This window comes from Pinus tabuliformis, chromosome 7 (assembly GCF_031772625.1).
Source record: "Pinus tabuliformis cultivar Carrire ecotype Pingquan chromosome 7, CPIR1, whole genome shotgun sequence".
Taxonomy (NCBI): domain Eukaryota; kingdom Viridiplantae; phylum Streptophyta; class Pinopsida; order Pinales; family Pinaceae; genus Pinus; species Pinus tabuliformis.
This window is the reverse complement of record NC_142293.1, coordinates 1,756,242,503-1,756,314,591: the sequence shown is the minus strand read 5'-3', so window position 1 is coordinate 1,756,314,591 and position 72,089 is coordinate 1,756,242,503. Positions and strand designations below refer to the sequence as shown.

The 72,089-nt window shown below is 39.1% G+C and overlaps 1 protein-coding gene across 2 annotated transcripts; it reads right to left on the bottom strand.

Moving 5' to 3' along the window:
- Positions 1 to 12,431: 12,431 nt before the first annotated feature.
- LOC149255383 (transmembrane ascorbate ferrireductase 2-like) lies at positions 12,432 to 43,871 on the bottom strand. Of its 2 annotated transcripts, none has more exons than XM_089457218.1 (4): positions 43,474 to 43,871; positions 14,624 to 14,669; positions 14,229 to 14,428; positions 12,432 to 12,812 (listed from the first exon to the last, which is right to left on the bottom strand). In XM_089457218.1, exons 1-4 carry the CDS (start codon positions 43,696 to 43,698, stop codon positions 12,513 to 12,515), a joined length of 771 nt encoding a protein of 256 aa, XP_089313344.1. In that variant the 5' UTR covers positions 43,699 to 43,871; the 3' UTR covers positions 12,432 to 12,512. The 2 variants fall into 2 exon arrangements, with proteins under 2 accessions (XP_089313344.1, XP_089313345.1); XM_089457219.1 differs by having other exon boundaries at positions 43,479 to 43,869.
- Between the last annotated feature and the right edge of the window lie 28,218 nt (positions 43,872 to 72,089).

The following is a 72,089-nucleotide window of genomic DNA, read 5'->3' as shown; positions in this document are numbered from 1 at the left end:
CAAACCACGTGCGGTGTTGTGCATCTGTTAGCGTCATGTTAGCTTCTTGGATCGTACTCTTCAATCTCTGATCCAGATCCCAAGGGGTTTCTCCTGGCAGCATCACGATCTCCTTGAATCCTATAATCGACTGCATTTCTGATTTCGACCGACTAAACTCCTTCTTTAGCGCATCTCGGATCTCTACTATTCCAACATTGGGGTGATCGCTACAGTGCTTAATATACCAAGTTAGCGCGCGATATTGTAGTGCACTCACCAAGGTAGCCTTCTTAATATTATTGTCCGTAACTCTGTGCGCTTCCCATACTGCTCTTACTACGAACCAAAACTGTTCTGGATCTTCACTTCCTTCTCCTTTGAATACGGGCAACTCGATTGTGTTCACCATGCTAAACTTTTGATTTGCGAGCAGGTGTACTAAGGTCACCTATGAACTCGTACCGATATCGATCCAATCAATCCTCAATTTCTTCCTTCGTAGAGTCCCAACCTCCCAACATCAACCATCCCTCAGGTAGATCCTGGTCCCGGCAATGGTACCATTTGTTGGCTTATTAGGCCCTGACCCAAGTTCAAAATAGTTATTAGCCAAACAAATCCCACGACTACCGGCCCTTTTAGTAGCAACCCACGAAGCGCAGACTAAGGTCTCACCCAAGGTAGCAGGGGAGGGTGCTGGAACCAGGTTTCTGCAACCTTGGGATGTCTTGATGTGGTCTGGAGGGGTTGCGAACCGTTCTGTGGCCTCACGCCACTTTGGACTAGTATCAGGCTTCCACATAGATCCGCTCAGGTGTATGGTTTTATTAATGAAATTATTATAGATCTGATCTTATTATACAGTCTTTAAGCAAACATTTAACCATAACCCAGTGTGCGCAATCATAAAAAGATGTAAATTCAAATAACAGATGCGTAAACTAGAAGACACCAGATTGACAATATTTCTGAAACAACTTATCTTTATTAATATCTTCTTTCCAATACAACCTTCTTTCTGCCCCGCGCACATAGCTGCAGGGGTCCGCGCACACAGTTGCGGACTCTACCAGGCCTCTGCGCACACAGCTGCAAAGCCTCTATCTATCTACTAACACTCTCGACTCGAACTTACAGACGCAGAACTCTGATTACTTTCACCAACCCATAATACATCAGATCGAAATCTAGAACAAAAAACTGCCTTCTACCCTTAGAGCCTCGCTCTATTTATACATTCCCATGGTCCGCGGACCATGGGCAGACCGACTTACTTTTTATTATTCTATATTATTCTTAGGTGGACAACCCCCTTGACTCGACCTATTACATTTCGCGCCTGTGCATGTCGGGGATTTACAATATTATTTCCCTAACTTCTAGGCTTTAAGTCCCAAAACCGTTACGCGGGGCCTCCGCTACCCAACAGCTGTGGTCTCACCCGAGGTAGCAGGGGAGGGTGGTAGAACTAGGTTTCCTCACCGTTGGAATGTCTTGATGTGGTTTGGAGGGGTCGCGAACCGTTCTGTGGCCTCGCGCCACTCTGGACTAGTATCAGGCTTCCACGTAGATCCGCTTAGGTGTACGGTTTCATTAATGAAATTATTATAGATCTGATCTTCTTATACAGTAGTAAAAGCCTATTTGAGTAAGAAGCTCTAGTTCTATCTTCTTCCTACTGCTTAATCTTCCTACTCTGGGAGAAAAAATCTTTAAACAAACATTTAACCATAACCCAGTGTGCCAATCATAAAAAGATGTAAAGTCAAATAGCAGATGCATAAACTATAAGACACCAGATTCACGATATTTCCGAAACAACTTATCTTTATTAATATCTTCTTTCCAATACAACCTTCTTTCTGCCCCGCGAACACAGCTGCAGGGGTCTGCGCACACAACTACGAACTCTACCAGGCCTCTACGCACACAGCTGCAGAGCCTCTATCTATCTACTAACATTCTCGATTCCAACTTACAGACGCAGAACTAGAACAAAAAACTGCCTTCTACCCTTAGAGCCTCGCTCTATTTATACATTCCCATGGTCCGTGGACCGTGGGCAGACCGACTTACTTTTTATTATTCTATATTATTCTTGGGTGAAAAACCCCCTTGACTTGACCTATTACATTTTGCACTCCGTGCATGTTGGGGATTTACAATATTATTTCCCTAACTTCTAGGCTTTAAGCCCCAAAACCGTTACGTGGGGCCTCCGCTACCCAACACTCCCTAGTGGAGACTATGCTAAAAAGTTCCTCAATCAAGATTAAGCTATGCTTTGTGCAGTCTCAATGATCAAGCCCTCTCCCTGTCACCTAGAACTGCGCAATGCGTAGTTACTGGTCCTCTCTCCTAGATTATCACTTGTCCTGGGCTGAGTTCATGGATAGTAATGCATCATCTTAAACTAGGAAGTTTTTGGATTGATTTCGTCCTGTCATGATTGAATTGCAAGAACATGTACACTATCAAGTCATGGTGAGATGATGGAGGAGAATAAGGAGAGAAGCATGCCTAGAGACTCACTTGTAGCTGAACAGACGAGTGAACCTATTAAGAGCAAGCAAATGGACACAAGTTTGCAACCACCTCCCAAGATTGAAAATCATTGAAGGCCCCGCATCATCAAGCTATGAGAACGAGAAAAGAAAGCAGATCCAAGAACACATCTATCACTCAACAAAAATAGTGACATGACATTGCCACACCATCAAGTCAGTCCATGTCAGTAGTGTTGTGTCAAGTCATGTCATGAGTTTTCATATGCCACATCACTATTGTGGGCCATGTATATTGTAAATCAAATGTATTGTAAAGTGAAAGTCCAATGGACACACAAGAATATGAAGAGTCATGTAAGTTGAAAAGTCATAGGAAGTTGAACAGTCATGAGGGTAGTCAAAGATTCACAAGGGGAAGGAATCACCCTCGGTTATATATACCCCCTCGTTGTATGAGCAAAGGACTTTTCACCTTGGCTCCTCTCGCAAGGCATAGATAGACTAACTAGTTCTTTGAGGAGAAAGGAGTGGCTCCAATGTCCCACTACTAGGGCTAGTGATGTACAATGTAAATATGTGTCTTGGAACTTTTTCTTAATAACATAAGCCTTTTAAGGCCAACATGTTCTTCATGCATGACTTATGAATGTTTGTAAGACTATTATGTGAACATTTGTATTTCATGTTTTCTTTCACATGTACTAAGATAGTTGAACTATTTCGGTTATTTTAGTGCTTATCTTATTGAGAATGTGTTGTAATGGTTGTTATTGTTGTCTCATCCTTGTGGACTATTTCATGGGATACTAGACAAAACTTTCTTTACTTATCGATTATAACGACTGTCACATCCGCTATGAACTATTTTGTTGGATGTTAGATGGATCTTCCCTTGTTCATTAATTGTAACGACTGTCGCATCCACTAGATGTTGGACACGTCCTTATGGTTCATGTGTGTCTCTTCCTGCGTGGTCCTATTACCTCTCACTTAGAAGCTCACTTTTCTCCCCCCTTTTGCAGTAAGAGAACCTAGAAACAGTTGTGTTGCACACTCACTAGGCACACTCACCTTGCTTTTTGAGGATACCATTGCATCACTCTCTTGTGCTGACAGCTAGAGCCAATGCAAATCTTTAAGGATTTGGAAATTGAGCCTTTATACCAGATGGGAATTCTACACCAAATGATGTAAAATCTAATTAGGACTTCATATCAGGGAGATCCCCTTGGTTGACGGATTTCCAACACCGTCAACAAGTCTTCCAGCTAGGATATGAACCAAGTTATCATACTTATTTTATCTTGATTTTTCGTCCATTTCGAGATGATCCACACTTCTTTTTCAACGATCAATATTGTCAGATGTTGTCACACCATACGTCACTACTTGCAATACTATTTAAATCATGCCACATTCGGTTATTGTATAACCTTCATGGTTATCATAATTCTTTGTAGTCATATAAACCAATTTTACTGCTCCTTCAAAGCCACATAGACAAGTATGCGATCTACAGGCAATTCGATCTTCACAAATAGGTCGACTTTTACACAATTGTTGTATATGTCAATTATATAATCATCGTTATCATTGTCATCAAAATATCATGGTTAATGTTATACACATCACATTTTCACTGTTCATACGTCGGGACAATAGGATCAAGTTTCTAAATTGCATAACAAGTCATTGTAATGCAATGTCATAGAGTCATAATGATCAATAAAAATTGCTAACAAGCCATAGGGTGAGCCACTGATGCGATGAAACATCGTTATCATTGTCATCAAAATATCATGGTTATGTTATACACATCACATTTTCACTGTTCATACGTTAGGACAATAAGATCAAGTTTATAAATTTCATAGCGAGTCATTGTAATGCGATGTAAAAGAGTCATAATGATCAACAGAAATTGCTAACAAGTCATAGACAAGCCACTGATGCGATGACATTGTAATGTTGCATACTCCAAAGAATTTTATACTAGGCATTGAACCACCATCGAGCGACTGCAATGTTACATATATAGTGATGCCAAAAATCGAACCACAACCATATAGAATTAAGCATGTCTTTGTAAATTTGAGTCCATTGTATATAATCATGTTATTGGAATGCGATATCAACTTTGAGGAATACAAGCCATGGTAATGTAATATCCTCATTGTCACCATTACATACAAGTGCAAGATCCACAGAGATAATCTAAACCACAAAATATAAAATGTATGCAGATAGTATAGAGCGAGATCATGTCTCAAACAGATGCGATGCGATGTGGTGTCTCTACAATGTATCATGCCATTGTGATGGCAAGAGCGATGCATAAGAGTTTCGTCGATCTACTATAATTTCACCCATAAATCAAGCCTCAATCTTTATCAAGTAAATTAGGATCATATTTGATTTTGGTATTTCAACTTCAGAGAGGTATCATATATTTAACCATTATTTATAGCAAATTCGAGCTACTGTCCAGATGATCCATTCAAGTCATAGTGAACGTGGGCCTTCAAAGAATAGGATGTAAGCCATAAATATGATTCACACCATATCAAAGAGTTGAACACAGAATATATACATATCACACTTGGAAATAGTACTAGCCTCACAAAAAAAATGATAGATATGATCCATTGTAAAATATGAAATCAAACCAATGAAACGATTTCACATTGATCCAAGCTACTTTGCAACAAAGATTAATCTTTTCATTGTCACAGGATATATGTGAAAATTTACAACTATTGCATCAACTGGAAATTATTCTTCTAGTTGTCAATTCAATTGTGCAATTTATTTTCTACGACAAACAACAAATAAAATCACAACTGCAATTTTCATAAAAATGTTGCAGAAAATAAAATGACAAAAATTTAGAAATATGCTAGCACACACACATAAAAATGACAATCATTTTTGGATGATTGTCCCCGAAAAAACCCATTGTGGGAAAACCGGTGCAACAACTGAGGGTTTTATTATTATGCAACAGTGGGAAATTATGAGTACAACCAGATGTCAAAATATTGGCAATCATCTACAAGATATATTGGCCACAAAAATTAGTGAGACAAAGTTTGTCTCACTCAACACTAGTCCAGCTCCACAACTGGCACAAATAGGCCACACAAAAGCCCATGCATCAACTTCTGTGTCACCCCTACGCAGGCACTTGAACGATCTTCCTGGAAGCTGCAAATGACCAAGACATCTTCCCAACTCAGCCTCTAAGAATGCCTCACTCGCCCCTCCAGAAATTATCCCAACCTCCAGCAACTGAATCGACCCTCTGTCTGGCCAAATCAAACTTTGCCTCTGAAGCTTCTGCGCAAGCCCTGCGCAACTCCCTGAGAAAGCTTGGCCCTCCTATAACTGACTCTCTAGAACTGGAAGACTTCCTTCAAACTCACTGACTCTGCCCCTCACTATCTTTGCATCCCCTTTCTAGCTCAAATTCTTCTAGCTTAATGTTGCTCTCTGGAAAATCAAACTGCTAAGGGAAACTCGCTCACCAAGTGTGTGTTCTCCGTCTACCATCAACTTCTTCTTATAACCTCCAATTAAGACTTCAACAACCATGATTAAAACTTGATCGATGGTTGAGATCATCTCCAAGTCGATCCGTGTGAGTTTCTAGAGAATTCTCACCTTTCTCAATTAGTTACTATTAATTAACCAATTTTCCTAAGTTAAATGATGGTCAATTAATTTAATTGATTTGTCTCTAGGTGGAATTTCCATAAATGATTTTTGGGTTTTGGAGAACTCTTGTGTTTTAGCCTCTCCACAAAGCTTGAGACCAGAACTAACACTCCCTCTTAGCAAGAAAGGTGTTTTAGATAGAGGAGGAATGACCTGTTGTAGAGTTTTATGAACCCAATGTTTCGGACTACCAAGTGAGTCCATCATCAGGGGAGAATGCATCAATAGATATTCTTAAAATCATAATCATGTATCCAAGAGCTATAATTAGGGTATATATATAAGTTATTAAACAAAAGAAAGGTGTTCTCTAGCACTGCACTTCTACAACACCCTGTATCTCCATCATCTCCCATACAAGTTGTTGATGCCTGACAACTGTAGCTTCCTACCACTATCCACTAACCATTGTGATAACTCTGATTCATCTGCCACTGATTATAGCTAAACCAAGTTGCATTTGTGTTGTTGCTGACACTACACTATACATCCTGTATTGCTTCCAACTCTACATATGTAGTGCAACCCAACTAACACTCCCTCTTACTGTTGTTGTTTCTACTACAACTATTGCAACTGAGAAGCATCCAAAATCCTAAATCATCTGTCTTTGTTCTGCAACTATCACCTGAGTCTCTGACTGCTATTGGCCTTTGCACTGTGTACTAGGAAATTTGCGTTGTTGTTGACTTTGCACTGTGCCTCATTCACTGTTATAAACACTACTTTGGGTTTCTCGGCATCTGACTATAACTAGTTTGAAACTGTCACCTTAGAACTAACTACATTATCTGACACTGCTCCTCCTGCTATTGAATACTGTGGGCCCCTATAGCAAGGGCAATGATCCATATGAGGAGTAATCTGCAGCTGTTGTTGCTCCTCCTATGGACTCTACCCAAACCTTCGCAACACTGAACTTTGATCTACTCATATTGTTTTTATTATTGCTTTGTTGTTGTCTTTGCACTATTGTTGCAACTACTACAATAATGAGTCTGATCTCCCCAAATACTGAAGCGCTAGCTTCCATAGGATTGATCCCTCTAAAGCTAGAACCCCTCTGAGTCTCGATCTCCCTATGGGAAATATCTTTTCTCCCTCCTGGCAACTCACAGTATCCTCCTACACTGGAAACTGGACTGCATAGCTCTGTGTTGGGAATCTTCTAGCTAGAACTACACCTACATCCTACCACTAGGCAATTCACACTGCCCATGTCACTGCAACTTTTCATGAAGCTGTCTCACGTGTATTGATTGCAACTAGTTCTACAATTTTCATCTCACTGCATCCTACTGACATTAAATCTGCTACCATGATACTTTGGGCCTTCCGTAGCAAACGTGATGGTCCTGCTGCAAAAATCTAGAACTGCTCTCCTTGTTACATTTGCTCTGGACCGTACCCAAATCTCTGCAACTCTAGGAATAAAGCTCTACATCGCCCCACCTCTCCCAGAAGTATAGTTGGATACAAGGCAAAGTGTACCTGCAATTTGGAGGAAGGATGATCTATCTCCGCAGATGTTGTCGCCTGATCCTGCTTCTCCTTCTTGTCCTTCTTCCTCTTAGGACACTGGGTATTGTAGTGGCCAAACTTGCCACACCTGAAGCACTTGATCTTAGACAGATCCTTCTTCTTCTTCTCTCCATGCGAGCCTTTTCCTTGACAAAGACCTTTTTCTTTCCATTTCGATGCAAGGGCCACATTTTCTTCCTCCCTCACACCCTTCGACCCCTTGTTGCTATTGGCCCTAATTGAGCTCCTTACTGGATTCCATCTCATCTCCTCTTGAGACCTCATCTCCTCTTGTGTGAGATCTACCCACATCTGATGCCACCCAAGTAGCCGATCTCATCCCATAATACCTTGGACGAAGTTCTCCCATTCCTCAATGACAGTGTTGAGGGTCAAATGCACAATTTCTATAGTTGGAAGCGACTCTCTTATGGTTGCAAGCTCATCCCTGATATCCTGAATTCTAGTGAGAAATGGGTTGATGCCTTCACCCTTCTGCATATGAACATTCCTCAACTTTTTCTTTAGGAACATCTTCTGCTGCTCGGAAGGGTCTGATATAGTGAAGCAATAGTGTCCCACATTTCTTTGGTCGTATTCTTGGCTGCAACGTGTGAGACTATATGATCTCGAACTCCATCAAGAAAAATCGCTTTGCTTTGGCCATCTCCTAGTTGTAATTCACTAGTTGATCAACATTTGTAGGTACGGCTACAACTCTTTCTACATACATCTTCAGACCATATTCATCTAGCAGGAATGTCATCCTGGCCTTCCAGATACAATAGTTCGATGCACCCTCTAATCTGTCCTGATCTCGGAGTCCTATTGAAGCCATCATTGCAAAAACTCGACCTGGGACGAAAATCTCCCTCTTTCACCTACTCGACTACTAGCACTATTACTCACACTCCTTCCTGGAGTGAGAAAATCTATCTACTGCTACTGCCTGCTACAACTAGAAATTTTGGATTTCTGAAACTAGAAACCCTCTGAGAGAAACTCCCTCTGTGTGTGCAATTTCTCTTCCACCCGATGTTGACTCTGCTATTACAGACTGTTGTAAAACCTTATTGCGCCCTGACAAGAATCTACTTCTACGAAATTACTATGTTGCTCACCTCTGCTCGCTGGAATCACTTTCCCGGACAAATCAAACTTTCCTGCGACCTGTAGCTAGAAAATCGAACCCTGTTCAGCAATTCACATTACCTAGATAGACACTCCGCAGCCCCTGGGAAATTCTTGTTGCTACTCCCTCTGAGCCACGAAATTCTCCCTCTTCATCTCTAACCCTCATGTCCATCAAAATTGCACTGGTACCATGTGAAAAATTACAACTATTGCAACAACTGGAAATTATTCTTCTAACTGTAAATTTAATTATGCAGCTTATTTGCTACGACAAACAACGGATAAAATCGCAATTACAATTTTTACCATAAAAACATTGTGGAAAATAAAATGTTTGAAACTGAGAAACATGCTAGCACACACATAAAAATGACACAATTATTTTTAGACAATTATCCCCGGAAAAACCCAATGTGGGAAAACCAATGCAGCAGCTAAGGGTTTTATTATTATGCAACAGTGACAAATTATGAGTGCAATTGGATGTCAAAATACTAGCCATTCTCCACACGATAAACTGGCCACAAAAATTAGTGAGACAAATTTTGTCTCATCCGACACTGATCCAGCTCCACAACTGGCACAAACAGGCCACACAAAATCCCCTGCATAGGCCCTTGAACGCTCTTTCTGGAAGCTGCAACTGACCAAGCCGTCTACCCAACTCAGTCTTTAAGAATGATTCACTAGACCCTTCAGAAATTATCCTATCCTCCAACAGCTGAATCAGCCCTCTGTCTAGCCAAATCAAACTTTTCCTCTGAAGCTTCGACGCAGACCTTAAGCAGCCCCACTAAGAAAACTCGTCCCTCCTGTCGCTGACTCTCTAGAACTGAAATAATTCCTCCAAACTCACTGACTCTGCCCCTCACTGTCTCTGTGTTCCCTCTCTGGCTCGAATTCTTCCGGCTAAATATTGTTCCCTGGAAATCAAACTGCCAAGAGAAACTCACTCACCAAGTGTTTGTTCTCCATCTACCCATCGACCTCTTCTTATAATCTCCAGTTGAGAATTCAACAACCATGATTAAAACTTAATCGACGGTTGAGATCATATCCAAGTCAATCCATGTGAGTTTCTAGAGAATTCTCACCTTTATCAATTAATTACTATTAATTAACCAATTTTCCTATGTTAGACATAGGAAAATTTAAATGATGGTCAATTAATTTAATTGGGTTGTCTCTAGGTGGAATTTCCAGAAATTATTTATGGGTTTTGGAGAACTCTTGTGTTTTAGCCTCTTCACAAAGTTTGAGACCATAACACCATCCAATGCTACAAGAACTAACAATATATCAGGCCACAGATAGGATATCGAGCCTCTATAATGAGCGAGCCACAAAGATCCACAAGAATATAATATGAACCATTGTATGTATACAAACGAACCATAGAGAATTATAACAAGTGCAGGCCATGACAACAAATGCAAGCCTCTTTTTTATTATTGCGAGCCACAACATATATACATTGAGCCTCTTGCCATAGAATAAATCTGAGTTGAGTCATAGAAAGCATGATACTTCAAATCTAAATTGCCAACAGAGTGATCTTCAAGCCTCATGGTTCAAACCTTAGCTCTGATTCCATGTTGAGAAATCAGGAGGCTTATGAATTAGATTATATTTCTCTTTCTATGATAATTGCTTGTGAAATTTGTTGACTGCTTATTAATTTAATTATGTTCTTATTCATCAAACAATTATCAAAATGTACAAAACATGAAGATCACAAGAAAGGAACACAAAATATAGGCTCCAAGCCAGGCAAAATACCTCCAAGGGGAAAACCCAAAAAAAAATCTCTTCTCATAGAATCTGATCAAAGTGAGACATCCAAGACCCATGACCATAGAAAGATTTCATCTCTTTAAATTCCAAGTCAAGACCTCCTTCTGCACAACAAATCCATCAACGGCAAGAGACTAGCAATATGTACAACATCATAAATGAACATTCAACAAAAGATGCATGAAGGCAAAATTTCCACAAATTTGATCTTGAAAGAAACCCTTCTTCACTTGTCAACTTCATACTTCGATCTACGTCCTTTCTATGATATTTCAAAACTTCTTGTGTGAAATTGTGTGTCCAAATAAGCTCACTTCACCTTTTATTTATACATGTCCAGAGAGGTTTGAATAAACATGTCTTCTGGGGCAAGGCCGACTTGGCATCTAAAGGTAATTCTGACCAAAATACAATTTGAAAATATATTTTTCATTTTTCTTTACAATAGGTCCAAATAGGACTTTGACTCAACTCCTAGAAGCATGAAGAACATGCTTATCTAATAAAATAATAATTTTGATTTGAGCATGAAAACCATGCTTAAAAAAAATATCTTTTTCTTTTTCTTTTTACATAAAATACATAACGATACAAATTATGAAGACCGGACCTAGTTACATTTTTCAATTGTTAGAGCATCGGGAAAATACCATTCAAAATAACAAAGGATCACCCGACAACAATAGCATTGTCAATTGTACACATGGATAGCTAGCAGGAAATCAGGGAAAAAACTTGTCAAAGGATAATTGATGCATGTGGGGTGAACATATTAGTAAAAGGGTATGCTATCCATACACATGGACGACTGGTGGGAAGTCAAGGATGAGGGCATTGGGAAATCAAGAATTGGGTGGTAATGGAACATACAATAATAGAAGCTCCATTGGTCATCCATGTGGATGTCTGGCAGAGAATCAACAAAACGAGGCATTGGATAAATTCACACATTTGGGAGAGGTTTGACATCCGCCAACCCTACATGTGGATGATCAATGACACATTGAAGGATCAAAAGTTAAAATACTTGAGCAAGAAACACAAATGGGTCCATGAGCCAAAATGTCCACTAGGCTAATAGATGAACAACTAGTAGAACAACAAATTGATGGGCCATGCTACATTTGCATTAAAATGTTGAGAATTGGGAAAAGGAAAAAATATGGAACAAGCATGTGGAGGTAGCTTAATAGCTCATTAGGAGCTTCCTAGTTAATTTAAAAAGAAAACCAAAATAAAAAATAAAATAAAAGAATGGTACCAAAGAAAACTTAAAATCACATAGGTTTATTTATTGAGGCTTCAATAAATACCTCATGAATTTGCAATCAAGATTTAAATTCATGAATTATTAAAAATTATTAACATTATCCAAAAGGCTTTTGGTTTTATGAAATAGATGAAACATGTAAAAACATTTCATAGTTTTGGTCCTCCTCATAACCTATAAATAAACCTCTTTTAATCCAAAATCTTTTTTTTTGGGGTCATATATTTATCTCCTCTCAACATTTGGTTTTTTGGTCTATGATTGCATTTTTATTTACCCTAAATTGCTCTGTCATCGTGACATCCACCTCACTACGTACAATTTGAACTTTGCAATAGACATGTCTTCACAAAAGATGAGATATTATATAAGATAATAACTTAATTTTTATCATCGTATGAAAAACGTTTTGTTTGTGGCTTACTTTTCCTATCATATAGAAAGCAAATACTACCGAGTTGTAAAACATGAGAAAAAAATAGTTATCATTTTGATTCATTGCTACTCTATTGAAAATATGAATTAGAATTCAGCCTCAAATATGACTGTTTGAAGATCCAGATTATACGAAGGCTTGCCACCAAGCACCATTATAATGTTCTGTAAACATCGTCTTTATTCGTAATTGGAGTTATGGTACATAGAAATACACAACCACTGAGCAGAACCAACACAAGTCCTAAAATATTCACCACCAAAGCCTCAAGTGAGTATCTTGTTATTACTTTACTTGCTTGAAGAAATGTCAGTCTCTCTAGGAATCCAGTTTCTGCTGCTGCCACAGCCAATCCGTAATTGTAAAGCCCTAGAAATGCATACCATGGAAATACCTTTGGCCTGTTGATTCTTCCAATACCCGGGTACCAAAATGAGGCAAGCCCAACAAGCCACTGCAAAAGGAAACAATAACATATTTATTTGAGTAATAGCAAAGACAAATGAATCCACTGGGCGGACAGAAATGTAATATTAGGAGAAAGCTAGGGACTACAATAACAACCCACTCCAAAAAGGAAACAATAACATATTAATTTGAGGAACAGCAAAGAACAATGAATTCACTGGAGAGACAGAACTTATGTAATAAGTAATAGAGAGCCAGGGACTTTACAGAAAGTGTGCTTCCATCTGATAAAGAATATAACCCATGTCGCACCTTCTAAATTGGCTTTTGAAGAATTTCTTTTAGGTGTGGTCATACAAATATTAAAGTGGATAGGCGGCAATGTTATCGGAACCGAACTGGTGATGGAACCAGAAAATCCTCTAAACCGGGAACTGGTCGGAACCAGTAAAAAAAATTCCGATCAAAAAACCAGTGGAGCTAAAACATATAAATATTCAAATTTTAAAGAAAAACATATATATTCATGTGCATCGAACCAGAAAACCCTCTAAACGAGGACCCAGTGAGAACCACACTGAAATCAGTAAAATAATTGGACCAAAAAATCAGTAGACCAAAGCACATGATATTCAAATTCTAAAGAAAATCATATATATTCATGTGCATCCATATGAATCCAAACCATTATACACAAATAAGCAAAAGTTCTCATTTATATAGCATGTAAGGGCACACAACCAAAATTGCACGAAGTGTCTGAACCGAAAATAAATCAACAAACAGGCTCTAGATGGCCTCTAACATCCAAAAAAAATCAATATCATCAATATCATTGCCTATATTAGGTTTTTCGTCATCAATATCACCCTCTAAGCATTAAAATAAGATAGGAAAAATGTAGCATTTCTAGACAAGATTTTGTTTAAGTGATAAGTATACTTTCATGATAGAGGATTTTGACAACCAATGCCACTAACATCAAAGTACATAAGGCTTAACGCTCTTGATTAAATACTATTTTCATACCATTGTATGTGACAAAATCCAATGGAAACATTGTAATCCCCAATCCTGAAATCTTGAAAAAACTGTTAAGTCCACTGGATTTTGAGTGAGATCTACAATTCTACTTTCTCCATATGAAAAATCTCTGCTCAAAAAATCTTGTTTTTGCTGGTTCAGATAAAAAAGGCCAGTTCGGTACCGAACTGGTCATTTTCGATTCCATAACTCAAACTGGACCAGTTTGACCCCCAAACCGGTCAGACTGGGTGGTTCCACCAGTCCCGATAAAACTGATAGGAGGGGGATATAAATATTACACTGGTATAGCTAAGAGGTCTTGCGAACCAATATAGAAATGATGCTGATGCACACAAACACATCTTTATTATAATGACCTGATAAACGATAGAAATATCTTAGAGAACAGACATTAGATTCAGGGGTGACAACAAACCTGTATACCAAAGAACAAGACACAAGCGAGGCCCAACCATGAATGGAGACTATAAAAGCCACGAAAACCCTTGTCACTGTGAAATTTAAAAGCAGCCCATATTCCAGTTATTCCAAGGACAAAAGCTATAGCTTGCAGCACAAGGTGCAGAGCATTCATGTGTTTTCTCGTTCCAAATGCTGTCTTGTACACCAACATAGCTGCACTTGTACATGGAAAAACAATAGACAGTTATTTGAACTAGCATGCATTCAACAAACCCATTTTATTCTACTAAGGATATATAAACAAGTAATAACAGCCGTAATCAGTATATTTCTAAATTAATAAAACGTGCCGATTTCAATTAGTTTTTTCCTGAATTTGAACTTGAAAGACTTTTCCAAACTACCTACCTTCACCGCTGAGCAATATGAAGCCAGTTAGCATCAGCGGGTGTGCCTGAAGAAATTTAATGGTCTGTTAGCTTAGGGTTTTTCCTAAAAAATTGAATAGTCAGCTACAATCTTACATTCACCACGAAAACACTAGTATATGGAACAAGTTTATCAGTCAATTTCATGCTATGGAAACAACAAATAATAGGAAGCACATTAAACTGATTCGTAGGTCTCATAGAAATTGCATCCTATAGATCCCAACCAAAGATTTATTGTTCTACTACCCATGCACTGCAGGACATTGCATTTGTCCTCCAAATCCTTCCTTGAGAATTGCTAAGATAAGAAAAAATTCAAGACCACTGTAATTGCAGAATCATAATTTTGACGTTATAAGGCAGATTTTGAGAAGTATACCAACTGTCCAACTAATAAACTAGCCAGAACATATGATGTGTCTCTTGCATATATAGACTGCACGATTAAGATTCTGGAAAAGATATGGGAAAACTATTTTGAATCTACTTATTACTTCAAAAATTTAATGTCTTATCCATGTGACGGTATATCAACCATTTGGAGCTTAAATATTCTGTAGGTGTGCCTAAATTAATAACAATATTACAAATCTGTAATCTGAACTGAGTATGATGTACACTGTTAAAACAAAAAATATCGTATCATGAATAGATAACTGACGAACAGAAAAAGGATTCTTATTGCATGCTAAACCATTGGTAGAAAACCAAGCCAAATAGAGACAAACTCACTTAAAGGAGAAAACTACCTGAGTGCCCCATTAAAGACGTACCTCCCTTAATAACTTACACGGCTATTCCTGGAAAGAAAATTTTCAAGTATACAAGGTACATGGCTTTATTTACAATCTTTAAATGAATTTTCCTTGCAATCTTTTGATGATTTTTTTGAATTTTAGATCCTAGAGAAAGCGTTAGGGTGGACTAAATTAGGATCTGAGAACATCCTAAAGTGGGGCACATCAGCTTCCCTGTAAATGAATATCATCATGTTGCAGGTGCCCATGGAGTTCTGAAAATTTTCAAACCAATAAGCAAAAAAGTTTCTTTGAAAAGATGTTAAGAGTTGGCTGAACATCTTTGTATTTGAATGGAACGTGTCAGAAAGTCAAAGCTTCCCTAGTGAAACTTATTTATATCACAACCAATGGCATACTAAAGAAACCAGTCTTACAAGAAAGAACTCCCAATTCTTTTGTTCTTTCAGGTGCTCCTATCAGAACTTCCTATACATATTCACAGCAGCATAATATGTCAGAACTTTTCCAGTCATTTGTATTTTGAACAGTAGAATTCCAACTCTATAATTACAAATAAACATAATCTGCCTCAAAGAGTAATACATATAGAGTATGGAAGTCAAAGGATCTTAGCTCGAGAGGTTTGGTGAACAATTAGTTTCCCCAGCTGCATGGGTTCAAGTCTTTTGTAGACAGGTTGTAACTGGCCCATTTGTGGCATTTATGAAATAGTTGTATCGGGTGTAATAGTGGCAGATGATCTTTCGAAGTTACTGATTCTCCAGAAATTCTCGTTCTGGTTTAAAAATACATAGCGCATGGAAATTAAGTTATCCTTACCAAAACCCAGGAAGCCTTGCTTGATTGTAAAAGGGTGCCACATTCCAACAAGAAGCCTGAAATATATTATGCCTTTAAACATTTTGTAGCCTATAGACGTTTCAAGAATCTGACATTTATTGTAAATTCATAAATTTCACGTCAACCTTGAAAGTTTCCCGATTCAATTTCCTCTGAACTTTGAGCCTTGGGAGTAAAGCTCAAATACTAAATTACAGCAGCATATACTTTTCTGCTCTTCCATCCAAATCACAAAGCAGCCCAACAAAATAAATACCAACCAAGTGTACTTCAATGCAGCAATGTTTCAACCTTGGGACACAAATATGAAACTGACTTATTATAGTAGATTATTGTAGCAGTAAATCTGCCCCTTTAACTTTTAGATCTGTGTTGAATCACTTAACAAATTCTATTCAATGTTATGTCAGACCAGCATTCATAACCAATGCTAAAATGTACTCAACTATAAAGATAACATAAGCTGAAATTCAAATCCGCAATTACATAAAGTGTGGACAGTTGTAACACTTCATATACATACATAAGATGAAGTACAAGCACACATAATAGTTTAATACAAGTTGGTACAAGTCAAGCTCTCCAAACCCTGGCTAGGACACCCAGCAAAAGAGCAAACCCTAGCCACCAACTCCTCCTAGCTAGGAAGCCCTTCCAACTAAAGCTGGCCACTCCACCAAAGACCAACAACAAGCAAGTATAACAGACTAGCAAGACCTCATTGGTTCCTTCCCTTGCCTAAAACAAGTGTACAAGATAGTCTCCCTCTATCTTCTCCACATCAAGCACTCCAAGTAGTACTAGGGTTTTCGAATACCAGAAAACCTTAGTCTTCTCTCACAAGAACCACTAGATCATGTTCTCCTTTTCCTCCTTGAGGGTTTGTCCCAAACCCTAGCTTCCCTTGTCTTCTTAGCGAAAAACCCTAATCCTAGTCTTCCCTTGAATTGCCTAGAGAACCTTAGCACTCAAGAAAAAAAGAGCAAATACAAACGAAGAAGTACAAAGTTATCAGTTCATTCTAGCTCTCACATTTCTAACAGAAGTATGTGATTACATGAGTATACAACAACAAATGAACTCAACGGATTCTCTCCTCCCTATATTTATATGAAAAGTGAGGGAAGCCAACAAAAACAAGTGGGCCTAGTTCCCTACAAGAAACCTAACTAAGTGATAGATAGGTCCACATGTGAAGCACTCCAACTCTAAGTCACATTTGTCAAGCTCCAAGGCATTCATATCCAACAAGCAAGGGTCTAAGGCTAAGATCTCCTCAAGAGGGGCCAAATGCTCCTCCAAAGGCCCTCCAATGCTCCAATCCTTCATCATAAGCCACCTGTACCTCTAGGCCAACCCACCTACATGATCACTCCTTAACCCTATCATCCTCAAGTCAATTACAAGCCTCCATGCAATAAAACAGGTGTCCCAATGCCATCTATAGCTCAATGTCCTCCTCAAAGACGCCCAATGTTCCTTCTTCTAGCCTAGTTGTCCTCTGGAGAAAGCAACCAACATCTACATATGCACAACATGAAGAATGTCATCATGCCATCTAGATCTCCAACATTCCAAAAAAATGTACCACATACGCATTAAGTGAAGGCATGTCAATCTAAAGCACACTATCTCCAATGTGTCTATCTATCATGATGCAATCAAGGATAATCAACACATCATGCATGAACACATCACTTTCAAAGTAACCCGAAAAGATAACAATCCCCTTTTACAAGGCAAGTGTTTTCACAAACATGAGACTGCTCCCTTTGCAACTCAACCAAAGGTACCATCTACAAATCAGAACCTATTGCAATCCCAGAATTAGCCACAAGCTCCTAGAAAGGAACCATCTTCAAAACATCACACTTTTCTATCAAGGCATTGTTGCCTCCAAATCTAGCAGGCCTTGTGAGACCTCACAAAACAAGGGCTAGATTAAGATACAACAATGGGATGGAGGCCACTGTCACCTCAACACTCCACCTCCTTCTCTTTAGTGGAATTTCACTACAAGAGAGGCTTCCCAATATAGGTAACCTAATAGATATTCTAAGACAATAGTTCAAAGGTGACAACTTTAATAGGCTTAGATAGGGCACTTAGACTAAGAACAAGGCTCAATCAAATGTGGTCAGGAATAGGGTGCCCTCAAAGGAGCCTACAAGGAAGGCTTATAGCCTAGGTTTGGATGATATACATAAATGGTACACTTAGGTATATAAGACCAAGAAAAGGCTTGTAAGATAGATATGATCAACAAAAAGGGAGCCACAAGCCTTCAAGAGCCCTAAGTTGAAGCTTTGGTGCTAGATTACGGTTACCTAGGGTAGAATAGCCTAGGGTATGTGATATCAGTCATAGGGAGGCTATCACAGCCATAACAAATGCAAGATTTGGGTGTTATAAGAACAACCTCAAAACAAGCTAATGCTTGAACCCTAATTGAATTCAACCATATGCCCTAGCCCTAGGGCGAGCCTTGAACCACCAAAATTAGTTAAGAGAGAGAAAAGAATAAAGTTTATTAGTTTTGACCATCTATGTGGAAGCCAATGCTTAATAACTACTTGGGTAATGGAGTCTAAGGGAAAATTACTATGGAAATTTCAACACTTAAAAGGAGTAAGGGACGAGACCCTAAGTTTCAGCTTGTAAAACCCTAGCTATCATTAAATATAGCGATAAAGGCAAGAGAAAAGCTCTCTAGGAGCTTCTCAAGGGATATTCAAGATTCTCAATTAAAGCATGAAACATTTCACTAAAAATTTCATATAAAGATGCAGGGAATATAGAAACGCTAGCAAAATACATTGCATACAATAGCCATAAAAGATATTCAACAATAAAAGTACTCACAAGATATCAATGAAAAATTCTTCATTATCCCAAAAGGAAGTCTCCAAAACAAGGAGTAGTCTCCAATAGAAAAATATCCACAAAGATCACATCTCCACAAGAATAGTGAGGTACAAGAGCTAGGCCAAAATCTTCTAAGAGGCTGAAATAGTCCACAAGTGATGATGAAATGAAGTGTGAGTTGACCTTTTATTTATATGAGGTCTACCTCACCTAATTTTAGCTAAGAAGCCCCTAAAACAAGTTTGATAATGAATAAACACAAGTAAACCTTGGGTTACAAGCCAACCCACTAGCTCAACATGAAATTATGCCAAAATAGACCCACATGTGTCAGTTGTAAGCCTCTAATATGATGGCATCATGCCCTTTATGGGCTTTGTTGCCGCAAAATCTAGCAGACATTGGAGAGGGAAACCCTACAAGACATAAACTAGACCAAGAGACAATAATGGGGTAGTGGCCCACTGTCACCACAACCAAAACCCCCTACTCTTTATGAACTTTCACTGATGGGAGGAGTCACAGTAGGAGAAAGATCACTTATGACAGATGTTCTAAGGTTAATGTGTTAAATGATCTCCCTAGGAGCTCTTCAAGAAAGACAATATAGGTTCAAGGCTATACAAGAAGGCAATTCACTTTCTATGATGAGACCCAGAAAAGAGGGCACGAGACCTAGGGTTTAATAAATTTGACAAGTGTTGGAGTATCCAATGGTTGAGGCAAAGAGAAAAGGTTTCTTAAAGTGTACACTAGCTAGGCCAAGGCTCATGAAACCTTCAAGGAAGCCCTTAAGTTGAAGCAAGGAAAACTAGGGTTTCCTTCTTAGGCAAACAACTAGAGCAAGAAATTTTATGGATGAAATTGAAATAGATGCCCACCAAAAGGATAGATTTTGTGGCAAATACTATCCCCTTGATGTTTAGGCTCTCCAATCACCAAAACTCCACTTGCCTAGGGATTCACACCAAGCCCTAGTTTCCTAGCTTGGCCTTGAAAGGGCAGAATTAGAAACGGAAAAGTATGGATAAAAATAGAGGATGATCACCAACCAACTAGACCAGTCCCTTGTCCCTTGGGAATATGGAGTCTAGGATGTGATAGATTAGCCAATAATGTTCCTAAGGAAGGCAAAATTTGATGCCTTAGAAACAAGATTTGAGCATTTACCTATGCAATGGAAAAATAGATTTTCATGGAAAATCTTCAAGTAGTTCACCAGGAAATCGCCGGGGTTAGCCAGTCTTGTGCCGGATCAACCAAAATTCTGCCGGGTGAAGTGAGGTAAAAATCACTCAGATTTTCCGCCAGTGTTTTCTCTGTAAAGGATTGCTAGATGAGCATCCTAGATTTGTATTCAAATATTTCTCCTACATAATAATAAACCCTCAGAACTGTTGCACTGGTTTTCCTGCATTGGGTTTTTTTGGGGACTATTGTGTCCAAAAATAAGTGTGTCCTATGTATCTTGTTCTTTGCTCTAATTTCTGTTTCATGAGATCAAATATTTAATTAGTGTAAGCTGCAGAAGTAATTTGCTTCAGTATTTAGAAGAATAACTTGATAATGTATGTTAAAAATCAAGTAGGTGAAGTAGATTCAGATTTGCTACAGTAGGGGTTCCTTATGTGTAGGAATTTTCACAGAAAGATAGATGAGTTTGGGCATCTTCTTAAGATTGTTTTGGTGTGAGTTACCTTGGAGACTAGGCTGTAGAATTTGGAGGTGAAGACAGGTTGTTTTCAACACAAGCATATGGTATTTCTCTATCTAAATAGGGTCGTAGGGTTATGTGATAATTGCAAAGGGTTGTTTCTTTTTCAAAGAGGGCCGAAAGGCCTAGGAGGTGTCCTAACACCAAGCCGCATTTAAAAAAGGGATAGCGCAGTCATTTTGGAGGAGAACACAGATCTGTTGGATAGTTTGCAGCAATGTCTTAGGGTTGACATGTGCTCTAATCAAGACTGTTCAACTCAGAGAAAAGTGCACAATTGCCAAGGACAAGAAGAGAAAAAAAGGTATGGTTTGTCTCTTCATGTTGATAATGTTTTGCTAGAGCATATAGAGTCCTAGTTTGGACAGAAGTGGAAATTCATCCTAAGGCTGTAAGGAGGACAACAAGTGGTGGTCTTAGTAGCCCTAGGTCAGTTGACAAGGAATTTGGCAGCTGCAAGAAAGGTGAAGAATGGTAAGCTCAGGACTGATCCTTGAAGGACGAAGGAAGGAGGTCAAGGGAGAAAATTACATTAGCCCAAGTTCATTAATGGAGAATGACTTTTGACAGCGATAGGTAGCAGCCCTCCAGACCCTACGTGTGTCTTCATCGGGAAACACAGGAAGGCACTAGTGGGGAGAAGTCCCTAAGAAGTTGTGTCCTTGAAGGACTAAGGAGCAGCTAGTGGGAAAGAAGTCCCAAAGAAGTTGAGGAGCAGCAATGGGTAGTTGAGAGTTGGTCACAAACGAAGTTGTGAACAACTCAATAGGAGTCTCGATGTGTTGATGCGTTGAAGGACTAACGATCAGGTAGAGAGCAGTTGGAGTCGTGTTCGGTGACCTAATGGAGTTGGTTCATTTACAGAGGCAGGTTGGAGTTGTTCGAGATCAGAGCCGAAGGACCAGGCATATGTGTTCAGGACACATGGACTAAAAGGGTTGTGGAGTGCTACATCAGCAAGTAGGTCTAGAGTTGTCTTATTCACGGTAGATGGGTTATCGAAGGACCGACATCAAACCCTAGTTGTATATACTTGTACCAGTGGATGTAGGAGGGCCATTATCATTGGTACGGTAGCCCTAGACCATTGTATTACAGTTTGCTAATGTAACAAAGTTGGGTAGTTAAAAATGGTAAAAAGTTGTCTATATTTGTGCACGTGTTGATTTACTGCTATTTATTGTTCTGTTGTGCAAAGTAGTTTGTTGTGATACTTGAATTGGTAGCTTTAATGATTGTAAGATTCTAACCTAGACTCTGGTATCATGGAAAAAACAACATGGTATCATAGCTACTTTGAAGGGCCAATGAATCAGAGTGTGCACAACAAAGCGGCTCAGAGGGCACTGAGATTGCCTAGATCATGGATCAGAGGGTTCAGTTGAATACATGGAGGTGTGGCCTTCACTGGCTTGGTAGCAGGATTGGCTGGGAGTTCTAGTGGATTGGTGGTGAGCCTGGTGAACAACAGTTTGTTGTAGGGTAGATTGTTGATCGCGAGCTTCCTATGATTTGCCATGGATCGTTGGGACAACTCAAGGATTGTTTGGCATGGACAAGATTAGTTTGATCGAGATTGCTTCATATGATGGACTGCATATTGGCAAACTAGTTTCTTCATTAGATCATGATGTTACATATTCGAGATTGGAGGGATGTGCATGAGTTTTGTTCGATCCAGGAGGATGAGTGCTTACAAGACTAAGTTGCGGTGAGATGATGGCCCGTGTTTGATCGCAACTCGGATTGACCTTGTACGACATGAGATCAGTAGCAAGTTGAGCAAGTGGAGATCGTGTAGACTCAAATGGAGTCTATCTTTAGAGGGAGCAGCCCTATGGAAGTGTTGAGGTCTTCAAGTTCAAATGAGATGAGGCAGAGGCACTACTGAGATAGCAGCGTTCATTTTACAAAATATGCTACAGTGATGGATAACAAATGGTCTAGTGTTGTCGGTAATGTTGATGGAGACTTCCTAGTGTTGGAAGTACCTCCCTCGCTAAGAGGGGGTGTTGAGCTTTGTAGCTTGGGAGGTACTCCAAATCCTAGATCAGAGGGTTTTGGAGGAATTGGCATCACAAGGACACTTGTGGGCTAAGAACCCAAGCATGTGGACTTTGCACCCAAGCTTGTGGGTGTGAATCCGTGCATGGAATTGATGACTTGGAACATGGAGATGAAAGAGGAACCTAAAAGGAGCTAGGGGCTACTTCAAGCACCATGTGATCCCTTGTCAAAGTGAAGATATGAATTTTTTAATATTTTGTGTGGGTGAATGTGTCTCACAATCAAGTTGGCCTTAGTTTAAGATGCCCTTCTTGATAGCCCTTCTTGATAGGTTGGATGTCACCCTAGAGAAAGGTATATAAAGGAATGAGGAGAGGCCTCATTCCTCACAACCCAAGTGCAAATCTCATAAATGAGGACATCTGAAGGAGCCGCATCTCAAGGAGACTAGGCCGAGGGCTTAAAGGAGACTAGTTTGGGTTTGTTTTGCCTCTATTGCAGGGCCAAGTAAAAGCACAGGCTAGAAGCAAGCTTAAGTGATAGGATTGTGCATGTTTTAGGGCTAATCTTCTTAGAGGAGCAGGGTCGAAGTCTGTTGGTGTGCTAAAGGTGGGACCGAGCCCTAGATCAATGTTGGTTTGCAGTGTCCTATGTTGGCTTAAGTAGCAGCAAGAAAGGGTTGTCATGTTAGCAAGGGACAACGAGTACTTTGGGAATGATTGAGGGTTGGTTGAGGGCTACTATGTTGCCCTAACCAGATTGAAACTTCAGACTGAAGCATGCACAAGACTGTGAGCAACAACAGTGAAGATGTGTCTTCAAATCATAACTATATCCTCCTAAGTTGAAGGGCTTGCAAGGTGGTTGGGTGTCCTAGTAGTGGACAGCAATTGATCACATCCAAGCGCAAAACCACATCAAGAATCATATCTGAAATAGTGTAGGTTTGAGGCAGCCAAGACGATTGAAAGATAGATGAGTTTGGGCATCTTCTTGACACTGTTTTGGTGTGAATTACCATTGAGACTAGGCCACAGACTTTGGAGGTGAAGACGGGATGTTATGTGCACAAGTATATCGTGTTTCTCTATCTAAATATCGTCGCAAGGTTCTGTGATAACTACAGAGGATTGTTTCTCTTTTGGAGAGGGTCAAAAGGCCTAGGAGGTGTCCTAAAACTAGGCCGCAATTAAAGAAGGGGCAATGCAGTCATTTTGGAGGAGAACGCAGATCAGTTGGAGAGTTTGCAGGAGTGTTTTAGGGTTGACATGTGCCCTAATTAGGATTGTTCAACTCAGAGAAAAGTGCATAGTTTCCAAGGAAAAGTTGAGTAGAAAAGGTATGGTTTGTCTCTTCTTATTGATGATGTTTTGCTAGAGGATGTAGAGTCCTAGTTTTGACAAAAGTGGAAGGTCATCCTAAGGCTATAAGGAGGGAAACAAGTGGATGGTCTTAGTAGCCCTAGGTCAATTGACAAGAAGGACTTTGGCAGTTACAAGGAGGGTAAAGACTGGTAAGCTCAAGACTGATCCTTGAAGGACGAATGAAGAAGGTCAAGGGAAAAGATTACATTAGCCCAAGTTCATTGTTGAAGAAGGACTTTTGACAGTGATAGGTGGTAGCCCTCCATGCCCTAAGTTGTGTCCTCATCGGGCAACACAAGAAGGCACTAACAAGAAGAAGTCCCTAAGAAGTTGTGTCCTTGAAAGACTGAGCAGCAAGTGGGAAAGAAGTCCCAAAGGAGTTGACGAATAGCAGTGGGCGGTTGAGATTTGGTCACAAACAAAGTTCTGAACAACTTGTTAGGAGTCTCGATGTGTTGATGCATTGAAGGACTAACGATCAACTAGAGAGAAGTTGGAGTCATGTTCAGTGAACTAATGGAGTTGGTTCATTGATAGAGGCAGGTTGGAGTTGCTGCAGTTCGGAGCCGAAGGATCGGGCAGATGTGTTCAGGACACGTCAACTAAAAGGGTTGTGGAGCACCACATCAGCAAGTAGGTTGAGAGTTGTCTTGTTCAGGGTAGATTGATTTTCAAAGGACCTGTTACCACTCAAACTAGCAGGGGGGGCAGGAGGGGTTCCTATGGAGCAACTACTAGGTCAAGTGGCAACAATGGAGCAATAACCCACTATCACCTTAACTAAAGCTCTCTACTCTTTATGGACTTTCATAGATGGGAGGAATCTCAGTATTAGGGAAGTCACTAGGAGAGATATATCAATGGTGTGAAGGTAGTAACTCCAAGGGCCTCTTCAAAGGAGAGACTCTAATGATGGGAATGGCTCGCTTTAGAAGTGAGATGGATGGTTCTCCAAGAAGGGCTAGAAGGAGACCTAGACCTAGGGTTGAGGAGTATCTTTTGATAAGAAGTGTCCTATACCAAAGAATCCTAAAAGAATAGGGTTTCCAAGTAATCCTTGTGAAATTGGAGTGGTAGTGACAAGGTTGTGGGACCACAAAGAAGCCCTAGTGGACCCAGACGAGGTTAAGGGTTTGGGTTGAAACTTCAAACAAAAGATCTTGACCAAGTGAGGGAAAAGAAAAAGGATCAAAGAGATAATATTTGACTTGAATTTTTAATGCAATGATCCTTCATGAAGCCACTAACCAAAGGAAACCTAGGAAGAAATGGTTTTCAAGCTAGGACTTGGCAAAACTTGGGATTCAACCGTCGAAATGGCTTCAAAATTGGAGGACCTTTCAATAACACACCAGTGCAGTTCTAGAACAATTTTCATCAATTTTTTATGGTTACAATTAATTTCGTGTGATGCCCTATGAAGCTTACTAGGGTTAAGGCTTAGAAAAGAGAAAAGGAGGCGAAAAAGATCTTCGTTTTGGTAATCATCTAGGACTAGACCAGTGCCTAGTTTATTTTGGGAGAATGGAATCAAGGATGAGATTGATTTAGTGTTTTTTCTCTATAAAGGAGCCTAATTGCAGCTTCGCATCCCTAGAAGCAACTACCTAGCTACAACAAGGATTTATACTTCGATTTAACAAATTAATGGAGTTTCAAGATTGAACCTTCAATGATTACCCCTAGGAACATTCACTTTTCATGCCCAATGAATAATGCATGCAATAGATCAAGACTACTAGGTGATTCAATATTTTCACATAAATTTAGAGCACAAGCAGCATCATGATGCAATATTCCATACATTAAACATAAATTGAAAATTTCGCATGAAAGAGAAACTTACATGGCACAAAAATTATATCCATCCATTATATTTGCAAGAGAGAAGCTCCAAAATAGAATAGCATCAATCCAAACATCAAAATGCATCCAAGAATCTCCAATTTGTTCTCCAATAAGGCTAGCAAAATTCTCAAGAAGTGATACAAGTCCAAAACCAAGTGATGATCAAATGAAATGATCATCACATCAATATATATCCTCCCTAAGGGGTTCGATTTGCCTAATAAGGCCTAATAATACCCCAACTAATAAAATAATGTGCAAAAATAACATTCGTTGGTGACAAGCCCACCAAGATAGCTCCATAATACAAAATAAGCCTCCCAAGAGGGAAAAATAATAGATACAATAGGTCGAAGGGTCTTTGAGGAGGCCTAGTGGATTCCAATGTGTGGCAAGATGAATGAATGAGCTCTAAACATAGTGATAAAGGGGGTGGCCCCTTGATATCCAAGCAAATGACCTATGGTGTCCCCAAGTGGCTATGGGGGCACAAAACATCCTCGTGGGTCTCCAAATGGATCGAACAAGCCTATATCTCATCTGTAAGGGCAGAAAGAACAATGCAAGCCCTCCCATTGTCTCCCATGACGAGACACATCCTCATCTGAGCCCTGGATCAACTGTCAAGTGTGTGGTAATGGAGTGGAGCTGGTTGGGCAAGGTGGTCCAAGTGCATCATCATCGTCCAATAAATGGAACACGAGCAAGCAATAAGTGGAACTAAAGGATCCCATGAAGTGGGAATCTTCTTTTTGCGATGGTGAAGACCTGTATCTCTCAACGCTCAACCTACAAATGCCAATATGACCCTCTAAAGGGCTTGGGCCCCGTATAGGGAGACCAAACCCTAGACGAAAACCCACCTACAATCTTGTTTAAGATCCAATGTGTCCCCTCACCTTCTAGTAGAATCAAACATTAGTGCAATTGAGTAAATGAGCTTACAAATCATAGAACCAAGTGGACATTTCATACAGGCGTGCCCTTCCGTAATGGGCTTCAAAACATGCAAGTGTCTCCAAGTTCAAGAAGAAGGTTAACCAAGGACCTTATTAGGTGGTTTTAACCTCTAAGGAGGTGACATGTTCATCGTACATCCATCAAATGGCAGGTGGTATGTGAAATAATGATGGAATGGAGTGGGGCATTAGGAGAAAGCTCTAATCCACATGCCACAGTACAAGGGTAGCTAAAATAAGGAAGCCCACATTTGGGTATATGAATGTAGGAGGCACCAATCGTGGTACATGAGTTACCATGGTCGTTGTTTTTCCACCCTTCTTCATATGCCTTTTTCCTGTTATAGATATGCTTGGGGCTCCAAGGAATAAGAGTGTGATATGTAAAATATAGCAGTGAATACCTCCTTAAGGTGGGGCAGTTCATCATCCACCAGGGGTTGGGACAATCATGGGTTCCTTAATGATGTAAGGGGCCGATATGAGTGGCCCTAGGAACCAAGGTTATGGCCATAGTGATAGGGATAGAGCTCATGTTTGGCATTTGCCCACGTGCTAAATTTGTATGTACTCGCCATCTTTTGCATTTTGTGGTATGTTTCCCATTGAGAGTGGCCAATTATGTTTTTTCCTTTCTTTTTAGTTGCAACAACCTCTGAGGCATCGTTCCAAGCTCGACCCAAGGTATGGACAAGGGGAGGGGCATCAGGGGAATTTTGAGGTCTAAAATGTGCCTCCTAAGAAAAATGTACAACCAAAATAAACTTTATAAGAACCAATAGGATTCAAGATGATCATGTCAACCATGGGGTAATGATTCACCATTTTTGGAGTAAAAAGGTAAAAATATTAAAAAATAATAAAATAATAAAACTACATTTTCAACTCGTTTTTTAAACTTATCTCCCTACGATTTTACTCAAATTTCGAGCAGGAGTACTCATTGGATGAAAAATTTAATTCTTCATCCAAAGAGTATCCATGTTGCATACTTTCGATGGACCCTGCTACACAAAAAATGAGAAATGCATGAAAAAACGTGATTGCAATTACGTTTTTTCATGCATTTCTCATTTTTCGTGTAGCAGGGTCCATCTAAAGTATGCAACATGGGTACTCCTTGGATGAAGAATCAAATTATACATCTAACGAGTGTTGTCGCTCGAAATTTGAGTAAACCCATAGGGAGATAATATGAAAATACGAGTTGAAAAAATAGTTTTTTCTTTTTCCCCTCTAAAATTTGATGATGTAATCTAATCTTATTTTATTATTTCCACTATTATTTTATAATTTCCTTGGGAGGCCCATTTTAGACCGCAAAACTCCTCTAATGGGAAGCTAACTCCTTGTGGACCCAATGGACAAATGTGGACTTGAATGGGAAATATGGTGAAAGGGATTACAATAAGTGGAAGGGAGAGATGTATATGGTGTTAGGAAACAGGGACACGCAACCAAAATCGGGGTTTCCCATGTACTGCCACCCCTAAAGCTAGTAGCCAATTAAGGAGATCCCACGGGACTAGGATACAAGGTTAACCATCAAATTGGACAGAGGAGACAAGAGTGCAAACCCAAGCCCACTCTTTCTGCCAAATCTTCCCACTTATACATGCCCAAAAGTGTCCATAATATGTAAACAAAAATACCCAACTACACAACAAAAGCTAGACCTTCGGGGTTGGAAGGCCCACCTTCAAACATATGATCATAATAGGTGGGCGATAAAGCATACAGTTGGCTCAAGCGGCAAAGATAATGGTACATCGAGCTATCTGGTGGCTTCAAGGTGTTGCTAGCTATTGGCTAAGGACCATCTAGAAGAAAAAATTTCCCCTTGGGAATCACCCACAAGTGGTGGGTAACAGGACTGACACCAAGCCCTAGTTGTATGTATCAGTGGATGTATGAGGGCCATTATCCCTGGTATAGGAGCCCTAGATTTGTTGTATTACAATTTGTTAATATATCAAAGTTGAGCAATTCAAAATTGTAAAAAATTGTCTATATTTGTGCACGTGTTGATTTACTGTTATTTATAGTTTCCCTGTAGAAAGTAATTTGTTGTGATACCTGGATTGGTAGCATCAGTGATTGTAAGATTCTAACCTGGACTCCAGTATCATGGAAAAACAACTTAGTGATCAATAACACATCACTGTTGTTCGATCCTAATGAAACATTGCAGTGACTCATATATGGCAATATCTCGTATACTGTGTCTTGAAGGTGTCTCTTGTGCTTATAAATTTAGAATTAATAATTCTGAAAAAGGAAGCTCTGTAAAGAAGGCTTGGAGGACTTTATAGTCAAGACCTAAGACTCTAGGTTGAAAGAACAGATGGATTAGGCAGTCACCCCACTAATAAAGCCAACATGGAGCCTTGAGAGAAGACAATGTTTAGCTTGACAATATTCGATGGACAAAAGATTGAGTTTTATAAGCTCCATGAATGAATTAGATTACCCTTACACTAAGAAGCAGTCTTGGAGTAGATAAACAAAAGAGAGGTTGAAGCACCGTGTTGAAGATAAAACACTTGTTGAAGAAATATTAACACAAACCATATCTTTGCAAAGAAAGAAGCATGGAGGTAAGTATTGTTGTCGCTCGGATTTTACAGGCACTGCGACAACTGCTCAGGGCAGGGGCTGTCACTCTGATCCCCGCCCACTCCATTCTAGTTGTATCCCAACAACAGGCTATGGGGGGTAGTACCAATGGAAATCAAGTGGAGGAAAACAAGTTGGGAACCAACTTGTTCGGGAGACACAATTGAGTGGCCTAGCTACTCGGTAGAATTTAGCAATATTAAGGATTTGATCAAGATTTAATATTGAAACCAATGCCTGATGGAGTCAAAACTTCTTGCTTATTAGAAATTATAGCCGAGTAACCGGATGGTCAACTGCCACTTATAGGATGAACTAACCTACATGAAAATGCAACTCCTAAGAACTAGGTGTGATGCAAGGATCTTGGTTCATTTTAGATTAAATGCCTAATCTAAGTTGAACCTTTCCCTTAACTATTTTGAGAAACAGTCTTCAAAGTATGTTGTGAGATGGAAGCCAATGGGAAGCAAGCAGTGGCCTAATTAACAATATCTCCCCCTGTGTTCCAACCACCCAGTGCCTTCAGCGCTGCAGAGACTGTGGCTCTAACGACTGCAAGGTCACTGTGTTAACCACTAAGAAGGGTTGAATCCCTCAAGCTGAGCTTGCCACTTGAAAATCAAATTTTTTGAGGCCAAAAACCTGTAAAACACCAAGTATTCAGTCCAGAAAATTCAGAGATGGATTTAGGGAAAACCAGGGCTAAAGAGGGCCAATGTTAGGCCTAGTAGGGCTAGCTTTGAGGGAAGAAAAGGCTAGGAGGCCAAAGGAAGGGCAAAGGAAGGAAGAGGAGGCGAAGAAAGGCCAACGCAAGAGGGAGAAAGCCCTAAAGGGCTGGACGACTAGGGTTAGGAACCTGAAAAGCCTGCCTCGGTCTCTAAAACCTTTGTCTCCTAGGGTAAAACCTTCTAGGCTGGCTTTTCTTCGTGCATTTTCGACATTGGAAATCACTTCCACATTGTCCTTTGATAGCATTCTTCTTTTTTCTTTTGCATCCAAAATGATAGTTTTCTGCATAGATATCGGAAACACCTGCATTGGAGCCGAGTTGTTTCTTCACTGATTTGGTTGTCTTCTTTCGGAGGTGTTCTTTCTGTAGAGTAAATACAATTTGTTCATGGAGTCCTGCAAGAGAAAGATTTTCAATATCTATATTTTCAGCGTCAAATCTGGCCCTGACAAGGTCTGGGATCCTACTAGGCATTTCAGACAAACATTTTCTCAAATAAGCTATATTTTGTGGGTCTTTTGCCTTATAACGAAGATCATGCATTGTGCAGAAGAACTCAGGAAGTTCTTTTATATCACAAAATTTTTGGCTCATGAACATATCTGCATAATGATGTCCATCAACCTTAATTTCTCCATAAAACTCATGGAGAACTACCTTGACAAGTTCAGTGACTGGCTTATCATTATTCATAATATTGAGCTTGTCATATTCATGCATTCTAGACCACCATAATTCTAAGTTACCTTGGAAACCCCAAGTTATCCTTAAAGCTAATTCTGACCATGAGACTCTATTTCTGTGAATAGACTTTTGAGTGCTTGCCCATGCACTCCAAGTATGGATTGCCATGAGGATTTCATTTTTAGATTTGCAATTCAGATTTTTCATTGGAGCTTGATCTATGTTAGCTCGACTAAGAGTAGGGAACTCATCAATGTTTGAAGGATCATATGGAGTTTTGCCAAGAGAACCATACTTGGCATTACACCACTTTTCCCATGCAGATTCAAAAGGTTGGTTTGGTCTATCGCTATCTGCACTTCTGGGTCTTTTGTTGGATCCTTCTCCCTCTTCTTTTACCATTTTTTTTTTCTAATTTGTTCTATGGTGGCATATCAAAGACTGGGATTTGTGATTGGACTGGAGCCAATTTTTCTCTAGCAAATGAAATAACATTTTCAAATTGAAAAATTTCCAGATTATGTACAGAGAACTGTTTGAGCAACAATGGAGTATTTTTCTTTTCAGGGCTCTTTCCTTCTAGATGGAATGCATGGCTATAAATTTCTGCTACAGTAAGTGCTTCTTCTAACTCAGGATTTTCTTTCTCTAGACTTAGCTTTAAATCTACTACTACTTCCATAATTTTCTCTAACTTCATATTTACATATTTTAACTTATCAAAATGCTCAGAAGCTTTTTGACTCAAATCATCTAAACTAGAATGGAGTCCTAACACATGGGACTGTACTTTCAACACTTCTTGTGATAGGTCATCTAAATTTTGTGCTACACATGTTAGCTGATAATTGTTGTAGTTTTGAAGCCTTATAATCTCTTGGGGCTTCTCATCTATCACTTTCCTATAATGTAGGAAATCCACATCAGCTACAACATTCCCATCTTTGAATTTTTGTACAAAATTGCCAGGAGCAAGCCTCCTTTCTAGGAGTAGAAGCTTTTCTAAATCTTCCCCTGCCTTTTCTCTAGGCAATGTGTATCTCATGAACTTAATATCTCTCGGAGAGGCAATCTGTAAACATTCTTGACATTCTGTATGTTGGCCCAAATGTTCCTCTTTCAAGGTGGACTGAGGTCTGTGAAAGACTTGAAAATTTTTATCAAAACTTGGACTTCTAGAGGCAATACATAATTTGCATTGAGAGGATGATTCATACTTGTGTTTTGCCAGATGCCTACTGAGGTCTGAAGTATCATGGCTTCTGAGAGAGTGACTTCTAACAGGGATTTTGGGTAATGTAGTTTCATTCCTTAGTCTAATGACTGGTCCTCTACTCGACTCAGAAATAGACAATCTTTTAGGTTCTGGAGTCGGAAAATACCTTTGAGACAATGGATGGTATTCTGCAGTCCACTCATCAAGGATTTTTAATTGAGAAAACCCTATTGTGATAGGAGTGACATTACCAGGTCCAACCACCACTCCTTCTGTTGTGGCTCTCTGAGTAAGCTGAGGATTGAGTGTTGGCAGAGTTGTCGAGACAAATTGTAAACAAATAGTGGAATGTAACTAGGCAATATCAGACTGCTCAGTCATATTAAAGCCAAAAAAATGGATGTAAGCTTGAAGTAGTTCATTAATATGGGGATCGGTTAACGAAACTTGGTATCGTGGGACGATGGATGACCAAACTAGACCATTGTGCAAAGGGGCCTCAAAACCACCTAGCAAGGCATCAGTAAATTGATTATGGCGTGAATCAATCACACAAGCTAAGCAAGACACATTCAAACCAGGTCTGACAAGAGGGTTAATGCCAAATTGTATTAGTCCAAGATGCACATACTTATAACCTTGTTCTAGTCCCCATTGGACATCTTCTGGTTTATGAGAGGTATCTGATACATAGGTTGGGTTAGATTGATAGGTACATTTACAGAGGCATATCTAATGAGATTGGTTGCACAAAACTTAAACATTGGAAGGTCATAAATCTTATTAGGAGATATATGAGGAAGCTGCCAATTAGGAGTAGGGGTAAATTCCTGAACTACTACCCTAGTATCATACAAGGGCTCATATTTGTTTAATATCCTTCCAATCCAATTGGTTTTCTTTGAAGCTTTCATATCAGCAAAGAAATCAAAACTACTTGAGGCCATTTCTTACTGCAATTCACTACTCAGTATTGTGCAAGCAGGTAAGGAAAATAAATATGTGAAGGTAAAATACTATGCACCTGAGGAATGGGACTCCCTCGGAGCTACAACACCTTCCTTTGGCTTCAATTATCCAGAGACACAGTCCACCAACAATCTTTGCTGCAACAGGATTTCGTATAACGTCTTCACACTACTAACCACATCTCGCTTGCTATATTGATAGTTAATATGGCTCAGAATGCTTACTCAAATAATAAAGACAACTCACAGAATGAAAAGGCACAACTTTTATTGACTGATAAAAAATATTACAATAGATACATTATAAATACAGAGATTGATTGTAAGAGCATTTATCAACCAGACTAAAAACGAGAAAGCTGAAGCTAACACTGTTCAGAGGTCGAAGGCTTTCTGGCTCGTTACAGACTCTACCTGTATATATGATGGAGAGGAGGGAATGGAACCCTCACCACCCAGGTTCAATTTCCATAACTGACATGATGGATGTTGACAATCAGTAAATGCATATTAATCATATGTAATATATAGTGTTGTACCTGTGAAAATATATATATATATATATATATATATAAAAGCTAAATAAATCTCAAAAAAGACTCAAATTCAAACATCTATTAGATTGGAATAAGGTACTCAGTTAAGCTTTATTATAATGCTCTCATCAAATGTCAATGAATACTATGCATGTTGCAATTTGTTGCAAGAATCAAGCTACAGGGATGTACTATTCTCACAATGCTCAAGTGTCTAGATCTATTGCACAACCTAGATCTTCCATTTCCTTCTATAATTCTATGTACTGTTGTAAAACCATTTGTACTGAATCAATATTTTGTGGAGCCCTAGTCTAGGTTACATCTTGTGACCTGCTTATTCTACTCAGAAACCAAAAAGTAGATAAGGCTTGGTCTCATAATGTTTCCTGTTTGTCTCAAAGATAAACTATTGTCTCAGCCTTGGATCCAATGTCAAATTTAGTAAACACTAGAGTCGCCCCTTTTGATCCATATACAAGAGTAGAAGAGTATAGAAACTTGTTTGATCCACCACATATGGTTGATCATAAGAGAAGGGCCTTAAGATTAAAAGTTACGAAGTATTGCTTAACTCAAAGCGGTCTTGGTTGGAAAAACCCAAAAGGAGTAATTCTTAGAAGTGTGATAACTCAAGAGACAAAAAAGTTAATTGTGGAGTTTCACACAGGATTTTATGGAGGATATTTTGACCCTAGAACACCTATTGGCCCATGATTTTTATTGACACATTGTTGAGAAATGTAACTAGTTTCGGTCTTCATAATTGTTGTACTCATTTCAATATGTATCCTATGTAGCAAACAAGAAAAGAAAAGAAAAAGTTATTATTATTAAAGCATGGGTTTCATGCTCATGATTGATGGTATTCTAGGTAAAAGCATGGTCTTCATGCTTTTAGGGTTTGTTATGTCTTAGGACTTATTGTCATGAGTCAAAAGAGTCAACATCATGTTTATAAGACCCTTTTGGGCAATATGTAATTGTTAAAAGAATTATTTTTTAGTCTAGAAAGCCTTGGAGCTCCAAAGATACAAGTTGGCCCTAGAAACATCAAGTCGGCCTAAAAGAAGGAATTTGACCCCTTGAGAAGGTTATATAAAGAAGCGGTTCGACCTCATTTGGGGCACACTTACTCCACAAGTTCAATATCACAAGAAGAAGTTCGATCTGTAGCTGGGAGAAGCAAAAAATGAGAGTGAAGGCCTAGGAGAAGAAAGAAGGATGAAAATATCTTGTTTTGGGCTCTATCTCTCTCACATGTGCGAAATTCTAGGGTTTGGGGGCTGCAGGAAGAGGCTGAAATTGCAGGACTGTTGTAGTAGGACAAAGTGCAACATCTTGTAGCTGGAAGGAAGGATACTCTATCTAGACCTCGTTGACCTTAGGAGGAGCTGTCTTGCTCCAGGAAGGTCTCAAGAGGAGGTTGATCTAGGGTTTCCTTGGAAGCAACAAGACCGAAATTGCGGGGTCGAAGTTGCAGGTTGAGTAGCAATGTCGAAGCTGGCAAGTCGAAGTTGCAGTGTGTAACAGTTTGGTGCAGAATCAAGGAAGGACTTGAAGAAGGGCAAACTTGGTACTAAGAGAAGGACTCGGTCTAGGGTTCAGATCTTTGTATCTCATTTGAAGCAGATTCTAAGAAGAAAAGAGTTTTGGGGTTTGCCCCTTAGAGGGGTTTTGCCCTAGCTGAGAGCCTAATATTTGTGTCCTCTATTGTTGCTATTATTGTTCTTGATATTGTTTGATGAAAAGATCTAAATAAATCACATAAAGAAGATAAATAAGATTCACATTTGTCTTTTGCAAATTGTATGTGGCAAATATTGAATAAAACACTATTGCAACTTCACAAAAATTAAATCACAGGAACTGAGAAAATATTGCACACACAAAATAATGAACATCGATATTTTTGGACAAATGTCCCTAGAAAAACCTTAGTGTGGGGAACCAGTTCTACATGAGTATTTTATTATTCTTCAGCAATTCTATAATTGAAAATTATTACAACTATTTGTCGTAAATTAGCAAACCTCCGAAAAATTATTTCTTTCACTTTTGCCAGTCGATCTAACCTCCTGGAAGCAACTCAGCCTCTCAAAACCAATTCAGCCCTCCTTTGGAACCCTGAATTGATCCACACATGCGGCCCTGGCTAACTCAGCCTCCAATGGCAACTCGCACTGATTGGGAAATAAACTTGGCCTCCTTTGGAAACTGGACTTTCATTGGAAAGCTCAGCTTCTCCTATGCAAATCAATCTCTCTGGAAAATTTTCTCTTGTTCCAGCAACTCGGTTTCATTGATTCAATTTGCATTGCCAAGGAAACTCGGCCTCTACAGATAAAATCGATCTCCCTTTGTCACTAAGAATTTGGAAATCATTGTGAAGAAATCTCTCTCTGGCAACTCGATCTTCAACCATTGTTGATCTCAATTGTTGGTGTCCTCACGCTATCACTACGCCTTTGCTCTCACTGCAAATCTGCTTGTTCGAATGTGTTCTCCAAATGCCCATTGATCTCCTCTTATAATCTCTCGTTGAGCAATCAACGACCACAATCTAATTCCAATCAATGGCTAAGATCATCTTGACTTCTAAAAATGACTTTTCTAGAAGTCACTAGAGGAAAATCGATTTGTTTCAATTAATCTTGATTAATTAACCACTTTTTCTAAGTTAGACTTGGGAAAATAATTAAACTGGCTAATTAATTCTAATTAAGACAATTTTTCATAGAAACTTTTTCTGGATAATGGAAATAATTATTTCATTTGTGTCTCTAGCCTCATAGACACCACCTGAGACTAGAACACCTGTCTGAGCTACACAAACTAACACTAACAATATGGAAACAATTACTAAGGTGACAGTGGTGGTTGATCCCATTGTTGCCCTTAACCTAGAGTTCTTAGGGACGCTTTGCACTAAGGTGCTAGATTTTGCAGTAAATAGGCCTACATATTATCATTTTCTAGCAATCCATAATAGCATTTATAGGTGAGTTTTTGCATGTTATAAAAACAATCTCATCATCTCCATTCACCTTATGAACCCTCTTATTACCTATTGCAACAAAATCTAGCATGCCTAGTGCAAAGCCTCACTAGGCAAATCCAAACCTCAAAGCAACAAGAAATCAGCTATGATTGTCACCTTAGCAGCCGTTATTCGACTATTTAGTGATGATTGCACCACAAGGGAGGCTTCCTTAAGAGGATCGCCTATAGGATATTCAAATGGAATGGCTCAAAGTGGTGAATGAGGTCTGATAATGGGATGGGATAACGGTAAAGCTTGAATGGCTTGGACAATATTCACCAAATTCAAGCACTCTATCTCAAACCACTAAAGTGAATTAAAAGGGTTGTTATAAGTTAGGGTTTTGCGTATTTTCAATGATAGGGTATGTGATATCATATAACAACCAAAGGAAAATGGCTTATGACAAATCAATGAAGGAATAAGACTTTCAATTAGATATGAAGGATCTAATATTTTTTAATAGAGTTTTATGGCTGAAACATGTATAAAACAACAAAGAAATGATGATGTCACTCCTAGAAATATAGTTTAACATGCAATAAATGTTATATTTTTCTTTTGGATGGTTATTTAATGTGATTCCTACTTAAAGAGTAATGACACATCAAAAAAAATAAAAAATTAGCAATACTTAATATAAACCCTAACCCTAACCCTAACCCTAAATATCTAGAATTTAAAGGAGAAAAAGAAGAATTTATTAAAGAATAGGGTTTAATCAACACCACCTAGACTAGTGTCATGTTCCAAATGGATAAATGGAACCTTCTAGGGCAAATGCAATTAGAACGACTTTGTTGAAGTGGGCGGGATGATTAGGGCATCCACTTATAAACCCCAATGGTTTCCTTGTGAGGGGAGATTTTAAATTTAAGAAATACACACTCAGACTTATCTTAAAGAATTCAAGGAAAACAACTTTACATATCATAAAAGAGAAAAATTTATGGATAAATTTAGCATTTTCAACCATGGCACATGTGAAAACCATACTTCACAAATATAACATGCAAAATATAGCAAATATGCAATAAACTTATAAAATTCTCACAAGAATCACTCCAATCAACCCCAAAAAACCATATTCAAGCAAAATTCCATCTCCAAGAGCAATTTGCACCACAAAAATCACATTTTGGCCAAGCAGAAGAGACAAGGATTAATGTGCAGTCTCAAAGAGAGGAGAGTGTGATGAGTAAATAATCATGATAAAATGAAATAATGCCTCTTCTATTTATATGAGGTTTAACATGCCTTATTTCCATAACTTTACAAGCAAATACCTAAAACAAGTTTGCTTAATCATTCAACAAGTCTAAAGTCACAAACGACCTTAGTATAGCTCAAAAACATAACATAAATGCCAAAAATAGCCCACACGTGGGAAATAATGATCTCCACTCTCACGTCATCCTTAATAAATGTTAAAGGTGCCTCAAGCAAGTGAAAATGGATCATGAGTACTCCTCACTCCAAGAAAAGCTTAAAACGCATGGGCATGTCTCCATAAAATACCTCCTCAACAATGACATCATCTAAAATGTGTCCTACATCACCTATCTAGGGTTAGGAGGAGTGATGTGGCATCATAATAAGCAAGCGTTCGGGTCCAAGGGTGATGTGCGAGCCCTCCCAAGTCATCTCAATGATAACCAACCATCATTTGGGCTCTGAAACAGGAAATGTCCATCAAACAATGTCAATGCTAGCCTGGGGGCATCCTGGGTCCATCTGGGCACATCATGAAGTAGTCCAATGCCTAACCTCATTGGCTCAATGTTTCAGCATCTGGAGGTACATGTGGGGGGCCAAGTGCCATGTGGAATCATCTCATAGCCCAACACTCATCTTTGGAGGGGCAATGTTGCATCATGAATGTCAAAACTACTCTCAGAATTGGGTACAATGACCTCTAGAGTGGTGTTGAAGAGAGTTTAGCACATCCCTCAAGGGATCTCTGCTATTGTGATAATACCACCTAACATAAACCTCTCAAGATCAAGTGATATCAACAATTATTAGGGTCAAAAACGATTAAAGCATCATAGTGGACCATATTTGATTCTACAAGCACAATAATACTTCACATCGAACTCAACTTCAAATATCTAACTAGATCACGGCCTATAAATAAGTTATCTCACTTTTGTTAGGGATGAATAGGTCAACAACCCTATTGGGTGTCTCCAGCCCCTAAGGGGGGTGACATGTCCTAGGTTAGTCCATCAATCGATATGTTTGTGTGATAATAGTGATAATTGAGTGGGGAAGAATTCAAGGTAGTTGCCATAGTCATGAGATTGGATAATGGGGGCCCAACATTTGGAATGTATATATGTAAGGAGGGAGAAATTGTGGAGGCATGAGTTACCCTTTTCCCTAGCTTCCTTTTTCCACCCCTTTGGTGTGCCTTTTACTTTATTGATTTATCTTTATTTGGGTGCATAACTTAGGAACCCAAGCTTGCTTTTATATATTTCAAATACCCCTTGAAGATGAAGATATTTCTCACTCATCAAGGTTGAGACTTTCAAGAGTTCCTTTCTTTGAAATGAAGCATTAAATGCTTGAGAAATTAGGTGATGGTTGATGAGGGGGTAGAGCTCATACTAAGCTTTTGCCCACCCACTAAATATATTCATGGCCATATTTTCAATTTACATTTTATTTCATTGTGTCTTTATATGCTTTTATTTTTCTTTTAGCTACATCAACCTTTGAGGCCAAGTTTCCACGCCCTGACTCAAGGATGTGGATGAAGGTTGCCAATTCCAATGACCCATGACTACCAACCCAAAGAATGCACATGGATAATAGGGAGAGATGGAAAGTGGTAAGTATGGATTACCTTGGACATGCTATATCAATCAATGCTTTCCTAATAGTGCCCATCATAAACCCTAAGGCCTTAGAGGAGGTCCCACTAGACTAGATTCAAAGACTTAGCTTCCAAGTGAAAAGTGGGAACAAGAATACAATTGAGATTGATCAATCATTCAGTTTGCCCTGTGATCCATATCAATATGTCCATAACATGATATGAAAGCACATGATTGCAAGAATGGTTAAAGTACCCACTGATAGTTGACCCACCTTCCTTCAAAAAGAAATGCCAGATGGGAACGAGAATAGACCAAAGCAATAGGTGGAGAACTATAGCATCATGTTATGTGCTGATTATCATAGGGTTGATGGCTGGCTGGCTGTCCAAAGAAGAAGAAAAAAATTCTCCTAGGAGTTACCCACTTTTTGGTGAGTAACAGTACTCTTCAGAGTCCATTTGCCCAAGTTGGATAGGCACTAGTCTCAGTCCACCATCCATTTTGTTTCTGAAGTTAATCATATAACTTACTTAGAGATACCCTCATTGTGTTGGAGGAGAGGCGTCTTAAAGTGAGAAGAGGTGTTATTGTGGTGGGAATGATAGCCCTCTTGAATTACCTTTAAGATTGCACCCATTATTAGGACCTTATAACTTAAGTGCAACTTTGATTGATAACAAACTCCAAGTATGTTTTTGAAAAGAAAGCATCTTGAAGTTTTGATTCTTTCAAATGTCCAACATCTTTATTCAAAGTAACGTCTATATTGATAAGGTGAGTAATCAACATAATGATTTTTGTGATTGGGATGATGGTAAGGTCTCCTAGTAATTTTTTTTTCTCAATCTTAAAGATTTATTATTAACTTTACATTGAGAACTGATACATCTGTTCAATACATCACTTGATTTTGTCAACTGATAAAATTTTGTGAAGGATGACATTTTGATTTTTAATTTTAATTGACTTGTATATATTTCTTTGTCAATAACCTGCAGTTTGAATTTTGGAATTGTATTTCTTTTCATTTTAATCATTTAATTTTATTAAGCAAGGTTTGTTTATGTCTTTCCAAATATAAAATCTATTTATCCTTTCCTAACTGAACTGGACAAATTTATTGTTCAAAAATTGATTTGGCAACTAAACAGAAGGAAATTAGCAATAGGTCACAAGGCTGGAACTTGCCATGATCCCACTTGTGACATATGTTGTGGTAGTTAAAATATACCATAGGCATTTCTCAGATAAGGAAGAGGCCCATGTTGTCCAAAAGAAATTAATAAATATGAAGGATACAAGATTTGAACGATTGACCGTGAAGAAGACTATCATATGTTGACAGTCAAGAAGGCAATCATATAACACCTGAAAGACACAACTATACACGACCTTTTTGTAATGATTATTACGTATAAATAGTAATAAACACGAACTTTGTAATGATTATGAAGTATAAATATATTAATTAAGTATATTATTTTGTACCGATATTTTATTTAGTGAATAAAACCACTTTCTTATTGGCTATAATACTTTGAACCATTCTCATGACCTTTCTACACTAGTAATATAGACTTATAACCTAAAGACGAGAAATATCAACAGATTGTCATATGTTTAGGTAGCTAGTCAACTGATTATGGGAAACTGGTGCTAACTAGAAATGGGGTTACTGAATTTAAGGTTGAAGAAGCCAGGACCATAACTAAATTGGGAGACTGTAGGATGTCAAAATTTAGCATTTGTGTCAAGGTGTACTAATGCTTCACTGTTGGATTGCAAATGATTCCTGTCATTATTGATTCTCCTGGCCAGGTCCTCTCTTGGAATCTACATGACCGGCATGTATACTGCGGCAATCTCAACATAAACACCCTAATATGTCCCAAATTAGACTATATATGTCTTGCCAATGAACAGTTAGCAGCTTTTACGATGCTGGAGTCACTCTGTTATTCTTCCTTTTCCTGCCGGGCATTCCAGTGGAGTATTCAGATAATTCTAATGGAGAGAAATAATGTACCTCTATTTGCGATGTGCCGGGATACTAAATTGTTTAGTACTTCTTCGTTGTCTGTTGCACGAGTATTGTGAGTCCTGGGGCCTCCACGTTATCGTCTGCCTTAAGTGGGTCTTCTCTGTTTTGGGGGCATTGAATGAGAGGAAGCCAGTCCCGTTCAATGGGGATTTTGAAGGACTTATAGAGCCACAATGCAAGAGCTTTGCCCTCCCCTTCCCTAAAAAGTGAAGCTCCGGAATAAACTATGGATGCTAGAAGCCTAGCTGAAGTGAAGAGTGCTTTGGTGTGTCTATCAAACAAATTTTGCCTGCATTAAAACCTTCTTAAGAAACTCTGAGTAATGTAACCTCCGGTGCATTTCTTCAACATCATACAAATAACTTTTCACTGGGGTCGGCCTTATGGGTTAGCCTGCAAATATTTCCAAATGCCCATGTTGGTTAAAACCTGCATTGGCCAAAGAAAAAGGTTGGAAGGATTGACATTGTGGCTGGAAGACCACAAATGCTTCATGCTTTCCTTCACCCCACCAATTTAACAACCATCATGGCTTCCACTAAAGCCTCCCTTGCAGATGGCAAACTGGCCCACTTTTGGGCAAAGTCACTCCATGATGGAAGAGGAATCTAACCCTTGTGGGTGCTGTAGCAGCACCCTGTTTTTACAAACCCAGGTCGCCTCTCTTGTCAACCATATGAAATGTTTTATTCACAAGTTTCACAACTGTTTCTAGAACCATCTTCTCATCAACTCTTGGAAAGTTTACACTAGCCACTTACGAATTTTCAACCATTACAATTCACAGAATCACTCTGATCACGATTTCCTTCGTAGCAGTCATTTTGACCAACAGCTTTGAACATATGTTGTACCAAGAGAAGACAGGTGCAGCATTCTAGGTCTGGTAGACACATAGTCTAACTAATAGATGAAATGGTCTTTTTTCCAGGTTTTTTTCGGATCAATTTTTCTCAAAATCTGGTAAAATGGCCCTTTTCCAGGCATTTTTTTCGGATCAATTTTACTCAAAATCTGGTAAAAAAATTTAAGAATCATAAATTTAAGTTGTTTAATCTGCAAATTTCAAGTACCTCGAAGTTTTTTGATGTTGAATCCATTAATACATTCAGAATTACATTTTAAACAACAAGAAATTGTGATCTTGCTGAAAAATGCATTCCGGAGAAGAAAGTCCTTTCTGCTATTAGTTAGACTGCCCTGACTAGAGGGTGGAATCATGGAATCCAATGAATATGGATACAAGCATGGACCTAGTTTCAGACCAGGTGCATTGAGTATTTGTTGTATAAAGAGAACCAGGTGCATTCTACAGCCCTGGTAGATGTATTCACTTATCGAATGCAATAAATATGGACAATAACAGAGAGCTGGGTTTTGTTGCACGTCCAGAAGTCAGGTAGATCCTACAGACAAGTACGTGTGTGCAAAGTATCGAATGCAATGAATATGCGCACTAACACAGACCTGAATTTATGAAAAGGTGCATTGAATATTTGTTTCTCCAAGAGAAGCTAGCTGCATTCTACAGCCCCGCTGGGTGTGAGCACTGAATGCACTGAATATGGAAATTAACAGAAACCAAGTAAATCCAGGTCTGATCTGCACAACAGTTGGGCATAAGGTACAGCATGTCTAATATGCACAGTTTGACATAAGTTTCCAGTAAGACAGAAGGACATCTGAGAAAGTTCCAAAAGACTCAGAAGTAAAGAACGTCCAAGAAATGTTTTAAAACATCCCAAAACAAGATTATAACCCAGCAATGGCGAGGCAGAACAATACAAAAGGGAGGGTAATAAATTACATTACATTGCGAATGAGGTCCAGGTCGTGAGAGCCAAGTGCCATTCCTCCTCGAAAGTGCATTATCCATACCAGAACCAACATTAACACCACCATTCCTGCAACCCGCATCAACAACATTAGGGAAAACGGTATTGCTCCTCCTGCCATTGCTGCTACTGAAATACCAATTCGAGGGTAAGTCTGGGACAGATAGGTTCTCCATTTTCACGGAAAGAGAGGCCATGATGGTAATGCCTGGGCCAACACGACAGAAAGGATAAAACAACTTGCACAATCACTCATTCCGAGTTCATCAAGAATCTTCCATCGCGAAGTGCAGTGGGCACAAATATAGGATTGGAATTCTAAAATAAGAAAGTACACGCTCTGCGGGTTGACCATGGCAGCCAGAACCATGATTGTCGTGCTTCACGAATCACGAGTGGCTTCCCAGCAACGGTTAAATCATAATTTATGCAACGTACAGTACGATGATGATTTCTTTTTCTATTTTTTATTTTAATGTTTTTTAAGACGGGGCTGACATCTTACGGAAATTCCTATTTCCACCGCTATAGTCTTATTAATGCTCGGCTACATGCGCCGGATATAAGAGTTTATAACACGCGCTGGAGGTAACACGTTTTTTTTTTTTTATTATCTAGTCATCATTGGCTATCTCCGGCGCATTAATGAGGCTATAGAGGTGGAAATAAGAGTTTCCAACCTCTTACATACTTTTTAAGAATTTGAACATTGATTCCGCTAATTGGAATAAATTTAATGTTCATTTTTATTTCTTTTTACTTTTACTTATAAAAAAAATATGAAAAATGTATTATAATATAGCTGTTAAATTAGTAGTGGGATCATTATTATGGAAATAGAGAATTGTTGGTTTATAAGAGTGGGATTTCATTTTGGTTATTGATTATTTCTTATGTTAAAAAAAATTAAACTTTTACATAAGTAAACGCAGTTTTAGAACATATTCCAAACTCCATATACATATATATAATAATAATACTATTAATATTAAATTTAAATAACAATATAAATAATTAAATATTTAACTTTCTATAAAAATGATATATAAAATATATTAATAATAATAAAATAAAATTATAAACAAACTTTTTTATATTATTTAATTATTGGTGAATTTTTAAATTTGTTATAAAAAATTAATTAAAATTTGATAAAATAAATGGAACATATATCTATATATATTTTTAATAAAATTATAGTTACCCATGCAAATAATAGATTTCCTCAATATTAAGTGTCCAAAAGAAATGGCTATTAGTTTACATGCAAAGATGACCTTCATTCCACATCACCTACTATGTGTTGCTCTGCAAAAGTCTTAATATGTGCACTCATGACAAGGGACATCAATGAATTGATCAAGCTCAAGGAGGCAAGAAGTTGGCCTTCAATGTGCATCAATCCAATAATGAGAGCGGTGTCAGTGCAAATTGTGAGAAGTGTTACAGCAAAATATAACACCTAGGGAAAAGCCTCACTATGTGACTTAGACAATATGCAACATGTGAGAGTGTAACTATTGTCACCTCAGTAGCTACTCCTTCCTTTTTAGTGAAGGACACAATCCAACTTAAGTGAGGCTTCCTTGGTAGGGCTTAGGGATCAAGTAATCTAAGGATTTAATGCTAAGTGCCCCCTAAGGATCCTATAGCATAGATCCATAGAATAAAGGTATGACAATTTAGTGTTTGAGGTGGATGAATGAATAAATTCTAGATTTTGTTTCAAGGGAGTTATTGTTGGAATCCTTGAGCAATACAAAGAGGGGGGGTGATTCAGTATTGTGTCTTATGACCGATTTTACCAATTTTCTCTTTTCTTATCACAAACCCTTATTCATTCATTCATTAGCAACATAACACATAAGAAGATCTATGCATAACCATGAACCTTAAGCAACAGATCTAAGCACATAACCATGAGAACATCAAGCAAATGAGCAACCATCAATAACATCACACATAAGAGACACTAGATGTAAGGTTAAAACCCAAAGGGAGAAAACCATCGTCGAATGTTCTACTTCGCTCTTCTTCTATTATTATGAAATTGTTCTTTTACATAGTCACTGGCCACCACTAGTGTGCAAGCCACAACTTGTCAATCACATGAGCCGCTACTCGCCCCAGGCTACTCCCTATATGAACTTTGCAGGCCACCAACTATAGGAAGCCACCACTCCCTCGACTTTGCAAGCCACCTTCTATTGGAAGCCACCACTCCTAATAAGTTTCGCCCAACCACCACTAGACTATCCAGCCACCAGTCCCAAGTTCTCAGGCCACTACCTAAATATGCAAGCCACCACTTTTCCACTGAAGGCCCCAACCTTCAAGCTCATCTCATGGACCTCATTTCATATATTTTCAAACTATGGCCCTGTTGTGGCCATCAACAACCCCCCTCTTTGTTTAGTATTAGCAATAACACTAAGCAAATGGGGACCCTTAATAAAAAATCCAAAAAACATTTTTATAAAAAAAAAAATTGTATTTACCTCCTTAAAACTATATTGCATCGCGAGAAGAGAATAAAGCATTTCCTTATGAGCATAATAAACTGCAAAGAAGCGACGCGAAATTCATCGCATCACATACATTATGAAGCGCTCTTAAATGAAAATCTTAAGAAATCTCTGACGGCCGATGTGCGACGTCGCATATCGCAACGTCGCATAAGTAGCACACAATGATTGAATGACTAAACGCGATGCTGCGATTTGCGATAAATGCGATCTGCGATCTACGATTTGCGATAAATGCGATCTGCGCTAAGCTGATCATGAAGCTCTGCGATGACACATCGTGATAACGCGATCCGCGATGCTATGATGCGAGTCGCAGAAATCACCCATCGCAAATTTTCCTCGGCGCAGTATTCAAGGAAAGCTATCCGTAAACCAAAAATTGGGCGCGTGCCTTAAAAGAAATTAATGAATGTACGCCAAAGTATTCAAGAAGGACAGTTTTGTGTTTTTCGAAGAGTCAGTTCGCTATGGGTGTCATAATTTCATACATTTCTAGAGCTTAGAGCTTTCGTGTCAATATTTATTATCATTACTCTTTTCCTTTGTGTAAACTGCAGAAATAAAAAACAGGTAACAACATGAAGCAATGTGCAGGAAACATCTAAGGAAAGAGGAGAAAGTGTCAATGCTTGGAGAACGGAGAAGAAATGCCTTCATAAACAGATGCCGCATGCAACAGAACCACAGATTCCAGAGTATCATTGAACAGATGCTGATATCAATAGGCCATTCAACACTCAGAGTCAAAAGCTCATAAAAGCAACATGTTTATGAAAGATCCTGAAGCTTATGCCCGGTAGAGGAAAAAGGCGCTAAAGAAGGAAAACGCACCAGAAAAGCCCGGAACAAAGAACGGAGGCAGTTTTCGATGCATCGCTAAGAAAATTGTTCAGTAAGAAAAGTCCCTAACTTGCTTAGTCATTCGCAAGGCCGGAAATAGAAAAAGCAGAAGCAGTTTGAGAGAAATTTGGGTTATTACCAAGTATACACGCAGTAAATCCACCCAGCCAAAGGAAGATTCTCAAAAATATATTCTAGTTTACTAGAAAGTGGTGCCAGCGCTTGCCATTTCTATTTTCGTAGCTCAAAAAAAAGCAAAAGACGACCAGCCGACTCTTCCCAGGCGAATGTTGAATGCTCGCAACATTAAGGAACAAATGCAGAAATAATTAGGAATTAGATTCAGTTTTTAGAAATAGTTTTGCTTTAGAAGAAGGGCGGTCATTTAAACTGTATCCTAAATTTATGTAAATTAAGTTAATTAGTTAGCAGTATTTAAACCCTTCTCATGCATTTGGAGAAGGGTCCAGAAATTTGTCAAAAAACTTGTCCTCAGAACATGCACTTTTGCACCCTCGGAGGGGGTTTTGATGAATGGATGGATCAAGGTTTATTAATGTTTGCATTTGATATCTGCTACTGATGTTGCACTTCTGTACTCTTAGTAGATGTTAGAGCAAGGAGAGGTAAATCATCGTTGCTTGAAGCTTATGAGTAGGACCAGTCATAAATGGTACTTTTATCTCTTGACCATTTCTGCTTATATTCTTAAAGTGATATAAAGTTTTTAGTTGTTTATATGTTATTGCATGAATGTGTGAGTTACCATTTGGCACTTTTGTACGGTGGAGCCATTTATTTATGTCTGATATATGAATAACTTATTATGCGATATGCTATTCACAACTGTTTTGCCTAACTTTTTATGCAAAGTGGTTTATCTTAATTGATTTCCATTCTTATGATAGCTGAATGATCTTTATTACCAGTTGTTGTATGAAATCTTTTTAGATCTCATAATAGAAGAAATACACCTCGGGTTAGCATAGATTAGATGTGCTGTTTTTCATTAGATTACAATAGCATAGAGTTAGTTTAAAAGTTTGAATTAGATTAGCTTTAAGCATTCTTAGATCAGCAACATCCAACTCTGCACACACACACACCCTTAGATTGGGAAACTGGTCCCATTATCCCCAGTCGGACCCGCTATACCAAACGGATAAGGAGCTGCCAACCAAGGTCTGGACCGGGTGGGTATCCCCCTTGTTGTCGACCCGATTTTCGGGGCTTCAACAGGCCCATGCATACAATGAACGCATTAATAACTGAATCAAACACATGCAATACAATTTTCTCCAACACAATCAATCTCTGTAATACAAATGCAACCAATACATCAACCCACACAATCAATATGCTCATCAAACTCAAACCCTGCAAAGCACACAATGATAATCTGAACATCACACTCATCCATCACTAACACATAGTAGCAGTCTGTTGTGCCCTACAACAACCCCCCATTTCATATCATGTTTATTTACAAAATCATCATATGAAATGGGTCCCTTTAGAAGTTAGTTGGTATCAATATTTCATTATTTGAAAAAGGTCCGCAAACCAAATGAAGACATTATATAAAACCTTTTAAAAACCCATTTTTGGTCAAATAAAACAATCTTTTATCATTGCGATAAAGCGATCGCAAGATCGCATATCGCAATGGCATAGAAAACACAAATAAGTGGCACATTGGTCTCCGCCGATGCGATATCGCTATCGGCTATCGGCAATACTCTATGCACATTTTAAAGCGCCCCATGCCATTAGCCCCGATGCGATGCGCAATCGGCGATCGGCTATCGGCGGTAATCTTTACGCAGTCTTAAAACACCCCAACCCTTTCACCCCGATGCGATGGAATATCGCAATCGGCAATCGGCAGTATCCTATGCACAATAATAAGGCGCCCAGGTCATACCCCCGATGCGATGCGATATCGCAATCGGCAATCGGCGATACACTATTTATGCACATTGTTATGCCCATTCACCCCGATGCGATGCGATTTCGCTATCGGCGATCGGGATTTCAAAATTGTCAACATAAGGATTTAAGTGTTCCCGACGCCCGATTACGATATAGCGCGGATTTCAAAAAAGCCGTTAAATGGAGGGATATTATGATTCATTCATATTTAAAGCTTGATCTTTTAAGCAATCATTCACCTGTGCTCAACCGCCAAAACATCCACAGCACGCTTAAACGGGCCATTCGGCCGAATAATGGTATAATGAGCATTTAAGGGGTGGCAGGTCTTAAACGACCATTTAATGTAATTGTAGCATCTTCCCATCGATTGTATCCGCAACCATTTTTAAGAGTTAATCTCTCAGCACGCTTTGATCAGTATATCTTTCCCATATTGGATTTTCATTAGCATATCTCTGTGTTACGTTTATTTTCGCCGCTGTGCAGAATTCATCCATAGGAGAAAGCTCAAGCAAGATGGGGAATAAATCCAAGAAGACCACAGGCGCTTCCGCTACACCAGCCGCAGGACAAGCTGTCGTGGACAAAAAGAAAGGCTTGATATCTGATACTACGTGTACGGGTCTCGTCAGAGTTACTTGGCAAGGCACCTACAACCTGATTGAAGTCGAAGAACCAGCAAGGACAATAGTAGAAGCTACTGTGGATTCAACTCGGAAGTCTGAGAGTACTCTCAAGGATTTAGCCGACTCTTTCCTTCACAGGATAGCGGCCAGGGAGCAAATTCTCCCATACACAGACGTAGTGCGGTGGGCGATTGAAGAAATCCCAATCTTGGATAGAACTTTCAGCACTAGAGACGGAAGAATTTTCGGGTCATTCAGGGCGGATGATCTAAGGCAAATGTACCATTTGCCCGAGCCAGAGAAGATATATAATAAGGCGTTCCTGGAGAAATTCGCAAATGAAAATGAAGTTGAATCCGAACCCATCCGGGATTGGAGACAAAATCCGGCCAAGCACAAACACGAATCTTCCGGTAAGTACTCGGTTGATTCTCTAGCTTCTCCTTATTGCTATGCTGGAATAATGATGTGTAGATTATGGGGATTGCATGAATCTGCTAATTTTACCGTAGAAATGGTCCCTCTAATGGAAGTAGCATGCAACAGTATAATTATGGATTGGGCCACTATCCTTTCTGACAAATTAGCACAAGCTGTGCTTGAGTTTAGAAGCAAGACCCGTATTTCTGAAAGGGTGATTCCCCCATTCTACTACAGTGCCTATATTCTAGATACCCTGTGTTTTAACTCTGAATTCCCTGTACTCGGCTGGAGGTGGACTGCACAAGACCCCACGCCTATTCATATATATCATCAGAAATTGTGGAAATCTTCTTATAAACATCATCTATACCAAGTCTGTAATGGCTTTATGTTGCCTATTTATTATTCCATTTTCGATAGACCTGCTCCCAAGATTTCCTATCAAGCCGGAATTGATTTAACTGGAATAGGTAGATGGTTTGGAGAGGAGAGATTTACCTACATAAGAGTTTTCGGTAGTCAAGCCAGACCGCATGTCCTCCCTTTGTACATACCGGATAAACTGCTAGCGAGGGAAATTTCTTACCAAATCATTGCAGAGAGTGTTACACAAACGCTCAAGAAAAATAAGAAGCAAGGCTGGCCCTCTTTTCCTTTGAAGTGTGGTGTATATACCCTGCATGACCTCAAACATGCAGAAAAGGAAGCCACAAAAATTCAATCCTTGACTCTGGCGACTCTCCCAAATAGGCATTTCGATCCAAATAAAGTTGCCTATAATGCATTAGAACAGGCCAAACTGACAAGATTTGATCATAAGGAAGATATCTTTGACGACCTGTTCTCTTCAGCTGAGTCAATAAATCAGGTTAAATCATTCGCCATAGCGAAATATAATGATGAAGGGTTGACTGAATTTAATAAACTTAGAGAACAAAGGTTGCAAACTCTGCCTCTGGATTTACTAGCAACAACCCCAGCGACATCATCAAGCGAGCCTGGTCGGCAACAGTCAAAGGAACCTCTGGTCATAACAAAGGATCATAAGAAGGAACAGGAGGAAAGACAGGGGAAAGAGAAAGAGGAACAACAAATGAAAGAGCAGGAGGAGCAACAGAAGAAAGAGCAGGAAGAAGTGCGGAAGGAGTCCCAAGCCGAAAAACAAAAACAAACCACCATTGATGTCAATATAGATACTCGTATTGACCCTAAATTGCTCCAGGAATGGAAGCAATTTGACTCTATCATCAATGGGTTGGAATGTTCAAAGGATACAGACACTTCCAAGACAAACGATACACAGGACATCACTTCACCTCAGGTTCTAAGTGGAACCAGCGGCCCACCCATTTCTAAGGATGTTGAGGTAATACCAAAAGACCCCTCCGACCAAATCATTCTTCAGGTAGAAGATATTCCTCCCCTGGATGTTTTCTACAGCCCGAGGCATAAAGCAGTGGTAAAGCGACAAAGGAAAAGAAGAAGGACTGATCAACCTTCCCTTTTCCCAGAGCAAACTGTTACGGGCAATGTGGTTTGGAAGGAGGAATTTGACCCCTCCGAAGACTTGACAAAACTATCACAGTATGCGGGAGCCTATTCGGAAGCAACAATTGATAAGGCATCGGAGGTAAGTCTTCTACTGAAAACCAAGGATCAAGAAATTTTCGCATTACAGGCAGAGTTGGCTGAGACAAAGCAGAAGGCAGAGCAGGCAGAGCAGCAACTGTTGACACAACAGCAAGTGAACAGTCAATTAACTCAGCAATTGCAGGCAGAAAAGAAAAGGATCGACCAAAGCGCGATCCAGAAACAGAAGGAATTATCAGAGGCATTGGCACAATTAAGGGCAGCAAACGAGCAACTGATGAAAACAAAGGATGAGCAAATCGCTCAATTGTCATCGCAGCTTGAAAAAATAAAGGGTGCTCCACAAGTGGATGAATTTAGAGCAGAAGCATTACAAATAAACACTGCATTAATATCTCAAATTAAGCTTCTGTGTCAACAAATCGCCCAAGCAGAGCCACTATGTGAACTAACAGCATCCATAAATCAGTAGGTAGAGAAGGCCAGAAATGAATTGGATCAAGCCGAAGAGATCATAACTGCATTTCTTGACTGGCAAGATTCTGATCAAGGGAGAGAAGCAAATTTGCCCAGGATCTTAGAAACACATAAGGATATACTCTTCACAGAATGGCAGTCTCAGATGATGAAAGCAGAGAGGGCGGCTTCGAGATGTAAATCAACTTCCAACAATCTAGTTGAACTAGTTAACAACACTCTCTACTTATCAAATATGATTTCCCAATGTACACCAGGAAATTTGACAACAACAAACACATTGGAGCAATCATGTTATCCTGATTTAGAGGAAAAGGGGAGATTAATCACCGGGATTAACAGTTTAACCTTCGAGGCATATTGGCTCTTCCTGATTAAGCCGCATACACAGAGAGCCGCCCTTAAGTGCCTAACAGATGCGATCAGGTATATAATTCTCGATATTCAGGATGCCACCTATGCCGCCCAGCTCAGTTCGCGCCTCAACAAACCTCCTGAAGTAGAACCAATGCTTGCGATAAGTCAGCTCAGATTTAAAGGCAAGCAGCCTACTTGATGAATCATGCCGCCGATTGCCAGATCGCTGAGGAAAATAGGATCAAGATTTATTGATACTGATTTAGTAGGATTTCAGTTTAATAAATATTTAGATTAATTTAGTATTTATAGACCCTTTCATTGTTTTGGAAAGGGTCGTAAAGTTTTTTACCAGACTTAAAAGACTGAAGTTTGCACTATTGTGCTTCAGTCAATATTCTTTTATGAAACTGGACCAGTTGTTCTTAATTCGACAAGGAAGCTTTTTATGCAATTGTGCACTATTGTCTTTGTTGAGAATGTTTTTGCGTTGAAGGAAGAACTACAAGTAGCGATTCATATTGGGAGTGTTGAGCAGCTCATATGGTATTTCTATCTATGTCTGAATTCATTCCTTTCATATGAATTGTTATGTGATTATTCTTGCTATTATTGATTATATGCATGCGCTGTAACAGCAGATCTACATTTAATCCACTATTGGATGTTTTAAGATGTGCCTTTCTTTTAACCATGTATATGTCAATGATATAAATGATAAGTGTGGTAATATCGCTTCAATCGTTTTGCTTAACTATTTAAGCATAGTAATCATGAATGAAATAATGTCTATGTCCGTTAAATAGAGTCATCTATATGCTTGTTTATATACATAGATCATCAAACGCTGCACTTTAAAGCTCAATAGGTTCCCGGGATAGATCATAATTTATGTATTCTTGTTAATAGTTTAGTTATTCGCTCATCGTTAGTCTAGTTTATAAATCATCCATTCATCCTGTTTATCCACTTTTGGGAAACTGGTCCCATTATCCCCAGTCGGAGCCACTATTCCAAACGGAAAAGGAGCTGTACTAAGGTCCGGACCGGGTGGTTATCCCCGATGTTGTTGCAGCGATTTTCGAGGCATCAACATTTTTGGCGCTAGAAGGAGGGCCTGACTGTGAATGGCAAACAAACCTAAATCTGCAAGCCATTCTAAGAGTAATTCTCCCTCCGAAACCCCTCCAACTTCTCATTCGCATGCTGGTTCTCCAGTATCCAAACAAGAAGAAGAGGAATCAACTACCACTGCTCAAACCCATCATACTCCAGAACAATTAAGTCTTGAATCACCTGAAGTCCAGTCTCTTATCCACAAACTTCAGAGCTTCTCGATTTCACCACAGAAATATGAGGTATCACAAAGCAGTGCGACTTCGCAGTTCAATTTATCCCATCCTCTCACCAGACTTCAAAGTGAAAAGCTCGGTATTGAACCCACTGAGTTCCCTTTACCCAAAAGGAAAAAGGCGAAGAAAAATACTGAAGGATCTGACAGTGAGGAACTTTCATCCACATCCTCCATTTCAACTTCCCATCTGCAAAGTCAACCATCCACTCCTCCATTACATATTGTTGTTCACCAGGGATTAGAAGCTTCAACATCCCAACCTGCTCACTCCTCAACATTATTTCCTACCCAGACATCTGGAGTTCCAGCGATAGTATCAACCACTACTGCTATTATAATGGCAGATCCATGGACCAGACCTGGTGCAGTCAATATGCCTGCACCATTGCATCCATTACCAGATTATCCTGAAAAATGGCAACCCAAGTTTAATCCAGATGATGGGACCCAGGCTGAGGAACACATCAATAATTTCATGTTGGCAATCAACTTGAAAGGAGTAACAGAACAAGATGTTGTTGTTAGACTTTTTCCTTACACCTTGCAGGGATCAGCAGGTTCCTGGTATTTTTCTCTACCCTCTGGTTCCATTACCAGTTGGAACACTTGCCAAGAGCAGTTTCTTACCAAATATGGAGATGATAGGTCTTTGGCTACCCTAATAAACGACCTCTCCAATTTGAGAATAGAGCATAGGGAACCAATTAAGGAATTTAATGCTCGCTTCAATAAACTCCTGAATAAAATCCCTACAACCTCCAAACCAAGTGAACAAATTCAAAGCGAGTGGTATATCACCGCCCTACCTGCCAATATAGCCATTTTTGTAGACGGGGCCGGGAAACCTACCTTAGCTGAAAACATGAGAGAAGCACTTGCTGTGGAGAAACGTATCAATGCTCTGGAAAAGAAAGCTGCCCTGGAAGATAGAAAAGCCAAAAAGGTCTCTTTTAAAGATGACTCAAGAAAGAAAACCTCAAAAGACCCCTATGACATGGAAGGTTTGCAAAAAGTCCTAAAAACTTTATCAAATGAAATGGTTGAAATAAAGAAACAAGTAGCAGAGACATCAACCAAAAGGCCCTTTAGAACTTTTAAGAAAAATGAATCAAAGCCACCAAATGTTATATCTAATGCTGATTCAGAACAAGAGGAAGAGGAAGAGGAATCAATTTCACAAACTAGCGATGAAGAAGAAGTAGTAGAATGTCATGGAATGTGGGATTTTATACTCCCCAACTCCGATACCGACAACGAAGAAGAAGCATTCTCGGTCACTACTAGAAGCAAAATTACTTCCGAGCCCGTTCAGGTAACATCAAAGAAAAGGAGTGCTGGTGCCGCTACAACCAAAGAAAAAACAACTGCAAAGAAATCACCTGCAGCTGTTCCCCAAACCAGCCTTCAACTTCTAGTACTCCTTCAACATCCAAAACATTAGTGGTATCCGATTCAATGGAGTATAACATTGTTGATGACATGAAGAAAACTAAAGCAAACATTACCATGTTTGAACTTAGTAAATTAAAGCATCAGCAGAAATTACTTCTTAAAGAATTGAATGTTGTTCCCTCTACACCACTTCCCAGTGCAAAAGCTGCTAATGATTCAGGCCAACCTCCTCCAGGTATGGTTGAAGCTACCGATTCAGTTCTGATTGGAGATAGATCAAATTCTCATACTCCACCCTTCCTTCTAACCTATGAGATCTATAACAGAAACCTGCACAACTGTTTAATTGACTCAGGGGCATCATCTAACATAATGCCAGCTTCAGTTTGTTCTAAATTGAACATTGAACCCCAGAAGTCTGTTATCCATATTGCACAGTTGGACAAGACCAAAGTGCAGGTTGTGGGAGAAATTAATTCCGTAACTATCAGGTTGTCTGTTGATCCCAGAGTAGTACAAAGGATTGACATCCTAATAGCCGATATACCTGAATTTTACGGTTTAATTTTGAGTAGGGATTGGTCTGAAAAATTGCATGGGTATATTTCCACTGATTGGTCACATATGTGGCTTCCCTATAAGGGTAAGCCAAATCAAATAAGGATCGATCGAGAGAAACATATGACCCATACAGTTACTGAATTTGAGCAAGAAAACCAACCCGTAGCGTTCAACAACAACATTTTGGGGAATTATTCATCAGAGTCATTCTTTGGCAACTTTGTTGCCCAACCATCTCCTTTTTCAGTCAATCATTTTACATCTCAGATTGAGAATTTTTCACAAACTGATAGGTCTAGATGTTTCAATGATGCTGAGAAAACTGTAAATACATTTGTTAATACCTCTTTATTTTGGTCTTTATATTTCGATGGGTCCAAGTCTAGCGAGGGCTCAGGAGCAGGATGTATTTTGGTTAGCCCACAAGGAGAAAAGACAATGCTGTCTTGTAGGCTAGAATTTGAATGCACTAACAATACAGCCGAATATGAAGCCTTAGTTCAGGGATTATATAAAGCAATCGGTCTTAAAGTGCAATATCTAAAAGTATTCGGCGATTCTGAAATTATTGTTAAACAGGTGAGGAATGCAATCCATTGTCTTTCAAATCACCTCAAACATTATCAATCGCTAGTACAAGAACTTACCTCGCACTTTTCTGCATTCAACATTTCCTCCATCCCCAGGTCTCAAAACTCGGCAGCCGATCTCCTAGCTAATGTAGCTTCCAAGCTCCTACCTTCTGAAGACTACATCCTAGATAGATTTTCCGTAGGATTGCTTTTTAGGCCTTCAGTTCCTGACAATGTCACTAATTGGAGAGTATTCAACCATGATGAGGATATTTTACAATTCTTAACTTCTGAAAAGTCCTATGATAATCAAATCATTGAGGAAGATGAGCATGACTCCCAAATGAGAGAAATACCTCAGGAAAATGCAATTCCTAAACCTGTGGTAAAGCTGGAAGATCTTTATGATATTAAAGACAGGTTTAAACCTGTAACTAATGCAAAGCTCCAAAGCTCTACCCTAAGGTTTGAATTGATAAATCTTGGCACCAAACAAACTCCTCAAAACATTAACTTAGGACTAGGACTTTCCTTGGAAGAGAAGGAGGCATTCATTAGACTGTTAAGAAAAAATAAACAGGTCTTTGCTTGGAAGTATGATGATTTGAAGACTTATGATACATCTATTATCCAGCATACCATTCCAATGCTTCCCGATCAAAAACCGATTCAGCAGAAGTTAAGAAAAATACACCCAAACTTGGAGAGCCAGATAAAAACGGAACTTAACAAACTCTTCAAAGCCAAGATTATTTTTCCTGTCCGACACTCAAACTGGGTCTCTAATATGGTGCCAGTCAGAAAGAAAAATGGCGACATTTGAATTTGTATTGATTTCAGAAATTTGAACAAAGCGAGCTTGAAAGACAATTTCCCATTACCTACTATGGAACAAATACTTCAATCAGTCGCAGGCTCTGAATTGATGTTCTTTCTAGATGGTTTCTCAGGATATAACCAAGTCCTGGTTCATCCTGATGACCAGCTTAAAACTACATTCAGAACGAAATGGGGAACATTAGCATATCAGAAAATGCCTTTCGGACTTATAAATGCAGGGGCAACATTCCAAAGAGCGATGGATACAGCTTTTAGAGGGTTGATTAATAGAACAGTAGTCGTCTATCTAGACGATATTACTGTATTCTCTAAAGAGAGGTCTAATCATTTGCATGACCTAAGTCAAATCTTTCAACGTTGCAAAAGATATGGTATTTCTCTTAACCCTAAAAAGTTTTTCTTTGCTCTTGATCAAGGGAAGCTCTTAGGTTTTATTGTGTCCAAAGACGACATTTATATTGATCCTGATCGGATCAAAGAAATCTCTGAAATCCCTTTCCCGCACAATAAAAAATCGATGCAGTCATTTTTAGGCCAGATCAATTTTGTTAAAAGATTTGTTCCAGATTTTTCTCAAATTATTTTACCACTTCAAACAATGATTAAGAAGAATTCAGTCTTTAAGTGGGGATCAGCAGAAAAAGAAGCTTTTGATCTAATCAAGCAATCAATAATCAATGCCCCAGCCTTAAATACTCCAAATTTTTCTAATCATTTTACATTGTATACCATCGCATCCAACTCCTCGTATGCTGCAGTACTCATGCAACTAAATGATCACAATCTGGAAGCACCCATTTCATTTTTTAGCTCAAATCTTCAGGGTGCTGAATTGAATTATTCCGATGTAGAAAAACAAGCCTTTGCTGTATTTAAAGCAGTCAAGCATTATAGACCCTTCCTTTTGAAAACCCACACAAAAGTTATAGTTCCTTTCCCTGCAGTTAGGCAACTATTAATCCAAAAAGAACTGGGTGAAAAAAGGGCAAATTGGGTCACAGCGCTTCAAGAGTATGACTTAGAAATTAGGCCAGCAAAGATTGTTAGGGGTCAAGGTTTTTGCAGGATATTGGCAGGATCATCCAACATTCCAGAATCAAGCGATACAGATCAAACTGAAGAAATCAATCAGATAAGTGTTACTGATTCTGAATCCCAATATGCGGATTTAATCTTTTATTTAAAGAATGGTTATGCACCTCCAAACCTATCTTACAAGAACAAAAGGGCCATTAGGTTGAAAGCTAAGAATTTTACAATTATCGATGATGTGCTTTTTAAGCAGAATTATGATTCTATTTTATTAAGATGCCTTGAGAAACCTGAAGCCCAAAAGGTTTTGCAGGAGTTACATGATGGACCAGCAGGAGGACATTTTGGAGCTGACACAACAGCTCACAAAATTATTCATGCTGGATACTATTGGCCCACTCTGTTTAAAGATGCCCACGAGTATGTAAGGAAATGCCTCAATTGCCAAACTTCTAGTGGAAGACAACGTAAACTAGCTTTCCCTCTGCAACCAGTCAACATTGAACAACCATTTGAGCAATGGGGATTGGATATCATTGGGGAAATTACTCCACCGTCTTCCAAACAACATAAGTATATCCTTACTGCTACCGATTATTTTACTAAGTGGGTTGAGGCCATTCCTCTGAAGAAAACAAATTCTGAAGCAATCATTGAATTCATAGATCAATTCATTATTACCAGGTTTGGTGTCCCTAATGCTCTTGTTTTTGATAATGCATCTTAATTCTCAGGCAATGCTATGTTTGATTTCACTATTAAAAGAGGATTTAAATTAAAGTATTCTGCTAATTACTATCCCTAGGGTAATGGTTTAGCGGAGTCCACTAATAAGAATCTGATCAAAATCATTAAGCGAACTATAGAACAAAATCATAAAAACTGGCACAAATCCTTAATGTTTGCATTATGGGCTGATAGGATAACACAGAAAGCTTCTATAGGATCTTCCCCATTCAATCTCGTGTATGGAAAAGAAGCAGTACTGCCCACAAATCTTGTTCTTCCTTCTCTAGCCCTAGTTCAGTTCATTGAGGAAACTCCTTCTTCTTCTATTCAACTTAGACATGATCAAATTCTAAAATTAGAAGAGGAAAGAGAAAAAGCCAGGGTCATTCATGCCAAACATCATCAAATCATCAAGGCAGCTTTTGATTCAGTCTCATCCGGTTCAAAACAATTTCAAGTCGGTGATTTAGTTCTGAAATGGGACAAAGCCCATGAGGACAAGGGAAAACACACCAAGTTCCAGAAGATGTGGCTTGGACCATTTCAGATCTGTGAAAAGATAGGCCATTCGACCTTTATATTGCAAGACTTATTAGGGTTGAGAGATTCTCTCCCTGTTAATGGCCTTATCTTGAAGAAATTCTTTAATTGAGGAGGTAACCCCTTCTCCTTTCAGTTTGATAGATTTTTGTAGTTTGTAGGATTTGTAGAAAATAATGTTGTAAGGTATCTACTATTGACCTTTGCTGTGTTTGAAAATTTGATCTACAGAAGTAGTGTGATATTTGCTTTTAAAATAATAGAACTCTTGACCAAAAGGGATAATTTCTAGGAAAATAGGTATCATTGTATTCTGAAACCACATTTCAAGTCTTGTGAACTCCTCTCAAAAGTTTAAAAGTATTGTAAATCATTTTCTGTTTTCAAATTGGTCTCAAAAAGTTATCAATATCAAGATAGAAGCTAATCCAATTTCAGCATCTTCAACTCTTACCCTGTCATCCATTTACTCTTAAGGAGAAGATTGTTCATCCCATTCGCTAAAGTTTATGATTACTCAGAGTGTAATTCTAAAATATCTGATATTAAAGATAAGAGGTCTTATTACAAGCCTGCTTACCATGTTCATAGGGAAATAATTTAATCGACATTACCAATACTGCACACCAAAACAGGGTAATGGCTTGAAATTATAAGACAAGGGGTCTCATCATGAGCCAGCTTGTTCGGTTAGATTACTATCAGTGAATGGCATTGTCAATAACTGGCCACCAAACCAGGACAATGGCTTTTTATCTTATCAATAACAGAAAAAGGAAATGAAATACAAAATATGAAAACATGTTTTGAATTCATTCTATTAATCACACTCTTAATTGGATGGAACAATGGACAATAGCATGGTTAAAAGGTATCCCTGTCGAAACTATAAACGTTTGCTGGCAGTAGAGGCCCTACCTATGACAGAGGAGTTCACTTTAAAAGCTGATTTGGAGAAGTTTTCTGTTTTATCATTATAAACCCATAGAGGCCTATTTAAAACTTAGAATGTATCTATTTTCTTTAAAAAGAGAGGAAATTAGCAAAAATAGATTCATTGTACTTGGAATGCATATATACCTAGTTATATTAGAATTTTCCCCTTTGATTAGAACTCTATTGTAAAAAAAAAAAGTTTAAGTATTTCTATGCTTTCCAGAGATAACTGGTTCTTCCAGCGAATCACCAATTGTTGTGCCCTACAACAACCCCCCATTTCATATCATGTTTATTTACAAAATCATCATATGAAATGGGTCCCTTTAGAAGTTAGTTGGTATCAATATTTCATTATTTGAAAAAGGTCCACAAACCAAATGAAGACATTATATAAAACCTTTTAAAAACCCATTTTTGGTCAAATAAAACAATCTTTTATCATTGCGATAAAGCGATCGCAAGATCGCATATCGCAATGGCATAGAAAACACAAATAAGTGGCACAATGGTCTCCGCCGATGTGATATCGCTATCGGCTATCAGCAATACTCTATGCACATTTTAAAGCACCCCATGCCATTATCCCCGATGCAATGCGCAATCGGCGATCGGCTATCGGCGGTAATCTTTACGCAGTCTTAAAACACCCCAACCCTTTCACCCCGATGCAATGGAATATCACAATCGGCAATCGGCAGTATCCTATGCACAATAATAAGGCGCCCAGGTCATACCCTCGATGCGATGTGATATCGCAATCGGCAATCGGCGATACACTATTTATGCACATTGTTATGCCCATTCACCCCGATGCGATGCGATTTCGCTATCGGCGATCGGGATTTCAAAATTGTCAACATAAGGATTTAAGTGTTCCCGACGCCCGATTACGATATAGCGCGGATTTCAAAAAATCCGTTAAATGGAGGGATATTATGATTCATTCATATTTAAAGCTTGATCTTTTAAGCAATCATTCACCTGCGCTCAACCGCCAAAACATCCACAACACGCTTAAACGGGCCATTCGGCCGAATAATGGTATAATGAGCATTTAAGGGGTGGCAGGTCTTAAACGTCCATTTAATGTAATTGTAGCATCTTCCCATCGATTGTATCCGCAGCCATTTTTAAGAGTTAATCTCTCAGCACGCTTTGATCAGTATATCTTTCCCATATTGGATTTTCATTAGCATATCTCTGTGTTACGTTTATTTTCGCCGCTGTGCAGAATTCAGCCATAGGAGAAAGCTCAAGCAAGATGGGGAAGAAATCCAAGAAGACCACAGGCGCTTCCGCTACACCAGCCGCAGGACAAGCTGTCGTGGACAAAAAGAAAGGCTTGATATCTGATACTACGTGTACGGGTCTCGTCAGAGTTACTTGGCAAGGCACCTACAACCTGATTGAAGCCGAAGAACCAGCAAGGACAATAGTAGAAGCTACTGCGGATTCAACTCGGAAGTCTGAGAGTACTCTCAAGGATTTAGCCGACTCTTTCCTTCACAGGATAGCGGCCAGGGAGCAAATTCTCCCATACACAGACGTAGTGCGGTGGGCGATTGAAGAAATCCCAATCTTGGATAGAACTTTCAGCACTAGAGACGGAAGAATTTTCGGGTCATTCAGGGCGGATGATCTAAGGCAAATGTACCATTTTCCCGAGCTAGAGAAGATATATAATAAGGCGTTCCTGGAGAAATTCGCAAATGAAAATGAAGTTGAATCCGAACCCATCCGGGATTGGAGACAAAATCCGGCCAAGCACAAACACGAATCTTCCGGTAAGTACTCGGTTGATTCTCTGGCTTCTCCTTATTGCTATGCTGGAATAATGATGTGTAGATTATGGGGATTGCATGACTCTGCTAATTTTACCATAGAAATGGTCCCTCTAATGGAAGCAGCATGCAACAGTATAATTATGGATTAGGCCACTATCCTTTCTGACAAATTAGCACAAGCTGTGCTTGAGTTTAGAAGCAAGACCCGTATTTCTGAAAGGGTGATTCCCCCATTCTACTACAGTGCCTATATTCTAGATACCCTGTGTTTTAACTCTGAATTCCCTGTACTCGGCTGGAGGTGGACTGCACAAGACCCCACGCCTATTCATATATATCATCAGAAATTGTGGAAATCTTCTTATAAACATCATCTATACCAAGTCTGTAATGGCTTTATGTTGCCTATTTATTATTCCATTTTTGATAGACCTGCTCCCAAGATTTCCTATCAAGCCGGAATTGATTTAACTGGAATAGGTAGATGGTTTGGAGAGGAGAGATTTACCTACATAAGAGTTTTCGGTAGTCAAGCCAGACCGCATGTCCTCCCTTTGTACATACCGGATAAACTGCTAGCGAGGGAAATTTCTTACCAAATCATTGCAGAGAGTGTTACACAAACACTCAAGAAAAATAAGAAGCAAGGCTGGCCCTCTTTTCCTTTGAAGTGTGGTGTATATACCTTGCATGACCTCAAACATGCAGAAAAGGAAGCCACAAAAATTCAATCCTTGACTCTGGCGACTCTCCCAAATAGGCATTTCGATCCAAATAAAGTTGCCTATAATGCATTAGAACAGGCCAAACTGACAAGATTTGATCATAAGGAAGATATCTTTGACGACCTGTTCTCTTCAGCTGAGTCAATAAATCAGGTTAAATCATTCGCCATAGTGAAATATAATGATGAAGGGTTGACTGAATTTAATAAAATTAGAGAACAGAGGTTGCAAACTCTGCCTCTAGATTTACTAGCAACAACCCCAGCGACATCATCAAGCGAGCCTGGTCGGCAACAGTCAAAGGAACCTCCAGTCATAACAAAGGATCATAAGAAGGAACAGGAGGAAAGACAGGGGAAAGAGAAAGAGGAATAGCAAATGAAAGAGCAGGAGGAGCAACAGAAGAAAGAGCAGGAAGAAGTGCGGAAGGAGTCCCAAGCCGAAAAGCAAAAACAAACCACCATTGATGTCAATATAGATACTCGTATTGACCCTAAATTGCTCCAGGAATGGAAGCAATTTGACTCTATCATCAGTGGGTTGGAATGTTCAAAGGATACAGACACTTCCAAGACAAACGATACACAGGACATCACTTCACCTCAGGTTCTGTCAGGCCAGGGTAACTCCAGAATGAGCGGAGGAAAGAACTGATGATATATTCATTGGCTAACATATTATTTATATACATACATATGATGGATCAGTTCATCTTCTAGATGACTGTCCAGTTCACTCATTCGTTTCGGATTAGGTGTCAACATTCCCCCCCTTAATTTGAAGGGATGTTGGTGAGTCCAAGCATCATTCTGAATCTTTCAAGTTTTTCTCTTCCAAGTGCTTTGGTGAAGATGTCTGCAATTTGCTCGTTTGTGGAACAATGACGGAGATGGATTGTTTTGGCCTCAACATGATGTCAGATCAGATGATATTTAGAATTGATGTGCTTAGTACGATCATGGAACTTTGGGTTCTTGGCCAACTTTATTGTAGATGTGTTATCAATCATGAGTGGAGTTGATTGTATTTGTTTTACTTGCAAATCTTCAAGAATTTTCCTGAGCCACACAATTTCTTTCGTTGCTTCAGCTGCTACCACATATTCTGCTTCTGTTGTGGAATCTGCTGGTACTGATTATTTGCGTGATCTCCAGGAGACAGCTCCCGATCCAAGACTCATAGCATATCCTGAAGTAGATACCCCAGTTTCTTTGTCTCCATCGAAGTCTGAATCAGAGTATCCAATCAAGTTGAAGTCGTCCACCTGTGTATACTTGATTCCAAGGTCTTGAGTTCCCTTCAAGTACCTTAGAACTCTTTTTGCAGCAGACCAATGTCCCTCAAAAGGTTGTTGCATAAACCTGGAGAGGATTCCAACAGCAAATGAAATGTCTGGTCTGGTAGTAGTGAGGTAGATGAGACTTCCTACAAGCTGTCTATACTTTGTTGCATCCTCAAATTCCTTTCCTTCAATAGATGTGAGCTTCAAGTTTTGTTCCATTGGAGTACAAAGGAGATTCCACATGCTGATCTAGTATAGGAATCCCCCCTTCAAGATGTGGAATCTGATTATCAAACTCTTGGAATGATTTCGGTTTTGTGAATCTATCCAAGCGATCAAGTTGCCCCTCAACAACACTGTTAGATTTGGATGATTCAAGAAAAATGACATCTCTAGATAAAACAAACTTTTTATTTACTTCATCATAGAGGCGGTATGCTTTAGATGTGTTTGAATACCTCAGGATTGCACTTTGTCATGCCAAATCTGTTTAACAAATCTCCAATGTATTTCTTTTGAGAAAGAAATATGGACTTTGGATGTTGGGTTACTTCAATGCCAAGATAGTAATGAACATATCCCAAATCAGTCATTTCAAAATTTTTTCCTAATTCTTTCTTTATGGATGAAATATAGCTTTCATTGTTCCCTGTCATTAAAAGATCATCTACATATACCACTAGATATACAACTGTTTTTCCAACTTTCTTGACAAATAAAGTTGCATCATCAAGATCAAAATGATTGAAGTTGAGTTTCAGAAGATGCTCAGTTAGTTTTTTCATACCAGGCTCGTGGTGCTTGTTTGAGGCCATACAAGGACTTCACAAGTTTGCATACTTTGTGTTAATGTCCTTTCATAGCAAATCCTTCAGGCTGGGACATAAAAACATTCTCTTTTAGATCTCCATTCAAGAATGCAGTTTTTACATCCATTTGATGGACTTTCCAACCGTTCTGAGCATCTAGTGCAAAGAGTGTCCGGATGGTTGCCCATTTTGCTGTGGGGGCAAAAGTTTCCTCATAATCGACCCCTTCCTTCTGTGCAAAACCTTTTGCCACAAGCCTAGCTTTGTGCTTGTCAAGTGAGCCATCAGCTTTGTACTTGTTCTTGTAGACCCACTTGCAGCCAATTGGTTTGGTTCCAAATGGAGGATCAACCAGCTTCCAAGTGCCATTCTTTATGAGGGCATCATACTCCTTCTGCATCGCTTCTTTCCATTCATCATGAGAAGCAGCTTCTTTGAAGGAAGTTGGTTCAAAATCTGTAGACAAGTTCAATTCACAATCATAAGTAACATCCATATCAACAGGTGAATTAGAATTATCTACATCACCTCCATCTTGTCGGTTTGTATTTCTGGTTCCTGTTTTTCCAATTTCATCAGGATGAACACTTTCAAGTGTCTTTGTCAGCCACTTTGGGGGACCTTTCTGAGATGGTCCAGGCTGTTCTGTTGATTGAGTTGGGACTGAATCAAGATTAAGTCTCCCAATTCTATCAATTACATCACTTAAAGCATCATCCGTTGTTGGAGTGTCATGCAGGGGAGATTGTTCTTCAGAAGGAGATTCCACATGTTGATCTAGTATAGGAATCCCCCCTTCAAGATGTGGAATCTGATTATCAAACTCTTGGAATGATTTCGGTTTTGTGAATCTATCCAAGCGATCAAGTTGCCGCTCAACAACACTGTCAGATTTGGATGATTCAAGAAAAATGACATCTCTAGATAAAACAAACTTTTTATTTACTTCATCATAGAGGCGGTATGCTTTAGATGTGTTTGAATACCCCAGGAAGATACACTTACGACTTCTAGCACCAAGTTTGTTTCTATGTACCTTTGGTATTAAAGCATAACAGGTGGAACCAAATATCCTGAGATGTTTTACCGAAGGAACATGTCCATACCACAATTCATAAGGAGTCTTGTTTCTTATAGCACTAGATGGACATCTATTCTTTATATATGCAGCACATAGAATGGCATCAGCCCAAAACATTGTCTTTACATTTTTGAAGAAAAGCATGGATCGTACCATATTCAAAATTGTTCTGTTCATTCTTTCAGCTACACCATTCTGTTGAGGATTATAAGGCACAGTCGTTTGATGTTTAATCCCATGTTGGCGAAGATAGTGTTCAAATTCAATTGATGTATATTCTTTTCCATTATCAGTGCGAATAGACCCAATATGAGATTGTGCATCATTTTCAATCCACTTATGAAAATTCTTGAATGTTTGAAAAGCATCAGATTTATTCTTCAATAAGTAAACCCAACACATTTTGGTGTCATCATCAATAAATGTCATGATATATTTATTTCCATTTGCAGAAGGAACAGGCATTGGACCACATAAATCTGAATGAATAAGTTCAAGCTTCCTATGTGCTCTTGAATGTGAATCATGAAAAGACTGTTTGCTATGCTTTCCTAGAATGCAAGCATCACATTGCTTATGTTTTCTAGGAATTGTAGGCAAACCAGCAACACCATTTTTCTTCAACAAGCGGAGACTATCATAGTTTAAATGTCCAAATCTAGCATGCCATAATAAACTTGATGGAAGTGTACCTTCTTCATGATGAGAAATATATGAAAAATGTTGTGCATGAGCAGAGGTTCCTTGCAGTTTAAGAAGTCTTTCTTCTTCTATACCCCTCATGACAAGTGAATGGTCAGATGCCTTTCTTACCTCAAGCTTTCCATCAAACATATGAATGGAGTGACCTTGCTGGCGGATGTGGACCAGGGACAACAAGTTTCTCTTGAGCTGTGGGAGATATAGAACATGATCCAGAAGAAAGTCTGGAAGACCAGGCAGTTTAAGCCTGATTGTGCCAAGCCCTAATGGCTTGATTTTTGACTGATCTGCAAAGTATACTGCTCCATCAACATTGTCAGTGAAATCTTCAAAAAATTCTTTCCTATGAGTCATATGACAGGTTGCTCCTGAATCAAGCAACCAGTCATTTTTCAAAGAAGTAAGTGAAGCATTAAACAAGTCTTCATTTACTCCAATGTTACATTGTGCCTCAATATAGTGAGCGGATTCAGGTGCTTTACCTTTGTCTGTGTCATCAGTTTTACCTTTCTGCTGATTTCTTCTCTGCTCAACTTTGTCCCATGGTAGCTTGCATGTAGAAGCATCATGTGATCCATTTCGTTTGCAGCGAATGCAATGCAGATCTGCCTTTTCTGCTTGAGGATGTCTGCCCCCCCTGCCTCTGAAGTATCTTCCTCTTCGTCCACCTCTTCCCCTTGTAGAATCTTGAGCAGGATGATTTTCTTTATGAGTAATGCAAACCGTCTCTTCAGAAGATTCAGGAACTGTTTTCTTTCCAAAGGATTTCTGTCTTTCAACAAACTTTTTCACAAGAGAGTCAAAGGTTATATCTTTAAGATTTCCATTTGCTTGTAATGACTCAAGATAATTGGAGTAGGTAGGATAGAGTGCTTTGAGAAAGGCAATAAGAGAGATATCCAACTCAACCTTAGTGGATTTAATATCATGCATAATAGACTTTATTTCAGATGCAAGAGCAAGAGGATCATTATTTTTCAGTTCAAGAGTGAAGAGTTTAATCATGAGCTGAACAACTTCAAGTGCAGAATGTGTATCATAGAGTTCTTTCAGCTTTTGTAAAGCTTCAAAGGCAGTGGAATAGGATGAAATATGACGACTTACTTCTTCATTTACAGATGTTGCGATCAATGCATAGGTTTTGCTGTTCTTGTATTCCCAAATGGCGAGTTCTTTGTCTGATGTAGGCTGCACAGGGTCTTTGTCTTCTTCTCCGACACACACTCCTTTCCACAACTCATTGTAGATGAGGGTGTGTTTTACCATCCGAGACCATTCTGAATAGTTATCCTTGCCAGTGAGAACTATTCCTACCATAGAAATGATTGAATGCATTCTGTAAAAGAATATCTCTGCTAAAAAAAAACTTTTGTTGATAAAAAAACTTCTGCTGAAAAAAAAATCCTTATGCCACAGCCTTATGCACTTTATGCCACAGCCTTATGTAACCTCTGTATGTAACAATGCATCAGTTATGTAATTATCTGTTTAAAAAACAGTCTTTTACTTGAGAACAGATTCAATGGTGTTCCATTTTCCTTCATACATCAAAGGCTCTAAAACATTTCACAGAGCACTACTGGAAAAACTTTGAAATAGAGAACGAATGTATGAACAGTGCATTCAAAAAAACGCATTCAAAAACTCAAACATAAAGTTCTTTGGACAGCGCATTCAAAGAACACTGTTTGGACAACGCATTCAAAGGCTTTGCAACGTACTCTCAGTTGGGTGAAAAACCAACACTGTTTATGTTTTTATAATTGCTCAACTTCATTGCAACATTGAATTTACCAATATTAAACATAGCCCTGCAAAATTTCAACGCACAAGGGGAATAACATACCATTACACAGTCTCCAACACACAACTTTCACCTTCGAAATTACCAACGCATAACCATGCACCAAACACCATTCAAAACTGCATGCAACATTCCACGCACAGAATGAACCATATACTACTCCCTTCAACACATACAAAGTAGAGAGAGCATTCAACTTTCGCAAAAAATAGTTTCTGGCAACAACCAATGCCGAGAGCAGAGAAAAAAAGTTTTGCAGTCTTCAAATCCACGGTCACAGCACCAAAATTTGTCAGTCTAAGGCACATATACTAGCGTTGCATATCATCCAATTTAATGCGGTTCCAACCTTCAACACAGAGAAACCATATGCAACGAAACCAAAATATATGTTACAACAAGGCACATAGAGGCACGTTAAAACAAGGCACGGATCCAGGGTTTATGTCGGATATTTTTGTGGCGGATTCACTTATAGTCATAGCACACGGTTATATCACATGGTGATAAATGGTCCTGGTAAACAATCTATGATAATGAAAATAGTCATCACATTCCAATAGCAAACACCTTATTGTTGTAATCGAAATAATGCTTACTGGAGAGTTGTCAGGTCATCGAGAGGGGGAATTTCCTCTATTTTGATACAGTCATGGAGGTACAACGTTGGCAGTGTATGCGCAGAGAGGGGCAGCGTGAACGGTGTATTCAGGCAAAAACGGAATTTCACACAGTCTTCAGGCATGGCCAGACAACCGTTTTGGCACGTAATCAATACGCAAAGAGAATCAATGTCAGACCGCCAAAGGCATCTCCTTTTCCAACGCACTCTGCAGTAACGTCAATAATAAGCACGCAGCGCTGTCAGTCCTTATGCAGGTCAGAGACAAGCGTTAGCGCTGGCAGAGGCAGAATATGGGACAGAGGAGTGCTCAGGACAGAGGAGCGACAGAGGCAGGAGTTACAAATATTTTTAGAACCTGGGACCTGTGCTCTGATACCATGTCAGGCCAGGGTAACTCCAGAATGAGCGGAGGAAAGAACTGATGATATATTCATTAGCTAACATATTATTTATATACATACATATGATGGATCAGTTCATCTTCTAGATGACTGTCCAGTTCACCCATCCGTTTCGGATTAGGTGTCAACAGGTTCTAAGTGGAACCAGCGGCCCACCCATTTCTAAGGATGTTGAGGTAATACCAAAAGACCCCTCCGACCAAATCATTCTTAGGTAGAAGATATTCCTCCCCTGGATGTTTTCTACAGCTCGAGGCATAAAGCAGTGGTAAAACGACAAAGGAAAAGAAGAAGGACTGATCAACCTTCCGTTTTCCCAGAGCAAACTGTTACGGGCAATGTGGTTTGGAAGGAGGAATTTGACCCCTCCGATGACCTGACAAAACTATCACAGTATGCGGGAGCCTATTCGGCAGCAACAATTGATAAGGCATCGGAGGTAAGTCTTCTACTGAAAACCAAGGATCAAGAAATTTTCGCATTACAGGCAGAGTTGGCTGAGACAAAGCAGAAGGCAGAGCAGGCAGAGCAGCAATTGTTGACACAACAGCAAGTGAACAGTCAATTAACTCAGCAATTGCAGGCAGAAAAGCAAAGGATCGACCAAAGCGTGATCCAGAAACAGAAGGAATTATCAGAGGCATTGGCACAATTAAGGGCAGCAAACGAGCAACTGATGAAAACAAAGGATGAGCAAATCGCTCAATTGTCATCGCAGCTTGAAAAAATAAAGGGTGCTCCACAAGTGGATGAATTTAGAGCAGAAGCATTACAAATAAACACTGCATTAATATCTCAAATTAAGCTTCTGTGTCAACAAATCGCCCAGGCAGAGCCATATGTGAACTAACGGCATCCATAAATCAGCAGGTAGAGAAGGCCAGAAATGAATTGGATCAAGCCGAAGAGATCATAACTGCATTTCTTGACTGGCAAGATTCTGATCAAGGGAGAGAAGCAAATTTTCCCAGGATCTTAGAAACACATAAGGATATAGTCTTCACAGAATGGCAGTCTCAGATGATGAAATCAGAGAGGGCGGCTTCGAGATGTAAATCAACTTCCAGCAATCTAGTTGAACTAGTTAACAACACTCTCTACTTATCAAATATGATTTCCCAATGTACACCAGGAAAGTTGACAACAACAAACACATTGGAGCAATCATGTTATCCTGATTTAGAGGAAAAGGGGAGATTAATCGCCGGGATTAACAGTTTAACCTTCGAGGCATATTGGCTCTTCCTGATTAAGCCGCATACACAGAGAGCCGCCCTTAAGTGCCTAACAGATGCGATCGGGTATATAATTCCCGATATTCAGGATGCCACCTATGCCGCCCAGCTCAGTTCGCGCCTCAACAAACCTCCTGAAGTAGAACCAATGCTTGCGATAAGTCAGCTCAGATTTAAAGGCAAGCAGCCTACTTGATGAATCATGCCGCCGATTGCCAGATCGCTGAGGAAAATAGGATCAAGATTTATTGATACCGATTTAGTAGGATTTCAGTTTAATAGATATTTAGATTAATTTAGTATTTATAGACCCTTTCATTGTTTTGGAAAGGGTCGTAAAGTTTTGTACCAGACTTAAAAGACTGAAGTTTGCACTATTGTGCTTCAGTCAATATTCTTTTATGAAACTGGACCAGTTGTTCTTAATTCGACAAGGAAGCTTTTTATGCAATTGTGCACTATTGTCTTTGTTGAGAATGTTTTTGCGTTGAAGGAAGAACTACAAGTAGCGATTGATATTGGGAGTGTCGAGCAGCTCATATGGTATTTCTATCTATGTCTGAATTCATTCCTTTCATATGAATTGTTATGTGATTATTCTTGCTATTATTGATTATATGCATGCGCTGTAATAGCAGATCTACATTTAATCCACTATTGGATGTTTTAAGATGTGCCTTTCTTTTAACCATGTATATGTCAATGATATAAATGATAAGTGTGGTAATATCGCTTCAATCGCTTTGCTTAACTATTTAAGCATAGTAATCATGAATGAAATAATGTCTATGTCCGTTAAATAGAGTCATCTATATGCCTGTTTATATACATAGATCATCAAATGCTGCACTTTAAAGCTCAATAGGTTCTCGGGATAGATCATAATTTATGTATTCTTGTTAATAGTTTAGTTATTCGCTCATCGTTAGTCTAGTTTATAAATCATCCATTCATCCCGTTTATCCACTTTTGGGAAACTGGTCCCATTATCCCCAGTCGGAGCCACTATTCCAAACGGAAAAGGAGCTGTACTAAGGTCCGGACCGGGTGGTTATCCCCGATGTTGTTGCAGCGATTTTCGAGGCATCAACACAGTCATACAAAACATCAATGCTACAACCATAAACTCTCAAATAGAATCCCAAAACAAACATGTCAACAATATGAGCTCTGATCCAATATCTTTATTATAGTAGCTACAACAATAATCTGATCTCTATATCAATAGCAACCAGTAGCAACACAACCTACAACACAAGCATGTTAGACATATAGATCTACTACAACTCATCATCCTCTAACATGTGCTTCAAATTTGAGCTTTGAAATGCACTCTATCTCTAAAATAGTGTAGCTCACTCTCTCATACATTCTCGCTTAGTCTAACCCCTTCTACTTCACACTC

Coding starts and splice junctions, on each gene's coding strand:
- LOC149255383 (XM_089457218.1), bottom strand. CDS start 43,698: ATGGCCTCTCTTTCCGTGAAAATGGAGAACCTATCTGTCCCAGACTTA. Junction 14,670..43,473: donor GACCTCATTCGCAATGTAAT/GTAATTTATTAC, acceptor AAATTTCTTCAG/GCACACCCGCTGATGCTAAC. Junction 14,429..14,623: donor CATATTGCTCAGCGGTGAAG/GTAGGTAGTTTG, acceptor GTACAAGTGCAG/CTATGTTGGTGTACAAGACA.